The following is a 72,089-nucleotide window of genomic DNA, read 5'->3' as shown; positions in this document are numbered from 1 at the left end:
TTCGATCTTCAGAGCAGACTGCCATCGCCATGGTTAGGTATGTCCCATTCGAGACGCCACCTCCGAAAAGGGACTCCCAGCATGAGCGCCGCTCAAACGAACACCAGTGCCTCCAGCCCTTGATATAGAGAGGAGCATAATATCACCGCGTCCTCCACGCTGCACACAATATGGTTGCCATTTCCACTTCCCCACTGATGGTCACTCCCCCCCAAACCAAAAAGTACCGCAGCTGCGTTGTGTCTCAACCAGCCACGATCACCTGGAGTGCGGGATGGAAACAGCTGCACGCGGGCAAACCGGGGTTTCGTGTGGGAACAGAGAACAGCGTCTAGGTTGCCATTGCATCAATCAGCAGACGGGGGGGAGCATAATCGGCATATAGGGGTGGCGTGGTTCGCGTTTACCAGGCTCCACGGATCGAGCGCTGGATGCACACTCTCGGGGATGGGCTGACCTCCATAGCGGTTGACCGGCACCTTCCGGGTCTGTATGGCCGTTGTTGTTGCACTCGCGGGCGGCAGCAGCATCACGCGGGGTCCCGGCTTCAGGTCTCGTGCAGGCCACAAAATACGAAGGGTCATATCACCGTCTCCAGGGCTCGAAAAAACCCCGGAGTCGGAAACAGCAACTCAGCACCCCTTCCGACGGCCGGGAGCACCATCGCAGCGCAGGATGGCCGACGGGATCAGGCGGCGGGGGAAGAAGGTCGACAGAGCCGGGGGCCCGGGCGACCATCTTGGTCGCCGGTCTGGCTCCGCCCCTCCCCTCGCCCCTTTTGCAGAAGACGGAGGTGCAACAAATATATCTTATGCTGATGATACTCAGCTGTTGCTTACCTGTAAAAAGGGAGAGGTTTGATGGAGAGAGGATCAACAACTGTCTAAGTAAGGTATTTGCCTGATTTAGACTTAACCAGTTACAGTGCAATCCTGAGAAGTCCAAAGTGATTCTCTTTGGCTCTTTCACTCAGGATGCTTGGAGGCAATGGTGGCCAACAGATATGTCACCTCTGCAGTCATTAGCGGGAGTAGTGAAAAATGTAGGGGTAAAAAGGAGGAGTCTCTCGATATGAAAAAACAAGTTCAATCGGTAGCAGGAATCTGCCACGGCATCCTGAAATTGCTCTGGAGATTTCTGCCGCTCCTATCGCTTTCTCATAGAAGGACGGTGGTCCAAGCGCTTATTACATCAAGGTTAAACTATGCAAATGTCCTTTATTTGGACCTCCCAACTTACCAACTAAACTCCAGGTTATCCAAAATGTTGCAGCCAGAGCCATTCTCATGCTGGGTCCTAGAGTACAGATCTCTCCCTATTTAAAGAACTTACACTGGCTTCCCATCTGCCGCAGAATTCAGTTTAAGGCTCTGACATTAGCCTTTAAAGCACTACATGGCACTGGAGCTCACTACATTAGGAAATGGGTGACCTTCTACACACCTGGTAGAAACCTAAGATCGTCTCAACATCAGATGATGGTGCCCAAATTTGCGCGCTCTCGCAGAGGCGGTTGTACATTTTAAGCACAGGTGGCCCACCTCTGGAATAAGCTACCTATCACACTCAGAAAATTGAATGATGCATAGCTCTTTACGAAACAACTTAAAACCTGATTATTCCAGGAACAACCCACCCTGAGAGTCTGTCCTGAAATCGGTAACTCATATTCTGCTGAGCGCCGGGACACTCTATTTGAGTAGCTGTGCTCTTTTCAAATCCACAATAACATAATGTTACATAACATATGGTTTGGGAAAAACCTCCATTGACCAGGGTTCTCACAGTTGGAGAGATGAAGGGGGCATAATCCTGTCAATTATTGCAACACCCAGACCTATCCTCTGTAACACTGCCTTTAAGGACCAGCTAACCCTGTCAAAAGCCTTCTCTGCATCAAGGAGGAGGCAAGACAGGATAGCATGTCGGTGAGACTTCTCCACTAGATGGGCCAAGCTGCAAATATTGAACGCCCTCTGTCTGTTATGTATGTAGTCAACTTCGTCTGGATCTATAGGACCTGGGAGATTGAGCTTCAGTCTGTGGGTTAAGATTTTAGTGTACAATTTTGCGTCAGTGTTTAAAAGCGCGATGGGGTGGTAAGAGGCAGAAAGGGAGGGGTCTTTGACCTGTTTTGCAATCAGCGAGATTTTAGCTTTCGAAATAGTGGGGGTTAGTCAGTCCTGAGATAACTATTAAGGTATTGAAGAGGACCAGCAGATGCTCTTGCAATTGCAGACGGAATTTACAATAATAGGCCACTGGCAGGTCATCGGGCCCCAGTGTTTTACAAAGGGGGAGGCTCTTCAGTGCACCCTGAAGCTCCCCCATGGAGATAGGGTCTTTGAGCAGCTCCATGTGGGAAGCGTCAAGGGAGTCAATTTACAACCAGCAGATAGTGATCAATGACGTCAAGAGGTGCCTCGTCACTAGTATAAAGGGCTTGATAGAAGACCTGAAACACCTGTTTGGCCATTTCAGAAGTAGCCCAGACACGTGGCTGAATCCCTGGAAATTGTGTGCGCTCGTTGCTGCCGGAGTTTCACGCCAAGAGGGAACCCACCTTGTTACCACCATTATAGTACTTTATTTGAGAGCAAGTAGAGCTTGTTCTTCCTTGTCAGAATGCTGTGCCCTCAGCTGACCTCTCAAGAGGATCAGACGTTCTTTATTGCGCTTGGACGGGGTGGCATGATCAAGGTATTCCAGGTCCTTGATATCAGCAGCAAGACTCAACTCAACTAGCTTGGCCTCTCTCACCCAAACGATTGAGATAGTAGTAATCGCGCCTCTGATAGTAGCTTTAAACCCGTCCAAGAGGGTATGCCCTGAGATGTCCGGGTGTATATTGGTCTCAAATTAGTGTGTCATCTCTTTTCTGATTTATTCAACATCTACAGGGTAGTGTAGAAATTGTGGGGGAAATCGCCATTGGTGGCAGGGGCAAGTTGCCCCCCTCCCCCTTCTAGTCAAAATCAGTTCTACATGTGCGTGGTCGGAGATCGAAATGTTCGAGATGAGGAAGGTGTTGAGGTCTTGCAGAAAAGAATGGGTGAGAAAGAAATAGCTGATATGTGAATATGGCTGATGGACATGGGAATGAAAAATCCCTGGTACCAGAGTGGCGGTATCTCCATGTGTCAACCAGGCCCAAATCTGCTATATTGCGCTTGAGGGCTGCTGACATAGTACCAGTTTCCTGGAAGGAGGCATTGCGTCACTCCAGAGTAGGGTCCCAGAGCAATTTAAAGTCCCCTCCCAGCACCACATCACCGCCTACTGGAGCTGGTTGTCCTTGAGCAGGTTTCTAAGAAAAAAATCTTGGGCCTGGTTGGGGCAAATATATTTAAAAGAGTAAGGGGACATGAACCACACTGTACAATAAGCTTCAGAAAGCAACCCTCCCTATCCCAGACCACCTGCAGAATCTTGAAACAGAAGGAGGCCTTGCAGAGAATCGCAACCCCTTCTGTCTTAGAAGATGCATAAGCCCAGTGACAAGTGCGGTATATAGGGTGCACCATGCAAAGGGTGTCCTGCCAGAGAAGGGGAGTCTCTTCTAAGAAAATCATGTCTGCATTCTGTTGGAGGAGATACTGCCACAGCTGCTTCCTTTTGTTAGGCGCATTCAGTCCCCACACGTTGAGCGTAAGAAATGTAACAACTTGGACTATGGTCATTGGGGCAGATTAAAGTAAGAGCTAGGGTACCCAGCTTGTGTACGCAGCCTGAGATAGGTCAGTGAGAGAACGAGAGGGGTGATGCTGCAAATAAAAATTAGGCCTATATCTGCTCTTTCAAGGTGGTGGGGCTGTCAAGCAGGAAGAATAGGTCAGCGAGGGACGCCCCAGCGATACAAGGCCACAACTTGGGACGTGCAGTTTGTTGAGTACAGGAGACAGGGGAGAGGGAGTGTCCTCAGGATGTCGTACAACTTAGAGAGAAATGTACGTTAAGAGAAACAGTACCATCAGGCCAATCGTGCCAAAACAATTGATCCAGGATTGAAATGGGCCAATGCATAACAACGCCGGCCGGCCAGGGGAAGTCACTCTCCAAAGGTATGGATCAGAGGGACAGGTCAATAGCAACTGTAAGTTTCAAGCCGTCCAGACCCCTAAGGCCCACGGCCATCAGGGCCAGCAGCATAACACAAATTTATACTGGAGGTGACAGTGTCTCTGTGTGTGGCTGATAAGAAGGGAAGTGAAGTGGTGAGTGCTGCACACTGCTTCGCTAAGGGGATGCCAATCAGTATCTTGTCACCATGACCCCAGGGACAGCAGGGTGGGGCAGATTATCAATGAGGTTCTCAGGCAGCAAAGGGACGGGCAGTGTGGGGCAGCCAAAGAGACTGGTGACCGCCCCCTGTGCAGAGGACTAGAAGGGGGATGAGCAGATCAGACTGATTCCAATATAGAAGGGGGAGGAGTAGAGGACACCTCCAGATTGCGGAGATGCTGGATAATGTCTTTCTTAGCTTTGTGGGACAGGAGGTCCCTGCTGCATTTAGAGGCATTTTTAGATGGCACTGTGGTCCATGAAGGATGCTGAGCTTGTCAGGCCGGTAAATTGGGTGGGGAAAGACTGCCACTCACGAGGCTGGAGGGATGTTCAGAAGGCACTGGGCTTCTTTCAGCGACCGGATGAGTCTGCATTTGCCCTTCCAGTCAAAAATGATGGCAAAAGCGTTGCCCCGTGGTAGTAAATATTGAGTTCCTGAAGCCTGTTGGTGACAGAGCGGAAGTCTCAACGGCATTGCAAGGTGGAAGGTAAAAGACCTTGAAACAGCAGATGGTATGTCTCATATATGCCAGAACCGCTTCTTCCATGAGGTTTGCAGGTTGGCCTCCTTCTCAACAAAGAAGTGCACCCATGTGAGAATATCAGGGTGAGAGTCTGGGTATCCTAGGATTCTTGTCACCCTGTCCAGCATTGGAGGGGAGGCATCCAGATCTCCCCGGATGGCATGCAGGATGTCTGCCATGAAGGATAAGATATGGGAGCCTTTCATACCTTTTGGGATGCCCCTGATGTGGATATTGTTCCTCCAGCTACTATTTTCAATGTCTTTGCACTTCAGTTGGAGGTCACTTTGCTGATCCTCTAAGGTACCCATCCGGTGCCAGAGGGCTTCTAGATCTTCTGTACGGGTGTCCAAAGTGTGTTCCATATTGTTCACTTGCTCGCGAAGCCCATCCACATTGCATTTGATTTCATAGATGCATGCTTTGAATTCAGTCTTAAGGGAGCGGATCTCTGCACGAAATTCATGGAGGAAATAGTTCAGGTAGGCTTGAGTGAGGGGCGCTGAAGTAGCAGCTTCGGAGGTTTTTTTTTATTTGATAACCAATTTTATTGTTTTACAAAAAGGAAAAAGATGCACCAGCAATACGACATTAGGTAGTACCAGTAGTGTTGCGAGACAAGTAAAGAGCAAATACATCACTTTTATCCCGCCATGCAGCAGTAGATACAAACGTCCTGTACAAAGTGCAAGCTATACCACAGCTCCCAGCCATTTGCCCCAGGCCCTCCTGTATTACTTAGGGCACCCCCGTGCCTCATACAAGGGTTTCTCCTGCGCCGCACACCAATCCACCCCCTTTGCCATTTCTCAGAACCTGGTGGTGTGGGAAGCTTCCAGGAGGTGGCTATGTCCCTCTTGGCCACAACCATGGCTGTGTTGTAGAGTAATTTCTCATTTCTGGGCCCGTCTAGCCCGTCTGTAATCCCGAGAAGGGAGTGACGTGGATCATGAGGGTCCTCCCACCCCAAGACCTCGGTCAGCTCACCTTCGATCTCGCTCAAGAATTGAGCCAATTGTGGACAAGCCCACACCATGTGGAAGAAGGCGGGCGGTTCTTGATCGCACCTCGCACATGAGGCGGATGGAGAGAAGCCGGCACGGTGTAGGCGTTTCGGAGTTAAGTAGGCGGCATGCTAATAGTATAATTGGATCAAGCGGAGTTTAGCGGAAGTGGTGATCAATCTGGGTGACATGAGGACATCCCGCCAATCCTCCTCGTCCAGAGGACCTATCCACTCCTCCCATTGGTCCCTAAGGTGGTCCAGTGAGGTCGGGGTGTTGTTGACCAGTGTCCGGTAGATGTGGTAAATACCCCCTTCCCCAAGTCGCCTAGCATTGTCTGTGCTTCAGGGGGACTGTATTCAGGGATCCTGGTATCAGCCGGTATCTGTACGTGGAGGACGTGTCTGAGTTGTAGATATTTATAGAATTGGGATGGGTGCTGGGAATATCTGGACTGAAGGTCTTTAAAGGAGCGCATGAGGCTGCTTGCCCACACATCATTGAGCTGGGAGATCCCTATTAGATCCCACGCTCAAAACCCCTGTAACCCACTGACCTCCCTGAGCCACGTACCATGCCATAGAGGCGTGTGCTGGGTGAGTTTTTGTGTCCACTGGGTGTGTCTCAGAGCCGCCCTCCAGGCCAAGAGCGTGGAGCGTGTGATGTCAGGCAAGGTGGATGGGATGGGTTGTCAAAGCCCAGCTCACCTGAGTTTCTGTTCAGTTCTGATGGAGGTTGAAGACAGTCCGACCCCACCCTGAAACTGCTTGTTCCAGCACACTAGTTTTAAACAGTGCACTAAGAACCAGAAGCTCAAAGGAAGGGGGGAAGTGGATAAAATAAAAAAAGAGAGACACACAGTTCTTGCGTTTCCACTGTAGAAGTGCTGCTAAAATCTGCAGCCCTCTCTGACTTCTGTAAAAACTGGTGCCTAATGAAACATAAACAAAGAACAGATAAGTGCAACCTATCCCTAAATGTGTTCCTGACTAACCCTTAATCTATTTAGAAATTCTCTTCTAAAAGTACCTCTTGGATCCTGGTCTTTAGCTTCCAGGTTTGAATGTGTTACTGTTCTGGGATGTGCTTTCTATTACTGTAAAACTTCTTTAAAATCAAATGTATATCATTATCAGAATTACCAACATCTAACATTCACCTTAATATAACTAAAGCCTAAATTCTTAATAGCAAACTCACTTTTCACACATTTCCAGACTTTTTATAAAACAAATACTGTACTTTTGCATCAAAGTACAGCAGGTAATTTGTGCAAGTCCTTGATTTACTGTTTGCCTTGCTGTCAATGGTTTCCTCTGTTCGATTCTTAAAAAGTTCCAAGTAAAACAATGTTTATTTCACAAAGTTCCACAAAGTATTCTTGTAACAAAGGGTTTGAACCACAAAGTGCGTGGGAGATATCTTGTTCCAAATTGTCTTTACATGAATCCAGAAATCGCCGACAAAGTTCTTTCAGGTAAAAAGTTTTGCACTTACTTGTTGCTGAAAAGGGATATTGATCAGTCTAACCTTGTCCTCTTTCTCTTTTGCAGGTCGATTGCAGTGGACAGAAGAGGGGCTGAGGCAAGAAGGAGCCGGAAACCGGAAGAAGGAAGAGCCAGCAGCCGCGCCCGTTGAAGCCAATGAAGGTCTGGAGAGAGCAGGAGTGCCAGCGCCGAAGGATCTGTTCTCAGGAAAGTGGGAGGTAGACGAGCACAAGCACTGGGTGAGGCTCAGGGGCTGCCTTTTATAGACAGGGCTGGGTGTGGTTCGAAGAGCTGGGTGTGGTTCAAAGAACTGGGTGTGGTTCTCACAAGCAGGTGTGCAGAGCTTCAGTTATTATGCTAATGAGTTGAAGTAACACATGGCCTAGGGAGGAGTGCTCTAAATAAGCCTTGGTAAAAGCAAAGTCCAATGTGCAAACAAGACAGCAATGTCCAAACTTGTGAATACATTGAGCAACATACACAGAAGTATTAGGGAGGGGCTGCGATAACAAGAAAGGCTTTCAATAGTATGTTTAAAGAGAGCTATTACAGAGACCAATGCATAGTATGTTTAAAGAGAGCTATTACAGAGACCACTAGTGCAATGAGAGAGGACATGCTCTTTGCTGTGCACAAACCCTAACAGTCGCCCCCGTCAAAGGCCCTCCTACTGGACGGGGTTTCCCTGGATTTTTTAGATAAAACTGTCTAATCAAGCGTGGGGCATGTACATAGGACGCTGGTTCCCATGAATTCTCAGTTTCGTCATATCCTTTCCATTCTACTAAATAAAACAGACGTCCATGAATTTTTTTTGCGTCTTTTATGCTTTTCACTTCATATTCTAGATTTCCCTTAATTGGTATGGGTGGAGGTGGTGGTTCGGGTCGGGTATTTGGGTTGTACGGCTTAAGCAAGGACACATGGAATGTAGCATGTACTTGGTATTCTTTTGGTAAGTCCAATTTTACTGTTACCGGGTTTACTATGGCAGATATACTAAAGGGTCCAATGAAACGTGGTTGCAGCTTTCGGGATCCCTCTATATTTAGGTTCTTTGTGGAGAGTCATACTTTGTCACCGATTTTATACATTGGGGCCTCAGATCTGTATTTGTCTGCCTGTCTTTTCATGCTTTCTTTGTACTTTAATAAATGTTTCCTGGCCTTGTCTTGTATGTCACCTAATCTCGTTAGTCCATCTGTTACTGTAGGCAACAGGGAATCTTCTAATGAAACGGGTATAGCTCTCGGATGATACCCCTGCATGAAATAGAATGGTGAGCAAAGTAGAGCTGCATGCTCAGTATTATTATAAACAAACTCCGCTACAGGGAGAGCTTCCAACCATTCACTAGAATAATCAGCCAATAAACAACATAGCGTTTGAAGTAAGGTTTGGTTCAGTCGTTCAGTTTGTCCATCTGTTTCTGGATGGAAAGCAGTAGATAATGCCACATCTATTTTCAGTTTTTCGCATAATTTTTCCCAAAATCTAGAGTTGAACTGGCTACCTCGGTCTGACACCACTTTACTTGGCAAACCATGTAAACGCAAAATTTCTCTTATGAAAATATCAGCAAATTCTGACGCAGTTGGCCATTTTTCGTAATGGTACAAAATGTGCCATTTTAGACAAAAAATCCACTATCACTAACACTGTTGTGAAGGATTTTACTGGTGGTAAACCTACAATAAAGTCTACACTCACAGTGTGCCAAGGTTGTTTGGGTGATGGCATTGGTATTAACAAACCGTCAGGGGCCTTATGAGAAGATTTATGTATTGCACAAACTGGACAGGTAGTGACAAATTGCTTAATGTCCTTACTCATATTATCCCACCAAAAGTGTTTTCGCACATTTTCCAGGGTTTTTACCCAGCCAGGATGACCTGCCAACGGTGAGGCGTGATGCCAAATTATCACCTGTGTTTGTAATTCTGTGGTGGGCACTAACAGCATGTTGTCGTGATACAATTAACCTCGTTGTATTGAGTTATGGGAATCCTTTAACCAATCTTGAGGTGCTATTTGCCTGTGTGCATTATATAGATCTGTGATGAAATCCTTCTGTTGTACTGGTGCCAAAAGGTTTTCGGGAGGAATAATGGGTTCTCCTATTTTGTCTTGTTTCATGTCCGAGGTATGTACGTATCTAGATAACACATCAGATTGAATTTGTTGTGCACCTGGTCTATAGGTTATAACGAAGTCAAATGTACTAAAAAAAATTAACCAGCGCATCTGACGTGGAGTTAATGCTTTTAGTGATCCAAAAAACTGTAGGTTCTTATGGTCAGAAAAGATGGTAACAGGGTACTTGGCTCCCAATAAATGGTGCCTCCTTTCAGAAAAGGCTACTTTGATAGCTAATAGTTCTCTTTCAGCCGCAGTGTAATTTTGTTTAGCTGGTAATAACTTTTTGGAATAGAAGGCTATAGGATGTAATTGGCCATCTACTGCATCTCGTTGAGAGAGAACTCCTCCTAAAGCTACTTGTGAAGCATGCGCTTCAACAAAAAATGGCAATTCAGGATCAGGATGTTTCAGAATTGGGGCTGAAGTGAACTTTTGTTTCAGAAGTTGAAAGGCGTGTGCCGCCTCATCAGACCAAAGAAATCGTTGCCCTTTCCGCAAGGTGGTTATTGGGGCTGCAATGTCTGCAAAATGAGAAATAAACCTCCTATAAAAATTGGCGAAACCCAGAAATTTCTGAACATCCTTCACAGATGATGGTTCTGGCCAATCAGTAATAGCACTAATTTTCTTTTCATCCATAATTATTCCTTGAGGTGACAGGCAGTATCCTAAAAAGTCCACTTTGCTGACATTAAAAGTACATTTTTCTAGTTTAGCAAAGAGATGATTTTCTTTTAACTTTGATAATACTGCACGAACATGTTGGGTATGTTCTTCCGGGTTCTTAGAGTAAATGAGGATGTCATCTATGTATACTGTGACACAAACGTCCAGGAATTCGTGTAGGACCTCATTAATAAAGAATTGAAAGGCCGCAGGGGCATTACACAACCCAAAGGGCATTACTGTGTACTCAAATAGACCAAACTTTGTCTTGAAAGCTGTCTTCCACTCATCCCCCTCTTTTATTCGGACCAGGTGGTAAGCTCCCCGCAGATCTAATTTAGTGTATACAGTAGAATGTCTTAATTGATCCAACAACACAGGTATTAGAGGAAGAGGATATTTATTTTTTATTGTAGCCATATTTAGTCCTCTCAATCAATCAATCAATCAATCAATCATAGCATTTGTATAGCGCGCTACTCACCCGGAGGGGTCTCAAGGCGCTGGAGGGGGGGGGGGGGTCTGCTACTGCTTGAAGAGCCAGGTCTTGAGTTGCTTCCTGAAGGAAAGGTGGTCCTGGGTCAGCCGGAGGTGGATGGGGAGGGAGTTCCATGTCTTGGCTGCCAGGTAGGAGAAGGATCTTCCTCTGGTGGTGGCTCTGCGGATGCGTGGAACGGCGGCGAAGACGAGGCTGGTGGAACGTAGCTGGTGGGTGGGGGTGTAGAAGGTCAGGCGGTTGTTGAGGTACCTGGGTCCTAGGTCGTGGAGGGCCTTGTGTGCATGGGTGAGGAGTCTGAACGTGATCCTCTTGCTGACGGGGAGCCAGTGCAGGTCTCTCAGGTGTCCGGAGATGTGGCTGTGTCAGGGGATGTCCAGGATGAGTCGTGCGGAGGCGTTCTGGATGTATTGGAGTCTTTTCTGAAGTTTGGCTGTGGTTCCGGCGTAGAGGGTGTTTCAGTAGTCCAGTCGGCTGGTGACGAGTGCCTGGGTGACCGTCTTCCTGGTTTCAGTGGGGATCCACCGGAAGATCTTTCGGAGCATACGCAGGGTGTTGAAGCACGATGACGAGACGGCGTTGACTTGTCTGGTCATCGAGAGGGAGGAGTTCAGGATGAAGCCCAGGTTGCGTGCGTGGTCCGTTGGCTTGGGAGCGGTGCCCAGGGCAGGGGGCCACCAGGAGTCGTCCCAGGCGGAGGACGATGATCCCAGGATGAGGACTTCCGTCTTGTCTGAGTTCAGTTTCAGGCGGCTGTTCTTCATCCACTCGGCGACGTCTTTCATCCCTTCGTGTAGGCTGGCTCTGGCGGTGGCGGGGTCGTTTGTGAGGGAGAGGATCAGCTGGGTGTTGTCGGCGTAGGAGATGATGTTGAGGTTGTGTTGGCGTGCGATGGCTGCGAGGGGGCTCATGTAGACATTGAAGAGGGTGGGGCTGAGTGATGATCCTTGTGGTACGCCGCAGATGACTTCGGAGGCCTTGGAACTGAACGGGGAGGCGGACTCTCTGCGTTCTTCCAGAGAGGTACGAGATGATCCATTCCAGTGCCTTCTCTTGGATTCCGATGTTGCTGAGGCGCTGTACTAGGGTGCGGTGGCAGACAGTGTCGAATGCTGCGGAGAGGTCCAGGAGGATGAGGGCCACAGTTTCTCCATTGTCGAGCAGGGATCTGATGTCGTCTGTGGCTGCGATGAGGGCGGTCTCGGTGCTGTGGTTGGCTCGGAAGCCGGACTGTGAGTGGTCGAGGGATCCGTTCGTCTCGAGGAAGGCGGCAAGCTATCTGTTGACGGTCTTCTCAATGACCTTGGCAGGAAAAGGAAGGAGCGAGATGGGACGGTAGTTCTTGAGGTCGGTGGGGTCCGCCGTTGGTTTCTTCAGGAGGGCGCTGAGCTCGGCGTGCTTCCAACTCTCTGGGAAGGTGGCGGTGTTGAAGGAGGTGTTGATGATGTCCCAGAGTTGGGGTGCGATGATGGAGTTGGCTTTGTTGAAGACGTGGTGGGGGCAGGGGTCGGTAAGAGATCCGGAGTGGATGGTGTTCATCATGCGGGTGGTGTCTTCGGTGCTGACCGGTGTCGAGGCGCGGAGGGTGGTGGTGGGGAGCGTTGGTTCGGTGGTTGGGTGCGTGGTCTGTGCGCCGAAGCTGTTGTGTATGTCGGCGATCTTGCTGTGAAGAACGAGGCGAGTGAGTCGCAGAAGTCCTGTGAGGGGGTGATGTCGTTGTTTACGGCGATGGGGTTGGAGAGCTCTTTGACGATGCTGAAGAGTTCCTTGCTGTTTTGCGCGTTGTTGTCCAGTCGTTCCTTGAATGCTGTCTTCTTGGTGGTGCGGATCAGCTGGTGGTGTTTGCGGGTGGCGTGCTTGAGGGCAGTCATGTTGTCTGTGGTCTGGTTGTTGCTCCAGGCTTTCTCGAGGGTACGGCAGTTCTTCTTGGAGTTCTTGAGTTCGCCGGTGAACCAGGAGGCTTTCTTGCTGCCGGGTGTGCTAGGGGGGGGTCTTCAGTGGTGCAAGGTTGTCTGCGCAGATGGTGATCCACTGTGTGAGGTTGCTGGCTGCTTCGTTGGGGTCCGTTGTGCTGGCAGGAGGGTTCTGGCTGAGGGAGGTGGTGAGCTGGTTGGCGGTGATCTTGCTCCAACTCCTGCGGGGCACCTGTTGCGGGTGGTGGTGGGTCGTGGTTCTTCTGAAACTGAAGTGGACGCAGCTGTGGTCCGTCCAATGGAGTCCGGTGGAGTGGCTGAAGGTGATGTGCTTGCTGGAGGTGAAGACAGGGTCAAGCGTGTGGCCGGCGTAGTGGATGGGGGTGTTCACCAGTTGCTTGAGTCCGAGGTTGGCGAGGTTATCCAGCAGGGTGGTGGTGTTGGTGTCGTTGTTGTTCCCCAGGTGGAAGTTGAGGTCCCCTAGGAGGATGTAGTCAGCGGAGGGGAGGGCGTGTGGGCTGATGAAGTCTGCGATGTCTTTGCTGAATCGTGTGCGTGGTCCCGGGGGTCTGTAGATGAGAGTGCCTCTGAGGGTCGTCCTGGGGTCGGTGTGTATCTGGAAGTGGAGGTGTTCGGCGGCGGTGAGGGTGTCGTCGGAGTTGGTCGTGATGCGGATGGTGTTCTTGTGTACGATGGCGATGCCTCCTCCGGTCTGGTTGAGGCGGTCCCTTCTCGTGATCTTGTACCCGTCCGGGATGGCGATGGCGATGTCGGGGGCTGAGGAGGCGTTCATCCAGGTTTCCGTGAGGAAGGCGACGTCTGGTGAGGTAGTGTCGAGGAGGTTCCAGAGTTCCACGGCGTGTCTGTGGACGGAGCGAATGTTGAGCAGGATGCACTTGAGGTGGTTGTTGTTGGTGCTCGGCTTGGCAGGTGCGGTGCAGGTTCGGAGGCAGGTGAACTTGAAGGTTCTGCAGGTGAAGGGTCCGTGGGTGCGTTTCGGTGTGGCTCGGTAGCAGGCGGGGTTCCGGCCGGCATTGAGTGCGTTGAGGGTGGCGGCGTCGTAGGTCCGTCGGGTGGTCTTGCAACGGCGGGGGCCAGGGGTCCTGGCGCTGGGCGCGGGCCAGGCACAGACGGGCTTACCTTTGGCGCACAATCGGCACGTCCGCTGCGCGCGTACGCCGTGCGGCCTCCATCTGAGGAGCTGAGGGAGGGAGGAGCAGCTGGGAGGCGGGAGTGGGGTGGCGAATGGGAGCGGCGGGGGGGCTGGGCTGCAGGGAGCAGCGGCGGGAATACGAGGGCGAGGCGGGAGGCGGGAGGTTACAGAAGTCAAGGGGGAGCGCGGGAAAATAAGGATTAATAAATACAATACAGGGACAACCTAATTGGTGACAGAAGGCAAAAGGGGAACAAGTGAACTATATGACAATAATACACACAAACTAATTGGTGACAGAAGATAAAAGGGGAACACGTGAAATATATGACAATAATACACACAAACTAATTGGTGACAGAAGGCAAAAGGGGAACAGGTGAACTATATGACAACACAGAGGGCTCACTGTGGGGTAACAGCGAACACAGGCACAGGCGGGGTAACGGCGAACACAGGCACAAGGGGGCCGAGAAGAGCAGGAAGAGCCCAGCGGGCAGAGCGGAGCACACAGCAGGTGGAGTACCACGCGGTGGCTAGGGGGGCGACCTACCTGGTGACAGGGTCAAAGGTCGCTCCCTTTACCACCGTGCGGCCTCCTTATGAGGGGCTGAGGGAGGGAGGAGCAGCTGGGAGGCGGGAGCGGGGTGGCGAATGGGAGTGGCAGGGGCACGGGGCCACAGGAAGCAGCGGCGGGAATACGAGGGCGAGGCGGGAGGTCACAGAAGGCAAGGGGGAGCGCGGGAAAATAAGGATTAATAAATACAATACAAAGACGACCTAATTGGTGACAGAAGGCAAAAGGGGAACAAGTGAACTATATGACAATAATACACACAAACTAATTGGTGACAGAAGGTAAAAGGGGAACAAGTGAAATATATGACAATAATACACACAAACTAATTGGTGACAGAAGGCAAAAGGGGAACAGGTGAACTATAAGACAACACAGAGGGCTCACTGCGGGGTAACGGCTAACACAGGCACAGGCGGGGTAACGGCGAACACAGGCACAGGGGGACGAGAAGAGCAGGAAGAGCCCAGCGGGCGGAGCGGAGCACACAGCAGGCGGAGTACCACGCGGTGGCAAGGGGGGGCGACCTACCTGGTGACAGGGTCAAAGGTCGCTCCCTTTAACACCGTGCGGCCTCCATATGAGGGGCTGAGGGAGGGAGGAGCAGCTGGGAGGCATGAGCGGGGTGGCGAATGGGAGCGGCGGGGGGGCGGGACCGCAGGGAGCAGCGGCGGGAATACGAGGGCGAGGCGGGAGGCGGGAGGTCACAGAAAGCAAGGGGGAGCGCAGGAAAATAAGGATTAATAAATACAATACAGAGACGACCTAATTGGGACAGAAGGCAAAAGGGGAACAAGTGAACTATATGACAATAATACACACGAACTAATTGGTGACAGAAGGTAAAAGGGGAACAAGTGAAATATATGACAATAATACACACAAACTAATTGGTGACAGAAGGCAAAAGGGGAACAGGTGAACTATATGACAACACACAGGGCTCACTGCGGGGTAACGGCGAACACAGGCACGGGCGGGGTAACGGCGAACACAGGCACAGGGGGACGAGAAGAGCAGGAAGAGCCCAGCGGGCAGAGCGGAGCACACAGCAGGCGGAGTACCACGCGGTGGCTAGGGGGGCGACCTACCTGGTGACAGGGTCTCTATAGTCGATACACGCGCGCAGAGATTTATCCGGCTTCGGTATAAAAAAAGTGGAGATGACACCGGAGATGTGGAATGTCGGATGAACCCAGACTGTAGTAGGTCGTCTAGGTAGGTTCTTAAATATTTGGTCTCTTCGTCAGTCAAAGCATATACTCTGTTATTAGGTAAAGGGGCCCATGGGATAAGATCTATACGGCAGTCCTATGACCGATTTGGGGGCAACACACTAGCCTTCACTGGATCAAAAACATCTTTAAAGTCAGAATATTCAGGAGGGAGACTTGGTTCGTCTTGTGTAACACTAGCACAGTGTATTACTGTGCTCTGTTCTGTACCTGCTTCTTGATAGCAATTGGTTCTACAGAATGAGGAATCCAAAGTAACTGTTCTGTTCACCCAATCAATTTTTGGGTTATGAGTTGTTAACCAGGGTACCCTGAGAATCAAGCCAAAATTAGGGGTATCTATCAGATCAAAGCTAATCATCTCTGTGTGCCCGTTTCGACAGACCATGACAAGGGGACTTGTTTGTTTTGTGATTAACCCAGAGGTCAATTCTGACCCATCCACTGCACATACTGCTTCTGGACAAGGCATTAGGCAAATAGGAAGACCTAATGTGTTAGCTAATTTTTTATCCACAAAATTTCCTGGTGCTCCTGAATCCAGTAGGACAGGGAGAGAATGTCTAACTTGGGTAGTAACAATTAAAAACATCTGAATTATGAAATGTCTAGGTATGTGCGGTACCATGAAGGCTACAGAATTAGAGGTTTGATTAGGATGTTTTCTCGAACAAGTAACCTCCCCCCATGTCGAGCTTAATTGTTTCCCGACTCAGTTGAGGAGATAGAGGAAACAGTACCCTTTCGTGAAGTTTTAGGTTTTACTGGACAATCTCTGGCAAAATGTCCTGCCTTGCCACAATATAAACATAATTGAAGTTTTCTCCTTCTTTCTTTTTCCTCTGACGTGAGTGGACCTCTGAGTGTTCCTATTTGCATAGGCTCAGGTTCAGGGAGTTTATTATCTGTGTCTTTCTTCTCATGTCTAATAAAAGTTAACCGCGATTCCAGTTTGGATTTATCTCCCTTTCTTTCTCCTAGTCTGTGTTCCAATTTCACGACTAAATCTACAAAGTCAGAATAGTCTTCTGGCAAATCAACGATATGAGCCAGCGCGTCTTTTAACTCGTCTCTCAAACCTTTATAAAAAAGGGAGACATGCTTTTCTTCTGGCCAACGTGTCTCGGTGAGTAAACGATTAAAACTAGTGAGATAGGTCAATAAATCCTTGTTACCTTGTTTCAGATTTAAAAGCTCATTATCACTTGCCTGCATAAAAGTGTGTTTTGCAAAAAGGCTGGTCATAGTACGTTTAAATTGATTCCAACTATGGAGTATGGGATCATCTCTATCCACAAAAGGAATTGACCAATTGGCTGCTGTACCGCCCAAACAAGACAAGACGAATGTCACTTTTGTAGCGTCAGTAGGGAACTGTTGTGGTTTATAAACGAAGTGTAATTGACATTGATTGTTAAAAACATGGAATTTGTTACCATGAAAACGTTCAGGTGCTGCTAAAGGCACAGCATTAGGAACATTAACAGTAATCTCAACTGGGGGAGCGAAAGTTGTATGTTTTGCTTGCGCCCCTGTCTCTGAGGAGATTTTAAACAAAGGCGTAAAAGCTGTGTTCCACTGAGATTACCTAGGTTTATACCTGCTTAAATCCTGATTTAAAAAGGTGTTTTCCAACTTTAACTTCTCTATTTCCTCTTGCATATGCAAAAGCTATCCGGGCTGTAGACGGCTGATATCCAGAAACCGGTCCTAGGATGCTTGATTCCCTTCAAGGAAAGACATGGCTTGGCAGTTCGGGCTGGACTGTTCCCATGAGGCACAGGGTCAAGACTGATTTGCATATGGCCATGTCTGAACTGGGGTGGCTTGGTGAACAAAATAACGATGGATTAAACCCAGATCTGTGACTGGGGGTGAATGTTTTGCCATTGTGTAACATTCCGTCCATCATCTTGTGTGTTTTGCTGTTCACCCTATGTGGGAAGGGTATGCCCAGACCTGGGTCCCTTGCTCACTAAGCCAGAGGAGTCAAGCTATCCTGGCTGAAGACGGCTGATATCCAGAAACCGGTCCTAGGATGCTTGATTCCGGTCCAGGAAAGACATGGCTTGGCAGTTCGGACTCGACTGTTCCCATGAGGCACAGGGTCAAGACTGATTTGCATATGGCCATGTCTGAACTGGGGTGGCTTGGTGAGCAAAATAACGATGGATTAAACCCAGATCTGTGACTGGGGGTGAATGTTTTGCCATTGTGCAACATTCCGTCCATCATCTTGTGTGTTTTGCTGTTCACCCTATGTGGGAAGGGTGTGCCCAGACGTGGGTCCCTTGCCCACTAAGCCACAGGAGTCAAGCTATCCTGGCTGAAGATGGCTGATAGCCAGAAACCGGTCCTAGGATGCTTGATTCCCTTCCAGGAAAGACATGGCTTGGCAGTTCGGGCTGGACTGTTCCCATGAGGCACAGGGTCAAGACTGATTTGCATATGGCCATGTCTGAACTAGGGTGGCTTGGTGAGCAAAATAACGATGGATTAAACCCAGATCTGTGACTGGGGGTGAATGTTTTGCCATTGTGCAACATTCCGTCCATCACCTTGTGTGTTTTGCTGTTCACCCTATGTGGGAAGGGTATGCACAGACGTGGGCCCCTAGCTCACTAAGCCACAGGAGTCAAGCTATCCTGGCTGAAGATGGCTGATAGCCAGAAACCGGTCCTAGGATGCTTGATTCCAGTCCAGGAAAGACATGGCTTGTCAGTTCGGGCTGGACTGTTCCCATGAGGCACAGGGTCAAGACTGATTTGCATATGGCCATGTCTGAACTGGGGTGGCTTGGTGAGCAAAATAACGATGGATTAAACCCAGATCTGTGACTGGGGGTGAATGTTTTGCCATTGTGCAACATTCCGTCCATCATCTTGTGTGTTTTGCTGTTCACCCTATGTGGGAAGGGTATGCCCAGACGTGGGCCCCTTGCTCACTAAGCCACAGGAGTCGAGCTATCCTTGCTGAGGACGACTGATAGCCAGAAACTGGTCCTAGGATGCTTGATTCCGGTCCAGGAAAGACATGGCTTGGCAGTTCGGGCTGGACTGTTCCCATGAGGCACAGGGTCAAGACTGATTTGCATATGGCCATGTCTGAACTGGGGTGGCTTGGTGAGCAAAATAACGATGGATTAAACCCAGATCTGTGACTGGGGGTGAATGTTTTGCCATTGTGCAACATTCCGTCCATCATCTTGTGTGTTTTGCTGTTCACCCTATGTGGGAAGGGTATGCCCAGACGTGGGTCCCTTGCTCACTAAGCCACAGGAGTCAAGCTATCCTGGCTGAAGACGGCTGATAGCCAGAAACCGGTCCTAGGATGCTTGATTCTGGTCCAGGAAAGACATGGCTTGGCAGTTCGGACTGGACTGTTCCCATGAGGCACAGGGTCAAGACTGATTTGCATATGGCCATGTCTGAACCGGGGTGGCTTGGTGAGCAAAATAACGATGGATTAAACCCAGATCTGTGACTGGGGGTGAATGTTTTGCCATTGTGCAACATTCCATCCATCATCTTGTGTGTTTTGCTGTTCACCCTATGTGGGAAGGGTATGCCCAGACGTGGATCCCTTGCTCACTAAGCCACAGGAGTCAAGCTATCCTGGCTGAATACGGCTGATATCCAGAAACCGGTCCTAGGATGCTTGATTCCCTTCCAGGAAAGACATGGCTTGGCAGTTCGGGCTGGACTGTTCCCATGAGGCACAGGGTCAAGACTGATTTGCATATGGCCATGTCTGAACTGGGGTGGCTTGGTGAGCAAAATAACGATGGATTAAACCCAGATCTGTGACTGGGGGTGAATGTTTTGCCATTGTGCAACATTCCGTCCATCACCTTGTGTGTTTTGCTGTTCACCCTATGTGGGAAGGGTATGCACAGATGTGGGCCCCTTGCTCACTAAGCCACAGGAGTCAAGCTATCCTGGCTGAAGACGGCTGATAGCCAGAAACCGGTCCTAGGATGCTTGATTCCGGTCCAGGAAAGACATGGCTTGGCAGTTCGGGCTGGACTGTTCCCATGAGGCACAGGGTCAAGACTGATTTGCATATGGCCATGTCTGAACTGGGGTGGCTTGGTGAGCAAAATAACGATGGATTAAACCCAGATCTGTGACTGGGGGTGAATGTTTTGCCATTGTGCAACATTCCGTCCATCATCTTGTGTGTTTTGCTGTTCACCCTATGTGGGAAGGGTATGCCCAGACGTGGGCCCCTTGCTCACTAAGCCACAGGAGTCGAGCTATCCTTGCTGAGGACGACTGATAGCCAGAAACTGGTCCTAGGATGCTTGATTCCGGTCCAGGAAAGACATGGCTTGGCAGTTCGGGCTGGACTGTTCCCATGAGGCACAGGGTCAAGACTGATTTGCATATGGCCATGTCTGAACTGGGGTGGCTTGGTGAGCAAAATAACGATGGATTAAACCCAGATCTGTGACTGGGGGTGAATGTTTTGCCATTGTGCAACATTCCGTCCATCATCTTGTGTGTTTTGCTGTTCACCCTATGTGGGAAGGGTATGCCCAGACGTGGGTCCCTTCCTCACTAAGCCACAGGAGTCAAGCTATCCTGGCTGAAGACGGCTGATAGCCAGAAACCGGTCCTAGGATGCTTGATTCTGGTCCAGGAAAGACATGGCTTGGCAGTTCGGACTGGACTGTTCCCATGAGGCACAGGGTCAAGACTGATTTGCATATGGCCATGTCCGAACCGGGGTGGCTTGGTGAGCAAAATAACGATGGATTAAACCCAGATCTGTGACTGGGGGTGAATGTTTTGCCATTGTGCAACATTCCATCCATCATCTTGTGTGTTTTGCTGTTCACCCTATGTGGGAAGGGTATGCCCAGACGTGGATCCCTTGCTCACTAAGCCACAGGAGTCAAGCTATCCTGGCTGAATACGGCTGATATCCAGAAACCGGTCCTAGGATGCTTGATTCCCTTCCAGGAAAGACATGGCTTGGCAGTTCGGGCTGGACTGTTCCCATGAGGCACAGGGTCAAGACTGATTTGCATATGGCCATGTCTGAACTGGGGTGGCTTGGTGAGCAAAATAACGATGGATTAAACCCAGATCTGTGACTGGGGGTGAATGTTTTGCCATTGTGCAACATTCCGTTCATCATCTTGTGTGTTTTGCTGTTCACCCTATGTGGGAAGGGTATGCCCAGACGTGGGTCCCTTGCTCACTAAGCCACAGGAGTCAAGCTATCCTGGCTGAAGACGGCTGATAGCCAGCAACCGGTCCTAGGATGGTTGATTCCGGTCCAGGAAAGACATGACTTGGCAGTTCGGGCTGGACTGTTCCCATGAGGCACAGGGTCAAGACTGATTTGCATATGGCCATGTCTGAACTGGGGTGGCTTGGTGAGCAAAATAACGATGGATTAAACCCAGATCTGTGACTGGGGGTGAATGTTTTGCCCTTGTGCAACAGTCCGTCCATCATCTTGTGTGTTTTGCTGTTCACCCTATGTGGGAAGGGTATGCCCAGACGTAGGTCCCTTGCTCACTAAGCCACAGGAGTCAAGCTATCCTGGCTGAAGACGGCTGATATCCAGAAACCAGTCCTAGGATGCTTGATTCCGGTCCAGGAAAGACATGACTTGGCAGTTCGGGCTGGATTGTTCCCATGAGGTACAGGGTCAAGACTGATTTGCATATGGCCATGTCTGAACTGGGGTGGCTTGGTGAGCAAAATAACAATGGATTAAACCCAGATCTGTGACTGGGGGTGAATGTTTTGCCATTGTGCAACATTCCGTCCATCATCTTGTGTGTTTTGCTGTTCACCCTATGTGGGAAGGGTATGCCCAGACGTGGGTCCCTTGCTCACTAAGCCACAGGAGTCAAGCTATCCTGGCTGAAGATGGCTGATAGCCAGAAACCGGTCCTAGGATGCTTGATTCCAGTCCAGGAAAGACATGGCTTGGCAGTTCGGGCTGGACTGTTCCCATGAGGCACAGGGTCAAGACTGATTTGCATATGGCCATGTCTGAACTGGGGTGGCTTGGTGAGCAAAATAACGATGGATTAAACCCAGATCTGTGACTGGGGGTGAATGTTTTGCCATTGTGCAACATTCCGTCCGTCATCTTGTATGTCTTGTTATAGGCTGGATCAGACCAGCCCCCGTTGAACCAGTCATGTATACTCAGCAGATAAGTCGCCAGGTAGTATAGGTATAAGTGTGTCATCCCCATGCCGCCGTCGAATGATGGAATCCAGCAAGTGTTTAACGCCAGCATGGCCCTCCCTCCCCCCCCAGAGGAATTTAGTAGCCATAGTGTCTAGCTCCCGAAACCATGTCCGTGAGAAACAGAAGGGGGTGTTTTGGAGGACATAAAGAAACCTGGGAAGGATCATCATTTGAAACAGGGCGACCCTTCCCAAGGGGTTCAGGGGTAGTTTCTGCCATTTGTGGAGATCTGCCTTAGCTTTCTTCACGAGCGGGTTGACATTAAGGGACCATCCCGGTTCTGGGAGGAGAGCAACCCAGATCCCAAGAAATTTCAAAAGACTGACGCCGAAGCGGTATCGTGGACTGCCAGTCGTAGCACTCTCTGGAGAGGTGGAGTGGGACCAGTACCGACTTATTAGAATTAATTCGGAGGATGGAGGTTTTCCCGAAAGAATGCAGGATCCGAAGACAACGACGACCAGATTGGGCGGGTCGGTTAAAAAGAGCAGGACATCGGCCGCGTAAAGAGCAATCCTGTCCACCGCGGAGTTGGGCCATTCCCATCCACTAACGAGATTCTCGGACCGAATCAAGGTCGCTAGAGGCTCCATTGCCAAAGCAAAGAGGAGGGGCGAGAGGGAGCAACCCTGTCTCGTCCCCCTTTGAATGGGGAAGGCATCAGAGAGAACCCCGTTGACTAAGACGCACGCCTGGGGGCGGAAGTACAGAATCGCAACTAGCTGACGGAAGCGGGGGCCGATACCCATTGCAATAAGCACGTCGTCTAGGTAAGTCCAGTCCACGGAGTTGAATGCCTTCTTAAAATCGATGAGAAGGAGCACCAGGTAGGGGGAAAGCACCTGGCGGTGAGCCAGGGCTAGGTGCAGCCGCCGGAGGCAGTGTCTAGTGCCTCGCTGGGGCATGAATCCGCACTGATCCTGGTGGACTAACGTGGTAAGGTATGGCTTCAACTATTGGGCAAGGATTACGGCGTACAATTTAATGTCCGTATTAAAGAGGGATATGGGACGGTAGTCAGCGCAGTGAGGGGATGGCGGTTGTGACTTCGGGAGGACCACAATTGTGGCCATATCTGTCTCGGGCGGGAAGGAACCTTTCTCCAATGCCTCAGCATACAAGTCCGCAAGGCGAGGCACGAGGGTTTCTCGGTACGCTGCATAATATTCCTGGGGGAGGCCATTCGGGCCGGGAGTCTTACCCGACGAGGTGGAAGCAATAGCCTCGTGAATCTCGTTGTGGGAGATTGGGCGGTCAAGATCACCTTGGGCAGTAGAGTCCAGCTGAGGGAGGTGAGCACCCCCGGCGATCAACAATACGCCGAGCGACCGCACCGGAGTTCGTTTGGCATAAAGGCGACGGTAGAAGGTGGCAAAAACACCGGCCATAGCCACCGAGGACCGTTGTGTCAACCCCTCCTGATCCAATATTTATGGGATGATGCGGTTTGCTCTGGGGTACGTGGTGAGCCTATGAAGGATTGTACCGTTTTTGTCACCCCAGCCATAAACTCTGGCCACGGAAGATCTCAACAGGAGCTTAGCGGTCTCCAACAAGAGCTGCTTGATTTCAGCTCGAATGCTCGTGAGGCGCCGCTACGGAGCGGCGGCGCCCTCAGCAGAGGGAGATTGTTCAAGGCGCAGTGCCTGCGCCTCCAGTGAGGTAATTTGCAGCATTTGGGCCTGCAGCGGACGTTGGACGTGGCCTTTGGCATAGCCACGGATAGTGGCCTTGCTCGCCTCCCACAGGGTACCCGGGGAAAAAACCGACCCGCATTGGTGGTGAAGTACTGCTGCAGCTCTGATCCCACCACCTTCTTGAATTCCTTGTCTTGAAGGAACCAAGTGTTTAACCGCCACACTGGGCATAAGTAAGGGGGAGGAACCCCTGTACTAGGGAGCAGCGGGGAGTGGTCGGAGATACCTCTTGGTAGTATTCGGACGTCTTGGATCGTGGTGCAATCCGTAGATGGAATGAAAATGGCATCTATGCGTGCTTGCGTGTGGTGTGCGGCGGAGGTGTGCGTGAACTGCTTAACGTGTGGGTGCCAGATTCGCCATGCATCGCAAAGGCCAAGGGATTCAGCCCAGCTAGTTAACTGTTTCGCTTGCGCCAGCCTGGAAGGAGATGGAGGACCTGTTGTGTCAAGAGGCGGTGCAGAGACCGCGTTAAAGTCGCCCCCAATAACAGTGGGCCCAAGGGGAGGGTAGACAGCAGAGCACTGGATTGTTTTAGAGTCGTGGCGAGCATCGAGGAGGGTGAGTACAAGGACACAAGATTAAGAGGCGTGCCCACTAGTGTGCCACACACGATCACAAACGTGCCCCGTGGGTCGTGAATAGCTTGTGTGAGTACAAAGGGTACGGTGCGTTTTAATATTATGGCCACACCATGGGATCCTCGAGCGAAGCCCGGGTGCCAAACCCTGTCATAGCCGTACCGTGCCAGGAAGGGGCAGTGAGTCCCCATCAAGTGCGTCTCCTGAAGCAGAAGCACCCCTATATTGAGGCGCTGTGCGTAACGCAGAACGGCGTTCGTTTGTGGCGGTCTAGTAGGCCATTAACATTCCATGATAAGATATGGAGGGCAGCCTTCGGAAATGGTGTGTCAGTCATGGGGGTTAAAGATCGTTGCAGTGTCCAGTCAGGCCCTGGAGAGCCAACGGCAAACGCTGGGCCCGGAGCATGTGCAAAAGCGTGCTGGTGAGAAGGACTAAGCATAATGGACCCGTATAGAAGTGGAACTGATTGTCATGTGGGTGATGGCGCAACAAAACAACAATAAACAATAAGAAACCATGGGAGCAAACATTCCCAACCCCCTCCCCACCCTATACTTCGAGAACAGAAGCATGTCGACCCCCCAGAACCAGTAACCAAACTAAAACGCTTGGATTGAGAAGCGTGGAAGGACCCCTCCATATGAGCGGATATACAATGTCTCAGCAGGAAGACAAAGACTCAGAGCTAACAGTCTACCAGAACCCCAGATCATCCCAAAGTCGGGACACATCCCTGGGTGCAAACCGCCTCAGCAGTCGGTCATCAATACTTCACAGGTTCGGGCTGCGAGAAAGGTCAGTGTCTGTGCCCGGGAGGCATGCCGGCCTGGAGACAGAGGGTCTGCCACCGGGCCATCAGAAGCCTGGATTCTGAGACGCGGAGGGGAGGCTGAGGAGCCGGATGAACTCCGAGGACCATGGGCCGGTAGGCTGGAGGATCTGTGGGACACCACCTGGGATCGGAGTCTCCTGTTGGAGTGTGTGCAGGCTGGAGGATCTGTGGGATGCCACCTGGCATCGGCGTCTCCTGTTGGAGTGTGTGCGCCGCCGACGCTGGCGCCCCGAAGACCGGGGCCGTGCGGGGAAGGAGCCCGGTGAACCGGGGGGCGGCACGTACCGCTGCCGGAGGGGGCGCTCCTCAGTCAAGTCCAGGCCGCCTGGGGAGAGTCGAAGAAGTGGGTGGCGTTTTGGAAGATCAACCTTAGGCGCGCCAGGAATTGCAATTGGTATTGGAGGCCCAGAGATATCAGCTTCTTCTTGACCTCGGTGTAGGATTGACGTTGGTCTTGCACTTCCTTGGTGTAGTCCGGGAAAATCATAATGGTGTGGTTCTGAAATTTCAACGGGCCCCGGGAATGTGCTCCTCGCAGGATTGCATTGCGATCCTTGAAGTTGAGGATCTTCAGGATAAAGGGGCGGGGGGGCCCCGGTCAGTGGCCTTGGGGCTAGGGATCGGTGGGCCCTCTCCACCACAAACCAAGCAGACAGGGGGTCCTTCGGCATCCAAGAGGTAAACCAAGCCTCCACAAAGGCGGCCGCCTGATTCTTCTCAACCCCTTCCGGGAAGCCCACCAGTCGGAGGTTGTTGCGGCGTGCGCGATTTTCGGCGTCTTCGGCGCGCCGGTGAAGTTCACTGGCGCGGGAGCTCAGGCCAGCCACTTGGTCTTTAAGGTGGCGAATATCGTCCTCCGCAGTCGAGATTCGGGACTCCGCTTCGGTAATCCGGGCCGTGGCGTTGATGAGATCTTGCCGGAGAAGAGACACATCCACCTTGATCTCCCCTATCTTCCACTCCACCGAGGCCTGCGACGAGCTGATGGCCTGCAGGATAGTCGCAAGATCCGTGCCCGGGGCGGGGGAGCACCATATGCCTGTCCAGGTGGGTCGGGCCCTTGGGTGGTGAAGCAGTCAATTTTAGTTTGTGTGGGGGCTGTCGTGGACTTGGAGGCCCTATCTCTCCCCATGTTCCGCCTCCGAACAGGATCCGCACGGGCAGGAGTTGGAGGAACTGCCAAGCCGGCCAAGAACCAGTCCTGAGGGCGAGAGTCAGGATAGTCGGCTCCGTGACAGGGTGATCACATACAGACATAGGGGAGATCAGTGACTTGCCAAGCCGCCCCACACCGCTGCAACCGTATGGTACTGGCTGGGAGAGGGGGAGGATGGATGCTGCAGGCGCCCTCAGTTCATTGTGCCCACGGATGGGCAAGCCACTTCCCATCGCCCGGAATGGCAGCCGACAGGGTTGTATATTGGGAATGGCTGGGTCAGGTCCCGCGGTTCGAACCGGCCAGGGGCGGTCCAAGTCCAGGCACAGCCCCCTGCCCCGCTGATCCTCCCCACCGGGCGGCAAGGGCTAGAATTGAGCAGACTTGTTGGGTGTATGGCGCAAACAAAGCTCCCTACAGCTCCTCCAGGCAACGACCAGGCACAGTGCAACAGGCCACCCCAGCACCTCGGGCAAGAGGGGGGTGGGGTGGGCACCCACAGCAAGGCCCAACTTCAACCTCCCAGCCCGCCGCCCGACCAGGCAGCTCGTCCCCCGCTCACTCACCGGTGTAGTCTGGTGTGTACAGGCTGGTCCGCCTCCGTCACGGAAATGGGGCCATGGGGAGGCCAGGGGCAGCCCAGAGTTCAGCATCGGCCGCCAGGTGCAGGGGACGTTGTATAATGGGAATGGCTCGCTCAGGTCTCGCGATTCCAACCGGCCAGGGGCATCCCAGGTCCAAGCACCGCACTCCGCCCCGCTGATCCCCCCCACCGGACGCCAGGGGCTGGAATGGAGCAGGCTCATTGGTTTTATGGCACCAGTAATGCTCCCCAATGCTCCCTCAGGCAACGACCAGGCGCGGTGCCACAGGCTGCCACAGCGCCTCGGGGGATGGGGGAGGCACCCACAGGAAGGCCCAAAGTCGACCTCCCAGCCCGCCGCCCAACCAGGCAGCCGATCCCCCGCTCACACACCAGTGGAGTCCTGTGTGTGAAAGGCTGGTCCACCTCTGTCGCGGAGATGAGGCCCAGGAGAGGCCAGGGGAAGCCCAGTGCTCAGCGCCGGCCGCCAGGCGCAGGGGACAGGCCGGACCTAGAGCGCCCGTCACCCAGCCAGAGCGGCTGAAGGGGCCCTCAATCACAGCTCCTAGGGCGTGGGCAGCTCTCAGGGTGACCACAGCTCCTGGGGCCAGGATACAGACGGGGCGGCTACAGTCCTCAGGGCCAGGACACAGTGGTTGAGGCCTGTTCACACCCGCACCCAGCGTACCAGGGCCGGCCGCCCCTAGGGATGAAACAGAGAGGCTCCAAAAGGGCTCACATTCAACCCCCCTCCCGCTACCTGGTACGGCAGCCGATAGAGGGAGTGCTGCACCAACGGCCCCGCAGGTCCGCAGCCGCTCCCCCGCCCTCGTACTCGCTCCACCACCCAGTATGGTGGCCGATGTACTTGGCTCCAGCCGAACCGCAGCCCTCGTCCGCCCGCCCCCTAGTGGGCCCCAGGACCGGCGCCAGGCACGGGCAACTGTGGCTGCCCCACCCCTACGGGGAGGTGAGGGATCAGGAGCTCTTCCACCAGCGCAACCCCGCCAGCTCACCGGACGCTGCCTCTCCATCCCCACGGAGCAGTGCAGGGGGGTCAGCCAGGACAGTCTGCCGCAGCGAGATCGGTGATGAAAGGGACCACAGCCGGGTCACCAGGTCCGTCACCAGAGCGCGATGTGTGCTGCCATTTTGTCGTCCAAAGGGGACCAGGGAGTCCAGGGCCGGCGGGACGACCCAGAAAGCCAACACGGGGAACAGACCGCCTTCGGAGCAGCCCCGTGCTTTAGGACACCAGGCAGGCAGGTAGGGATGGCAGATTACTGCCAGAGAGCACAGGATGCAAGGCGGATGACGGAGGGGTCCAGGAGCTATCTTGACGCCTCGGCCACGCCCTCCTTGGAGGGGGGGTTTCACACTAGCGGAAGAGGAATCCATAGTGAGTGAGTTTGCTTTTTGCCACAGGGAGTTGACAGTGACCTCCATAGTCACTGCACCAGATGTAGTCGGGGGGGCCCTCCAGGGACCCCAGACGCATCACTCCTTGATGGCGGATCACCACAAAGAAGAAAGAGCAGGAGGCCGTAAGCATAGATTGGAGAGTGATGATGAATACCCCCGGGGTATGTCGAAATGTGGCTCTTGCATCTATGGAACAGTTGGCATGTTCCAAATATGTGTGGTGACAGCTCCCCAGGTGTCACCTCCCAGAGGTGCCCGGGGTCTGGACCTAGTCTCCCCGCTCATGGTGCAGAGGGGCACAGGACACAAACAGGTAGCGCCAAGAAGGGGACTCGCCGATAGATACTCCACCAGTTCACTCCCTGAGGCAGCAGCACTGAAAGACGTCAGGCCCCACTGTCTCTACAATTTCCGGGGTGTCGCAGACCATTCTTCCCCTCAGATGACAGCAGAGATCACAGCAGCAAGGAGCACCCCACACCTCAGTGGAATACAGGGCCATTCCAGGTAAGTCGAGTGGTACTCCCCTGCAGGAGCACAGAATGTAGTGGCAGCCTTGGGCCCCACTAAACTGTCCCTTAAGTGCATGCTGACATGGTGCGCTTTGGGCCTTTTTTAAGTAGGAGGGTGGCAGCAGGAGCACATCTGGGGGTCCAGAGTCCTCTACCCCATGCAACACAATCTCTCAACTAATGTGCGTTTCCTCAGTGAGGTTTGTGATGTGGCCTCAGGTTGCTGTCAGTTCCCAACTCCTGGGCGCAGTCCTCGTGCTCAAGCAAAGTGTCTGGTGCAAGGGGAGAGATGATGGCGCTCACAGCAGAGACCAGCAGAGCCTCACCAGCGTCGATGGGGCATACAACGGGACGACCGGACACCACTACCGATTCCACCATGGCCATACCGCACATACCGCTGCACCCCCTCTGGGGTAAACATGGGGGTCCATGAGGCAACAGGGCTATGCCAGGAGGGCCAGGATGTTGTCCCCCTAAACTGCATTCCCAGCAGTGCGGCCCCTCCAGCCTTATCATTTTGCGTGGGCCACCATGGTAGGCTGCAAGCTTTATGTGGATGGGAGAGTAGCAGAAGTTCACTCAGGGGAGCCGCAGTCTCTCACCCCCCACGGACCCTCACTATCTGTGTTCCTTCTCTGTATGGACCGCGGTGTGGCATCAGGCGGCCTGTAGATCTTGCAACTGGGGCACAGTCCCCAGTGTGCAGCTCTTTGTCCAGTGCAGGGGAAGAGGGCAACAGCGTGCACGGTGGCTCGCAGGCTACCAGCTCTACCAGGACTCTGCGGGATTACACCCACAGCAGCGGGACCCATGACAGGTCGGCTAAGTGTCACCACAAGCCACACCATGACCATTCCTCACTGAGCACCACATCACCTCCAGTGCCAGTTTGGGGACCTCTGAGCCTGGGAGCCGCCGGTGTCCTCTGGATGGAGTCTCCGCCCATCAGGTGCACCTCCAGGTGTAGTCCGGCGTGGCACATGGTCCCCTTGCCTTAAGTCGTTAGAGTTGGGCTGCTTCAAGGTTGGTATGCCACCAATCCCTGACCCCCATCCACCTTCTGAGGACCAGGGGACTAGGAGATGTTGACTGCCCTCTGATTCCGGTCCCCCAGAACCAATGCCCCCTCAGGTCACAAAGTTTGGATCCGCGATACACCCCACGGACCCGTGCCAGCAGGATCCTGAGACCCACACATGATGACAGTGTCACAGTCCTCGCGCGTGCTCTCAAGCAGGAATATGAGCAGTAGCACCAGAATGTATACCCCACATCCAACAGGGTCACCCAAGGCCACAAGGGCCTCAGCCTGTTGTTAAATGAGCTGGGTGGGAAAGGACTTGGGGGTCCGAACCTCAGAGGAAAGACGTCTTACGCCATGTTGAGTCAGGCCACGCCCCCAGAGCGCCTATATTCCCTTGATCAATAACATCAAGAGACTGATACATAGCAATGGCAAAAACAGGGCTTGAAAAAAATGGCAAGAACAGAAGCAATAAAATAACGTCCTACTTTAAAGAGAAAGCAGAACTCTTTAAACAACTGTGCAAAACATCCATCCAGAATAGAAAATCCCGCAGTAAGTTGTGTGGGAGAAACTACAAAAAAAATCATACCTAGTTCTTTCAAGGGACTAGTAATCTAGATACTGAGGTGGATCCAAACCAGATTCTCCACAGCACCACAACAACAGATCAAGAACAAGACCAGGGAAGCAAGAAAACTAAGATATACACGAGGTCTTCCCAACAAAATGTAACAACAGCAAACTCATCACATAGTCAACAATGAAATAATTCAAATCTCAGCCTCATAAATGTATCCTGTCTGAGAGATCCAATGCGTACCCTCCTGAACCAAACTACTCAATAAATTATGCTTTCCATATAGAAAATAATGACATGGCCAACATGAACACATTCGCCACTTTGCACTTCACCCCCCCACTTCAAATCACCCTAGTAAGCAAGTGGGGTGTATTATATGATATGGTTGTGAAACCTCACTGTGTAATACACTTCCAACTCTTCTTAGGACTTGTCAGGCTTTGTATGTCAAGCTTTGGCTCAACCCTGGGTAGCTGTGGTTTTGAGCAGTCAGGCTTCAACCAAGGAACCAGTGTAAAGCATTTAAACAGCACCAAAATAATTAAAGAAGAAGGCAACACAACTCTCAAGAAATCCCACTCTAATTTATCAAAATAGGTTGCATTTTTATTAATTCATAGACACCAAAATGAAAAAGATCCACTAGAGGCTTCTGGAGTCTAGATTTTTAAAGAAACAATAAATCAATACTTTTCATTCAACCGCGAATAAGCTTTGACAAATTCAACAAATTTGACACTTAGAAACTTTTTTTACAAAAGAGCTACATCACGGATGCATGTGGTTACTTAGAAGTACTTTGGGTGACCAAATCTATTGGGAAGCCATTCAGGGGACCAACAAGGCCCAAAGGAACAGGTACCTTTGCTATCCTCCCTCCCGACCCTAGTCCAACAAAGGCCAAACAGTGCTGCAGATACAGAGCGCAGGACATTTACTGTCAAAATAATGGAGGAATTAATTTCGACAACACAACCTCACCACGGATTGAACATCTCCATAAAGTCAGGCAGCCTACCATGCTCTAAAATCAAGAATGATACTTAGAGACAAGGTTAATCAAGTCAATCGAGCCAGAACTTAACTAGTAAATACTAACAGACTCTGTCTCCACAGGAAGGGGAGACAGGGAATCATCAAAAGGATTTTGTGAAGCTTCGTCCAGGATTATAATGCGACGTAAACTACAAACGTCATACCCACATCCACAGAATCCCTACAGGTTTGCACAACAGTAAAGGAAATATGCATGCTAAACAAACAAAGACCGAAACAACTACACAAAACAGCAGACCAAATGCTAATAATGAGGAGGCCAACATAACATTTGCTAGGAAAATATATTAAAATAATGGAAATTTGCGAATAGGACACAATATATTCCAGGTGGCAAGACCTTTTTCCGCTGAAATCTGCAGAGGCTGCCCCGAAACTTACCAATATGATTGAGAAAAAGTTTGAATGAACACAAACTTACCATCGAGGCCCGATGCTAATGACCCATCCAAAGTCCAGGATGTTAAAGAACCGAGAACTATTAGTGCCAGGACACTCTTCGAAACAGCTGCACGCTTTATAATCCCTTTTCAGACAATCATTCATTCAACTATTGAAGCAACTGGTTGCCTGGGGAAGAAGATCCCACAGATGGTCTACTAGATATGGCAAACTCTGGGGGCACTTTACAGACTCGACCACTATTATTAGGACCATTAAATAGTGGATTAATGTTACCCCAGAAAGTCCCTTGGAAAAGACCTAACCCCAATCTTGGTAAAACAACTGTCCAGCACAGTTGTGACATTGCTGAGTAACATTGCACACCAAATAAGATAAGTTTCACCCCTTGTATGAATCATGTTGGTAATTTCACGCCAATACCCATCCTGACATGAGTACGGTGGGGATCTGTGCACCCCGTCCTGAAGAAGAAGCCTTTGCTTCTAATCATGTCGACGCACATGAGAGGTATTGTACATTAAATACAAAGTAAGCCACCACACCCCTTTTATCAATACCAGCACGGAGGCCCATTAAAATTCTTTTTAGACCTCACATGCCAGGTATTTTTTAACATTCACACAGTAATTCACTTCTGACCCCACCACTCACTTATCATCCAATACCCTCACGCACCACACATAGAGATTACATCAGTGCTCCCGCGTAGTCGTTGGTTAGTAGTACGCCGCGTTCCGTAGAGGGAAGCGAAGAACCCTATGATGAAACATGCACACCAAGGGCCCTTTTGGTGTGTGAGGGGTATTTAAAGGACACAGTGTGCTCCCCACCATTGTAGGGACCATACCTATCACACCCTTGTGGATTCCTTTTGTTTATGTTTAGGAGACATACTATTGGTGAACTTCTTGGAAAGAAGATCGTGCAACAGTAGTGAGCCCACGGGGAATCTGTGGTCAAACGATGCAGTTACATGATAACAAAAATCCCGGCTATCAAAGGTACTCTTCCTGTCTGGGGTAAAAAAGCCAGTAAAAGCACAGAGGAGCCATACCCTGGTATTCTGGAAAACACAGACAATATAAGTACACAGTCCTGCTGCAGTACTATTAAAGTGGCTTTCAGATCCTTAATCCAACTGATAACGGACAAACTGAAGGTTATTCTACATCAGCAAAGACAAAGGACGAAAGTCATGCTAATATCAGCATATAATATATATATATAAACTCAGACGTGAGTCCCTTGCTCACTTTGCCAGCTGAAATGCCAGAAACCGGTCCTAGGAAGCTTGTTTCCGGTCCAGAGAAGGCATGGCTTGGCAGTTCGGGCTGGACTGTTCCCATGAGGCACAGGGTCAGACTGATTTGCATATGGCCATGTCTGAACTGGGGTGGCAGAGTGGGCTAAAGAACGGTGATGGATTAAACCCAGATCTTTTGACTGGGTGTGAGTGTTTGATTGGTTCAGATGCTCCGTCCATCACCACCCCCTTTTGGACCGCTTTTGGCCGCCATAAGTGTGGCAGGGTATGCTCAGACGTGAGCCCCTTGCTCACTTTGCCACTGGATTCAAGCAAGCCGGGCTGAAGACGGCTGTAATGCCAGAAACCGGTCCTCGGAAGCTTGTTTCCGGTCCAGGGAAGGCATGGCTTGGCAGTTCGGGCTGGACTGTTCCCATGAGGCACAGGGTCAGACTGATTTGCATATGGCCATGTCTGAACTGGGGTGGCAGAGTGGGCTAAAGAACGGTGATGGATTAAACCCAGATCTTTTGACTGGGTGTGAGTGTTTGATTGGTTCAGATGCTCCGTCCATCACCACACCCTTTTGTACCAATATCTGAAAAGAGTCATCGACTAGGCAAGGAAAGGCAGAAAAGTAGTGACTGGAGCTGGTTAGCCTCAGCATTAATAGCTCCAAAAACCAGACCTTGCCCAAAAACAGGCACTATAATAAGCTGGAATATTGCCAATATAGCCAATTCTTTGCGACCCTTACTCCCTCGGGCTGTTGGAAAAGTTTGGCACAGCAGAGACAGAGTGATCAGCGGTGTGGTCAAACTTAAGGTCCGCCAGCATTGATGCGGGTGGGCCACTGTGTTGGCGAGGAGGGAACTCTGTCACCATTGTGATGGATGTCCCTCTCCACCAACATATAAATTGGGTCCTAAGTCAGATTCTCCTATGAGACAAAATTATAGAGTTAATATTTGTGCAAGTTTCATTGACTATATTGTAAATAACATCGAAGCATGGCACTTGGTGCTACACATGACAGTTGAAAGCTGTCTAGAAAGTGACCACGATCAATTATTTACTCATTTTATTACAGAGTATCTGAAATATAAGAAATACAAAGCAGAGTCCCAATTGTCAGCTCATACCCTGACAGAAAAACCTTTAACAGGAAGAATACATTGGTAACCGACCTTCCACCTAGCAATATTATTAAACTAAATGATGCTTTTAATGGAGAAAAAATTGATCCTCAAGCTAGGTGAAAGCTCAGGGTGAGGAAGCAGAAATCCTTCTCATCTATGAATCTCTGATGCATCTCAATTCGCAATTCCAATTGCAACAATTGCGACAAAATGACATCAACAGAAACAAATTGGACAACTTAGTATAGTTTAACGATGAATGCATGAAGGAAAAACAGTATTAAGAAAGGCACTGAGAGCAATGCACCAAAGTCTAACAGAGGAAGAAAAACTCAGGTCCTAAAGGAGAGGCTATAAACTATTAACAAAACATACAAATATACAACTGCACCCATGGGCTTGGGAGCTGATCAAATTGGCTTTGAAAACTAAAAACACCCACAAGTTTTGGGACTTATTCAGATGGGGTTGCGAGAGCCCAGCATGGAATCTGGACACAGGAATTACCCCTGCAAGTGGCTGAATCACTTTTCTTCCATTTACTCAACCGCCACTGCCAGTGGAGCAGACAAGAGAATAAAATCCCAATTAAAACACATCCTAGCAAATGAGCAAGTTATGGAATTTACAGACAGTGAGGTTGCAGAGACGATCCTTGGCTAAAAAGTCTACACAGCACCAGGGCCTGACCTAAGTCCCTTGGACACTTTTAGATCCAGTGTCAAGCTCTGGGCACCATTCCACAAAACTGTTTGCAATACAACTTTGCAATTAGGGAAGGTCCATAATTCTTGGAAAGGAGCAATAATCATTCCCATTTTTGAAAATGCATCACAAGCACACCGTATGAACTATCAACCAATTTCACTACTCGACAGCGCTGGACAGGCCTGTGCAAAATACATTCTGAATCATGTACAAGACTGGGCTGATAGCAATTAGTTTGTTTCTAATCTTCAGGTTGGCTTCAAACTAGGAATCGTAATGATAGATCATGTAATGATCCTTTACCTGAACTGCATCAAATACACAAAACAAAGGAAAGCCATTCTTTTCTTTTTCTTACCTACTGGCAGTCACCAGTAGGTAGTTATAGTTAAGACCTAGTTTCTATTCAAAAAGCGTTTTTTCTTTTGCCAATATCTTTGGCGTCATTTAACAAAGCTTCGCAAAATTTTCAAAATTGATGGCCCACTCACTTTAGCTGCTGTCTTGGGGTGATCCGTCAAGCGGGGGCCAAGAAAAAGGGGGTGTCCCAAAATGCTTTTTCTCTATGTTAATTTGCATAGGAAACTGTTAACGCAGCTACAGCCTGAAGTGCTGAACGGACTTACACCAAATTTGTTAAGAAAGGTAGCTCTTGGTCCAGAGTGCATTTTTTTGTTAAATGGTGTAAATCCGTTCAGTTGTTCCAGAGAAATGTAAATATTTCTCATATATACAAATATGACCGAGGAGGATCCGCGAACCCGACTGATCCCAAGTCTGTGATCTGATTGGCTGCCAACACTTCAAACCAGGACGTGTTGGCAGCCATCTTGTGACTAGGTGGAACCGAGTCTAAAAAAAAAGGGTTAAAAAAAACGTTACAATACAAGAAAAGGGGGCAGGGCACAAACACCTTGACCCCCTAGGCCTGTTCATGGGGTCCTCAGGGACCCCAGGGCCAAAAAAAAGCATTTTTGTTTTTTACATTTTTGGTGGGAGTCATTCATTTCCTTTAGACCCCTGGGTGGGCCAGGTCCCGGAGGCAATTGACTTAATAATGCAGGGGCCTGGTGGGACCCCGCAGCCCGGGGGGCCAAACCTCCCTGGGGCTATTTACATTAAAATGCAGGAGGGCACGTGCCCACCCGGCTGCCCAGGATACCACCACCTCCCAGGGGCTATATTTGCAATATAATACATGGGCCAGCTCCAGCAATGTTGCGGGGTGCCCACTCCCAGGACATTGGCAGGAGCGCTGCTCCAGCCAATCCATAGCAAACTATGCTTCGCCTTCATGGAAGCGAGAGCATGGAAAATGCTCTCGCTTCCATGAAGCGAAGCAGAACTGCTTCTGGGCAGAAGGAGCTGCATGTTAGCAGCTCCCTCAGCCCAAAAGCAATACCGGCTCCTGCAGGAGGCGGGGAGCTGGCATCATTGTGGACCGCAAGGGGGAGCCTCTAGGCCCGCGGGGGGGGGGGCCTCTAGGCCCCGCAGTACCCAACGATGTGGCCATGCCTCGGGAATGGGGTCCCTGGGGCAATATCGGGCCAGGTAGGCTCTCCAGGTCGAAATTGACCTCAGGAGGGGGCCGCGCGGCCCCCTCCTTTAAATGTATTTTTTTTAAAAATAGAAATGGCTTTGCCCCAGGAGATTGGGTCCCCAGGGCTGAATCGGCCTGGGGAGGAGGGCCACATGCCCCCCTCCCCTTTCCAAAAAAGATAGGCCTAGCCCCGGGGGATGGAGTCCCCATGCGGCCCTTCTCCTTTTTTATTTAAAAAAGAATGGGTCATGCCCTGGGGGATAGGGTCCCCAGGACCCAAAAAGGATCAAGGGCAAGAGAGGTCACATAGCCACCTTTCCTAAAATAGAAAAAATAAACGATGCCAGCAACTCGCCAGAGGCCCCGGCCCCTCTCTGCACTTCTCTGCAAACACTCCTCCTGGTGCGCTATTGGTTGGGGGCAGAAGTCCCCTTCGCTGCTGCGGGTCCTTAGGGGCCAACTAGCCCACCTCTTACCTCCAGTAAGCCCCACACAGTGGTATTGCTGGATCTTGAGACGCTGACGGAATGTAAGGCCCATTTTGGGAACGGAGTATTGGCAGGGCATTCAGCACTTCTTGCCTCGAATCAACCCACTGTTGGGTAATGAGCTTTTAAAAAATTTGGAGCTACGGCAATACTCACATGGGATTTACACTGGCAGCACTGCGATTACCATAATGCACTTTGCAGCCCACTGGGGGTAGAACTACCCACAAGGGATTTGAACTTTGTACACTAGCAGGTGTGCTGCAACTGTTGTTGTCCCTCTACATACTGGCCTGTGAACAAGGACCACAACGTCTGAAACGCGTAAGGCCCCTTTGACGTGATTTGAAGTTGGATGCTGATTTCGCTGCAGTCCTCAAAAAGAGGTATACCTACCCCTGTGTGCGTTTACACTCGAGGGCAACCTTACTTTATATATATATATATATATATATATATATATATACATACATATATATTAAGGAAGAATACCCTCATAGTATAACCATCTACCACGAGTTGTTAAATAAGTGGCGTAACAGATCTATGCTGGATATAAATGAATATCTATTTCTGAGGAACCCAGAGCCAATGACACCAACTTTTTATCAATTACCCAAGGTGCACAAAGACCTCCAAAGACCACCTGGAAGACCGATCGTCTCCTCCAATGGAGGACTCACTGAGAACCTCTCGGTTTACATCGATTCATTCCTCTCACAATCAGTTGTTCAGCTGAAATCATACGTAAGAGACACAAAAGACTTCATAGAACAAATCAGAACAATCAAATGGGACACCACCTATGTACTTATAACTCTTGACATCACAAGTCTCTACACTTCTATCCGACATGTTCAAGGTGTAGAGGCAACAAAATATTTCTTGGACAAAAGAGCTATAAAGTATACTGAACATGGGGTGATGTTGATTGAATTACTGGAATTCTGCCTGACACACAACATATTCATGTTCCAAGATGATTATTTCAAACAAATCTCCGGGACTGCGATGGGCACGTGCTTCGCCCCCAGCTATGCGAATTTATTCGTAGGCTGGTGGGAGGAGCAGGTGGCCCTTGCAGGTGACAATGCCAGATGGGCAGAACACATAGTTGTGTGGCGTCGTTATATAGACGACCTTTTTCTTGTGTGGAGGGGCTCCTTCAAAGAGGCAGAAGAGTTTATCAGGGATTTGAATAGGAACAACCTGAATCTGAAGTTTACTAGTGAGATGAGTCGGAATGAAGTACATTACTTGGATTTGAGGGTCTTCATAAATGAGGGAGCACTAGAAACATCACTATACAGAAAGCCGACATCGGGCAATAGTATTCTACATGCCAAGAGTTGTCACCCCTTAACTCTAATTCGCAGTATACCATACGGCGAATTACTCAGACTCCGACGTAACTGTTCGAGAGAGTCTGATTTTTTTTCCGCAGCCAAAGAATCCATTAAGAGATTCACAATTAGAGGATATGATCCTACTCTTTTAGATCACACCTTCAACAGAGTTTTGAAAATCTCAAGAGCAAGCCTGTTGAGTAACAAAGATAAAAAAAGTGCAGTCGGAAGTTAGCAACAAATTTAGAATGTATAACAACATTCTCCGACAATGCCAATTATCTGAGAAGGATATTGACAAAAAATTGGCACATATTGCGATTAGACCCTACTATAGGGAAGGATGTTCCACCTCGTCCCTTAGTAACGTTTCGCAAGTTAAAATCTTTAAGAGACAAACTAGTACAAAGTCATCTTATGTCCTCTAAACCTAAACGAAGTGGTACTTTGAAAGACATGGAAGGTTTCTTCCCCTGCCGTAAATGCAAAGCCTGTGAAAATAGCAGACGTGTTTTATCATACAACGTCCCAGGTCTGAAATATCCTAGAAAGATTAAAAGGTTCATTACTTGTCAAACCCCTTATGTTGTGTATTGCTTGACCTGTCCTTGTGGTCTGAAATATATTGGCAGCACAATCAATAGCGTAAAAAGGCGTATTCTGGAACATCAACGCGCCATCACTAATAAGGATATAACATATCCGGTGGCTCGGCATTTTGCCAAGGAACATCACAGTAATAGGGATCTATTACAATATTATGGCATTGATCATGTTCCAGCTAATCCAAGGGGAGGGGATAGACTGATGAGGTTACGCAGACTGGAGTCACGGTATATCATTGATCTGCAGACAAAGAGTCCACAGGGCTTGAACATGGGGGAAGAACTCATGATGCATTTAACTTGATGATAATTAGTATATTATCCTGTATATATCTGTAATGAGAATCTTGACATTATTGAAATGAATTAATTGTGCTTATTCTGTTCCTTTACGTAATGCAACTGCAATATCGTAATAGCAATGTCATATAACTTTGGATAAATGATACGGGGCATGATTTTTTAAATGAATTATGGATAATGGGATCGCGACATGCTCAATGTGATTATAACTGGTTACTGCCGATACACGGCTTTATACTTGGAACACCAACTATTAAGTAGATGATTTACATCGGATTTAGCTGGTGATTTGCCGATACACGGCTATATAACATATTACACCAGTGTTAGCGGCCATTTGCCGATACACGGCTAGATTAATTTGATGATTCACATAGGATACCTGTTCAATTATGAACATTAAAAGATGGCCGCCACACTCACATGTGCATTTACGCAATCTCAAAACCATCTTCTCTGTTGTTACCATGCCGGAATGACGTATCTAAATGTATCCAAACACAGTTAAAAGTAGCCGCCTCACGAGGCTTTGTGTAGACACTGACGAAGGACTCACGTCCGAAACGCGTTTGTTTTGGCTAAGAGTGGCGGAATAAAAAAAATCTTGCCCTTACCTCCCGGAGTGCTGTACTTTGTTTATGGATTGAAACAGAGTTTGGAGCCTGATGTTGAACGCGAGTACCATCGCGTATCAAGCACCCGCCGACGAGTGACCCGAGATTTGTGGTACAAGTGGAGCGCGCATTGAATTGTGTATAGGGGCACCGCTTTGGAGGAACAATATTCTGAGAGAGAAAAAGAAGACTTAAACGGCGTGATGGCACAGAACTGAATACCGTGTCGGGTAAGCCGCTTCTAAAGACTTTCTTCTCTCTGTAAACTGCATTTCAGAATTGATTTGATACTCCGGAGGAAGAGCGTGGGGGGTAAGGAGATCGGACACGGGGAGGCTTCCCTGTGTAATTCGCGCCCAATAGCATGTGTGACGAAGCAAACCGCCGAGAGGCGGCCCTGGATATTTTTAAAAAACGGACATTGCCTATAACGGTGGCGTTAGACGCAGGAGGTGGGGGAGCAGAAACACGAAGTTCACTCCACAATTTATTCATCAAACTGGAGAGATGCACTGAGAGGGAGATAAGAAAATGGTGGGAAGCCACCTCCCTACAGAATTATATGGATGTCAATAGGGTTCCGAGGGGTCTGCGTATTTATACGGTCCCCGCTTATGAGAACCCCGACCCCAAATTACTAGAACAATGGGCTGAATTAACAGCAGCATCTTGCAAGGCTATGCTTGACCTTTTGGTCAAGTTCGCGTGGAGTGACAGAGCCAAAATAATGGAAGAAATTGAAAATCTAGAAACAGAGATTGCCAAGGATAACGACAAAGTCAAACAAGATCAACTGCGCGAAGAAATGAGAAAGCGTCTTGTAAAATATGAATTAAAAATCAGGCAAAGAAAACAAGAGAAATACGAACGAGACGAACGTGACTATGCTCTGGGTCGTATACTCACTTTCTCAAAAAAGTTTGATGCTCCACGAAAAGCACTTAACAAAAAGAAGGGAATGGTGCCAAATGTACGAGTGGAAACCTCAGAATCGGAAGCCACTGAAGGAGAACAATCAGGCGAAGAAACAGCATCAACATCAAAGGAGGTTTCCAAGACTCCTTTTCACTTGGAATTCAACCTCATACGTCAAAGTTGGCTTCGGGGTGGAAAATCAAGACCCCCAGAAAACGAAGACGAACCAGAAGAGGAGGTTGGAAGGGGAAGGGGAAAAGGAAGAGCAATACCCCAGAGCTCCCGCAAGAAGAGGGGGAGCCGTTGATGAACTCAAATTCCAACCTTACGATCATCAATTTGACTGAAAAAACTTTAAGTAAGGAGGAAGAGGACACCTTACAGCTTGGATTGACCTTCTGTCCGAATGAGAAACTGGAATACACACAGACGAGAATAGATCTGTTCAAACTCGTGAGAAAATTCAAATTACATAAATTCTTCAAATTAAAACCTTCGATAACGGAGAACAGAAAGACAAAGAAAAAATCAACTGTACAAGTGACTGATACCCTAAGTACAAAGGATCTCAGTATCAAAGAAACCATGACAGAATTTGCAACAGAACATAATATGGATGAACTTAATGATCCAACCATGAGAGCCATAAGAATAAACATAGAACAGCAAGCACCAGTGACCAACTTTAAGACATCATCACAATTCAATCCGCAAATGCCATATGATGCCATTGACACTTTCTCAGATGCGGTGATCCAAGATCTGATGAAATTTAGAACTAGTCGGTGGAAACTTACTCCCAACAAAAACAATGTTTCACAAACTCAATCTAATGTGATATCAGACATCAGCCATAATGATAAGATTATTGTGAAACCTTCAGATAAGGGAGGAAACATCGTCCTGCTCTCAAGAGAACAATACTGCCATGAGTCTCTTCGACAATTAGAGGATCCTTTGTGCTATACTAAAACTAATAAGGAAGAATACCTCCATAGTATAACCATCTACCACAAGTTGTTAAATAAGTGGCGTAACAGATCTATGCTGGATATAAATGAATATCTATTTCTGAGGAACCCAGAGCCAATGACACCAACTTTTTATCAATTACCTAAGGTGCACAAAGACCTCCAAAGACCACCTGGAAGACTGATCGTCTCCTCCAAGGGAGGACTCACTGAGAACCTCTCGGTTTACAACGATTCATTCCTCTCACAATCAGTTGTTCAGCTGAAATCATACGTAAGAGACACAAAAGACTTCATAGAACAAATCAGAACAATCAAATGGGACACCACCTATGTACTTATAACTCTTGACATCACAAGTCTCTACACTTATAGCCGACATGTTCAAGGTGTAGAGGCAACAAAATATTTCTTGGACAAAAGAGCTATAAAGTATACTGAACATGGGGTGATGTTGATTGAATTACTGGAATTCTGCCTGACACACAACATATTCATGTTCCAAGATGATTATTTCAAACAAATCTCCGGGACTGCGATGGGCACCAGCTTCGCCCCCAGCTATGCGAATTTATTCGTAGGCTGGTGGGAGGAGCAGGTGGCCCTTGCAGGTGACAATGCCAGATGGGCAGAACACATAGTTGTGTGGCGTCGTTATATAGACGACCTTTTTCTTGTGTGGAGGGGCTCCTTCAAAGAGGCAGAAGAGTTTATCAGGGATTTGAATAGGAACAACCTGAATCTGAAGTTTACTAGTGAGATGAGTAGGAATGAAGTACATTACTTGGATTTGAGGGTCTTCATAAATGAGGGAGTACTAGAAACATCACTATACAGAAAGCCCACATCGGGCAATAGTATTCTACATGCCAAGAGTAGTCACCCCTTAACTCTAATTTGCAGTATACCATACGGCGAATTACTCCGATTCCGACGTAACTGTTCGAGAGAGTCTGATTTTGTTTTCGCAGCCAAAGAATCCATAAAGAGATTCACAATTAGAGGATATGATCCTACTCTTTTAGATCACACCTTCAACAGAGTTTTGAAAATCTCAAGAGCAAGCCTGTTGAGTAACAAAGATAAAAAAGTGCAGTCGGAAGTTAGCAACAAATTTAGAATGGTAACAACATTCTCCGACAATGCCAATTATCTGAGAAGGATATTGACAAAAAATTGGCACATATTGCGATTAGACCCTACTATAGGGAAGGATGTTCCACCTCGTCCCTTAGTAACGTTTCGCAAGTTAAAATCTTTAAGAGACAAACTAGTACACAGTCATCTTATGCCCTCTAAACCTAAACGAAGTGGTACTTTAAAAGACATGGAAGGTTTCTTCCCCTGCGGTAAATGCAAAGCCTGTGAAAATAGCAGACGTGTTTTATCATACAACGTCCCAGGTCTGAAATATCCTAGAAAGATTAAAAGGTTCATTACTTGTCAAACCCCTTATGTTGTGTATTGCTTGACCTGTCCTTGTGGTCTGAAATATATTGGCAGCACAATCAATAACGTAAAAATGCGTATTCTGGAACATCAACGCGCCATCACTAATAAGGATATAACATATCCGGTGGCTCGGCATTTTGCCAAGGAACATCACAGTAATAGGGATCTATTACAATATTATGGCATTGATCATGTTCCAGCTAATCCAAGGGGAGGGGATAGACTGATGAGGCTACGCAGACTGGAGTCACGTTATATCATTGATCTGCAGACAAAGAGTCCACAGGGCTTGAACATGGGGGAAGAACTCATGGTGCATTTAACTTGATGATAATTAGTATATTATCCTGTATATATCTGTAATGAGAATCTTGACATTATTGAAATGAATTAATTGTGCTTATTCTGTTCCTTTACGTAATGCGACTGCAATATCGTAATAGCAATGTCATATAACTTTGGATAAATGATACGGGGCATGATTTTTTAAATGAATTATGGATAATGGGATCGCGACATGCTCAATGTGATTATAACTGGTTACTGCCGATACACAGCTTTATACTTGGAACACCAGCTATTAAGTAGATGATTTACATCGGATTTAGCTGGTGATTTGCCGATACACGGCTATATAACATATTACACCAGTGTTAGCGGCCATTTGCCGATACACGGCTAGATTAATTCGATGATTCACATAGGATACCTGTTCAATTATGAACATTAAAAGATGGCCGCCACACTCACATGTGCATTTACGCGATCTCAAAACCATCTTCTCTGTTGTTACCATGCCGGAATGACGTATCTAAATGTATCCAAACACAGTTAAAACTAGCCGCCTCACGAGGCTTCGTGTAGACACTGACGAAGGACTCACGTCCGAAACGCGTTTGTTTTTGCTAAGAGTGGCGGAATAAAGAAAATCTTGCCCTTACCTCCCGGAGTGCTGTACTTTGTTTATGGATTGAAACAGAGTTTGGAGCCTGATGTTGAACGCGAGTACCATCGCGTATCAAGCACCCGCCGACGAGTGACCCGAGATTGTGGTACAAGTGGAGCGCGCACATATATATATATATATATATATATATATATATATAAAAATTCCATGGAAACGCTGACGAAACACGTCAGGCTGGAAACTGGTCTTCGAATTTTGGTGATGCTGATTTAACTTTATCACGCAATAAAGCACTGTTAATGAACAAGAACACACTGTGGTCCGTACCTGTCAGTCCTGCAGGCAAACCGAGTGTGGTTACTTCATATATATTTTTATATATATATATATATATATATATATATATATATATATATATATATATATATATATATATATATATATATATATATATCAAAGTTCCTGGGTTGCTCCAAAGGGTTGCGGTCGGCCCCGTGGGAAGTGGCGTGAACGCCGGCAGAGCACGCCGGTAACTTCAATTGACAATGCTTTGTCTCACAATTCACCACGCTCTCAGACACCAAGTAAACGCCAGAGATCAGCAAGGTCCAAGGGTGTTTATTGACACCTTACTAAAGTAGGTAAGGTGTCAATAAACACCCTTGGACCTTGCTGATCTCTGGCGTTTACTTGGTGTCTGAGAGCGTGGTGAATTGTGAGACAAAGCATTGTCAATATATATATATATATATATATATATATATATATATATTACCTACTGGCGGTCGCCAGTAGGTATATATAGTTAGGATTTTTTCTCTATGGGTTTTTTGAAAATTCTATGTCTAATAACTTTGGCGTTTGTGGACGGAATTGGCTGAAATTTTCAGGAAAATGGCACATTTTGTTTCTGGGCATCCCTTGAAAATTTGGGGGGGGGTCGTCAAGGGGGGGCCGAGAAAAAAGGGGGGTCCCAAAACGTGTTTTTAACATTGAGTTTTCCATAGGGCGGTTGGCCTCACTTTTAGCCCGAACGGCTGAATGGATTTGCACGAAACTTGGCAAAATTGTAGGGACTGGTAGCCCGATGTGCCTTTTGTAGGTCTCAATATATGTGCTGCAGTGGATTTTGAGAAATTAACGTTTAAAAAAAGATATATATCTGTAACAGCGGACCGGGCAGCGCTCCAGTACGCGTACTTTTCGCGCAACGGAGCTTTGTGAAGCGAAGCTGATTGGTTCTCCGGCGTCTGTCAACATTCCAAACAGTCCGTAGCGGCCGCCATCTTGTCTCTCGGTAGGATCGAGAGACAAGAGGAGGCCAAAGCGAAGGGGCAAATGACCATAAGGGGGCATAGTACATTGTCGCTCACCCCCTAGGTTTGATGTGGAGGTTTTAAAAGGGCCCCGCGGGGCAAAAAAAAATAAAAATAATAATAATCGAACAGCTGAATGGATTTGCACGAAACTTGGCAAAATTGTAGGGACTGGTAGCCCGATGTGCCTTTGCTAGATCTCAATATATGTGCTCCAGTGGATTTTGAGAAATTAACGTTCAAAAAAAGATATATATCTGTAACAGCGCACCGCGTACTTTTCGCGTTACGGAGCTTTGCGAAGCGAAGCTGATTGGCTCTCCGGTGTCTGTAAACATTCCAAACAGTCAGTAGCGGCCGCCATCTTGTCTCTCGGTAGGATCGAACAGCTGAATGGATTTGCACGAAACTTGGCAAAATTGTAGGGACTGGTAGCCCGATGTGCCTTTGCTAGGTCTCAATATATGTGCTTCAGTGCATTTTGAGAAATTAACGTTCAGAAACAAGATAAAATTATATGTGTATTACCTAGCTGTTGCTAACACCAGTTAGCGACGGCTAGTAGAAGATAGCGACCATCTTGGGCCCCACTTTGCATGTGAGTGATATTTATCACTAATGACATGCAAAGTGGGCATGCCAAGATGTTAGCGACTGGAAACAGTCGCTAACATCGCTATCTCCTATTATCAACTTTTGGAAATATTCGAGATAAGCGCGAATATCTCCAAAAGCTACCACCTGCCCTGAGCAGTTCTTAGCCATGTTATCCAATGGGAGGTGGATAACATGGCTAAGAGCATTAGCTCGGTAATGCATGAATATCGCTGAGTTTTCAGCGATATTAATGCATTGCGGTCGTTTTTTATCGTATTTCCGATAAACCTTGATAATAGCAAGGTTTATCTGCGATAATTTCTGACGGTAAAAAAATCGTTGCTAAGCATCGTTAGGGATAAATATCGCTTAACTTTGGTAATATGCCCCAACGTCTGTTAACGTTCGATTCGAAGGAAATCAGGAAGTGTTGAAAAACATTGTCTGCGCCATCTTGTCTTTTTTCAAATGCCACACTTTAGTCGTGCACGGCAGCCATTTTAGATGCCTTGACCAGACCCACTCTGTGCACGCTGTCGATCCTTAGCATGGCTCCCCACCCTCGCAAGCATCTCCCCCAGGCAGTGGTCACCCCCGCTCTCTGTCTTATGCATGGGTAATAAACCTCCCCCATCTGCGCTGCTCTTCCCTGAGAATCACACCCTGTGCCCGCCCGACACCTCCCTTTCGCCCTATTCACTACCGCACCCTCTGATACTCCTTTTCCTCTGTGTCCGATTGTCCAGGCTGGTCCTAGGGTATCAGCTAGCCCTGCAGATGTAGTTTATGGCCACAGCTGTAAAGAATCACCCCTCTTCAAAGGAGTTATAGTAGATCAAGGCCCACACTCGATGAGATCCGTCACAGCAGAAGCGTTGCTATTATCTGAAAACCATCCTGTATTGTGATTGGGGAGGGGACCGAGCCTGAAGCGGAAGATTCCAGGGATGACTCTTTGTACATCAAAGTTTTTACAATTATGTGTCACATTAAAAATATATAGCACTCCGACAAAGTAGTAAGATTATAAAACTTTAATAATTTATAAATATATACAAGAAAACAAAAATAGTAATAACATATAAACATTTTTAGGGAAAAACAACGAAGTAGCGGTCGGCTGTGCGAATAGTCCCAACGCAGCACAACGTCCAGATTTCCGGCGTGGGGCGTCGCGGGGGGTGGGTCATCAGTAGCAAACTGTTGTGCGAATAGTTCCAAGGCAGCAGAACGCGCTGAAATCTAGATGACACTAAAGTGATGTCTAGTAAGTTGCCACCCAGCAAATAACGGCATGGGGCGTCGCGGGGGGTGGGTCATCAGTAGCAAACTGTTGTGCGAATAGTTCCAAGGCAGCAGAACGATGGCACCAAGGTGATGTCCAGTAAGTTGCCGCACTGGTTTTGGTATCCTACAATGCTGCTCCGAATAACGGCGCGGGGCGCCCCGGGGGAGGCGGTGAACGGGCCTGTCCAGGTGGAGTGTCATCTGTTGTAGTGGGGCGCCCCTTTACCGTTTCAGTTGCCATTCCGTCCGTTTTTGGTCCACTGTGTCAAAAGCCGCAATTCAGCTGAGTTGCGCCCACTCTTGCGGTGCAGCGATAGGCGGCTGTCACAGGACTCTCAAAATGGCGGCAGGCTGTTTCCTTTTTGGGCCTGGTCCACTGAAATGGCCCTGGGACACCTTGGAAATCGGACGCTTGTCTGCTAGGTCTTGGACCCCATTCTCGAAAGCGTCCCCTCCGCCTTGAGAATTCATCAAAAGTTTTGGGGGCTCCGACTCCTGCAGGCTTCTGGTGGGGAGCGGCTGCCATGATTGCTCGCGGAATGACCACGACTGAGCTACGAGATGGTGGTGCTTTCATGCTGACGCCAGCTTCAGTCTGAAACATCCAGAAACAAGGTGGGGCTTTCATCGTTTGGGGAAAAAAAAAAGTTTTCATCCTATGAAAAGTGTTGTTTTTAGGTCACATGATCATGCCTTCCATCATTAGGAAACCAAAAGTAAAATGAACCAATGAAAAGTTTTATAAACAAGTCACATGACCTGTTATGCGGCATAGGGTGTAAAATGCGGAGAAAATACGTTGGTACGTGAGGCGGCGTCAATGTGGAGGCTTTAAAAGGGCCCCGCGGGGCAAAAAAACAAAAATATTTTTTGTTTTTTTTGCGTGGGTAGCGCCCGGTACGCGTACCGGGAAGCGGTCGGAGGAGCGTACTATGAGGAGAAAAGAAAGACAGGGTATAAACATTTTGGCAATTTTGTTATAAATGGAAGGTAGTTCTGAAAAGAACTGTTTTTTTATTCTTTTTCTTTTTTTTTATTTTTTTTATGAATTTTCTGAACAATTTTTTGATTTTTTTTTGGATTTTTGAAAACTATTTTGTGTTTTTTTTGTGTTTTGTAAGGGGGAAATAACAAAAAAGCAGGGTTAGAACATGTCTCAACAGGAGCAAAAAAAAATAAAAAGGATTCATTGTTTTCTCATCTTGTAGCATTTATGATTTTCTCCAGCTCGGTTAATCAAAGTAATACTCTTCTCTCCATAAGCAATAGTTCCTCCACAATATATACAAACTATTTTGTAGTGTGCAAAAGGAGCTTGAATATTGGGGATTATTTCTCGGCCTTCTGGTCCGGCGAATGAGCTTTGACCCCTGTTGGTGCTGGGGATGACATCTGGGGGGTTGGCAGCAAGATCCCTTACTTGTGCTTGGGAAAGATTATTGGGATGCCATCGCTCCATGTGGCGAATCATTGTATGATTGCCAAAGCTGTATTTCTTGTTGGGGTTGCCACGAGAAAGTATATTTTTGCAAATCAAACAAGACACCTGGGGTGCATTGACCTTCTTTTGTCCAGGTGGAATTTTAAAGAATTGCCATATGTAGTGGTCTTTAATATGGCTCTGCCTTGGTGTTTCTGGCAGGAACTGCCTTACTTGCTCTTCCTCCTCCTCCTCCTCTTCGTCCTCATTATCTTCCTCTCTACCAAAGTCCAGTGTTGGTGGTGGTCCTTTTGGTGGTGGTGGTGGTGGTGGTTGCTGAGAAGCACCAGCTGCAGCTATTACAGAAGCCATTGTGAAAAATAGGTCTTGCTCTCTGGAAATAGAAAGTAAGAATGAGGTAAAAAGAAGGAGGGGTTTTCATCATTTGAGAAAAAAAAATAGTTCTAAACCAATGAAAAGTGTTATTTTTAGGTCACATGACCAAGCCTAACAACATTATGAAACCAAAAGTGAAATGAACCAATGAAAAGTGTTATTAACAAGTCACATGACCTCTCACGCTTATGTTACGCGCTGCGGAACACGCCCCGGATAGCTTCCGGGTCGCTGCGCTTCGCGCCTTGGTCCGCGCCCCGGAGCACTTCCGGGTGCGCTAACGCGGTACGTCATAAGACGCATTACGCGGTAACGCGATACGTCGCGCTTACGCGACGCGCCGTGGATCGCTTCCGGGGAGCTGCGTTTCGCGCATCGGTCCGCGCCCAGGAGCACTTCCGGGTGCGCTAACGCGGCGCGTCATAAGACGCATTACACGACAACGTGATACGTCACGCTTCCGCGACGCGTCACGATAATGATTTCTAACGTGGCAGTTGCGCTAACGGAACGTTTACCGGTTCGCGGACCGGGTCGCGGCATCAAATTGAGCTAACGGGAAGCTTCTTACATCATTAGGAAACCAAAAGTGAAATGAACCAATGAAAAGTGTTATTACCAAGTCACATGACCTGCTGTGTTTACGTTACGCGCTTTGCAGGGCCTCCCGGTTTGCTTCCAGAAACCTGTGCTTTGCGACTCGGTAAGCGTACCAGTTCGCTAACGTAGCACGTCATATGACGTATCACACGACAACGCGAAACGTCATGCGGACGGGAGGCGTGATGATGTTGTTTTCTAACGCGGCAGTTGCGGTAAAGAAACGTTAATATGCTCGCGGTCTATTTCGCGGCATCAAGGTCAGCTAACGGGAAGCTTCCCGATTCGCGAAGCGGGAACGAAGAAAAAAAAAATATTAAAAAAAAAAGTTATTAATAAACATATAAAATATATTTTTGGATTTAAAGAAGAATACATTTTACAGGTATAGATATTAGCTTTTAAAAAACCAATGAAATTCACTGAAAAAACCATAGGTTATAGACCATATATAGTTAGGAATTAGCATTTACAAAACCTTGAAAATTCACTGAAAAAACCATAGGTTATAGACCATATATAGTTAGGAATTAGCATTTACAAAACCTTATTTTACTCACACAAAACCATTGAAATTCCATATATAGTTAGTTGCACTAACTATATATCGCGCACCCGCAATCCACTGCTGATGATGTCACATATTACATCATTCATGACATGGTCAGTGACATCACTGATGACATCTCAAATGACATCACTGATGACAATACTGATGACATCTCATTTGACATCAATGACCACATCACTGATGATATCATTCATGTGACAATACAATGCATCTCCTCACATTTTAATATAACCTCTGTTACACCCAGTGTTAAATACAGAGTATAATTTTTGAAACCATTGACACACCAATACTAGTTACTACATACACACTCACTGATTCCTATGTCTACACACACATTCACTCATTCACCCATACAATCATTCATACATACAATCACTCATCTTTACAACACTATCATATGCACTCATACACCTATACAGACACTCACACTCTGCCACTCATCCATGGAGTTACTCACACACCTAGTCAGTCCTGTAAAGAATCAATCACACTTCCATTTTCTAATCTATACAGTTAAACATAGAGCACCTTACATTTTCAAACATATACTAACACATACTTACTCTCTTATACAATCATTGATACAAGTACACATTGATCTGCACAGAGTCACACACCTCCCAGCCAGCCACACACACACTCAGTCTCCCATACAAATACTTGGACAATCAATCAATAACCCATATAGTTACTCATATAGCTACTGATCAACACATGCAGCAGTTTACAGAACAACAGACATAATGATGCACAAATTAAGACAGTTTAGTCACTAACCCATGCACTCAGTGAGACACATTTAATCACTCACTCATACATTCAGTCATGCACCTACTAAATCCTTCGTCCAGACACTTATACTTCCACTCATTCTTCAATATGTAAGACATATTTTAACTTTACAGAAACATACAGTCACTGGATGTTGTCATCAGTGATGTCATCAGTGATGTCATCAGTGATGTCACTGACCATGTCATGAATGATGTAATATGTGACATCATCAGCAGTGGATTGCGGGTGCGCGATATATAGTTAGTGCAACTAACTATATATGGAATTTCAATGGTTTTGTGTGAGTAAAATAAGGTTTTGTAAATGCTAATTCCTAACTATATATGGTCTATAACCTATGGTTTTTTCAGTGAATTTTCAAGGTTTTGTAAATGCTAATTCCTAACTATATATGGTCTATAACCTATGGTTTTTTCAGTGAATATATATATATATATATATATATATATATATATATATATATATATAACATTTATTTATTTATAATATTATTTTGCATAAAACACAACATAAAAACAATGACAGATAACGCGAGATCCATGGGATGCACAGGAATAATTACAGACATATACAAATGTGGATTTTCATGTACAATAATACAGTGATGGGGAAGGAATCCCACATCCTGACAGCCATTTCAGCATCCTGCCATTCCTCATCATCCATTTCTTCCAAGCGGCTCATGTATTCTAAAGAGGGTCCAGAGTATTAAGAATCAGTGCTTTGTATAAACTGGAAATCCCCTTACGACCCAAGGGATGCAACGTGACCATCGCCTCAAGTGGTTGAAATCAGGGTCTTCCTCAAGCCCCACTTAGCTACGGGATGGTGGAGTTGGAGATACCTATAGAATTGTGAATGGTGCAGGTCGTATTGCAGTGCTAACTGTTCAAATGACTTCATGTATGTCTGTTCCAAAAACATCTCCCAATCTTAAGATCCCAATAATATCCTACTGTTGGAATCCAGCTAGCCACATCACTTGTGGTAATCTAGCCCCACCCTTAGGGGAGTCATTCCAATGATCTCGTCATGCCACATAAAGTGATGAAGGGCGACTCACAACTCATTATCTGGACTCTTGTTATCTGAGGAAGGGCCAGGGAAGGCCCACCATAGAGGAGCCCCTGTATTCCGCTAGGAGCTCAAAAACAAGGCTTACTGCAGAATCCTGTCTGTCTCCAAAGTTTCAGTCCCCAATTTCCACCTTGTGAGCTTCCCCTTAACCGCATGCATGCAGGCGGAATTCCGCTCGTACGCGGAGATTTTTAAAAGCGCATGTTACGTGACGAGCTGGGCTCGTCATCAGCGTGCGAGGAGGCTACCTCATGACGAGCCCAGCTCGTCATCAGCGTGGAAGGTGTTAATATAATTGAAGGTCACAAAGCGCTGACATCCCTTGTACACTGGGAGGGAGCCCAGCCGCCTAAAGAAACCTCATAACCATTGATTGCAGTGCTGCAAAAAAATTCTGCAGAAGGACAAAGAGATAGTTTTGCAGTACATAAAATAAACCATGGAAGTGTAATCATTTTTAATACTGCTGCTCTGCCCATCAGTGAAATAGGCAGAATTGATCATTCCTCGAACTCCTCACTGTTACATGCAAGAGGTATGCTATATTAAGGACCCAGGCTGATTGTCTATCTCAGGTGGGCATCACTCCGATGTATTTAACACAGTCCACAGCTACTCTGGTAGAGGCAGACAGGGCCTTTTGTAGCAGTGTCCCTTGCAACTGCATGTAATTGGCACCCCCCCCTTCCATAGGTCCTCCTTCTTGGATTCCCTCACTGCTACCCAGACAAAAGTGCCCCTCATCTCTCCATAACCCCTATCGCAAATATATTTTATTTGTTTTAAAGCACTGATAAAGGCTGGCTTTACTTTTCTACTCAGCTATCCACATAAAATACAGATCCCTTCTTTGCAGCAGGCACATCACCCTCTGTGCTACTTTATAAGTCATAACTGTCACTAAAAAAACCTCTGATCTCTCTCTCTCTCTCTCGCTCTCTAGCAGGAACATTAATCACAAGAATTATCATGACATTTATATTGCTGCCTGAAAGCTGGACCCACAAAAAACTCTGCAGCAGGTGCTTTTAAATTGTATGTCATTGCTAAGCACAGCGACCGCTGAGGTCAGTGCCTCCCTCCAGGTCCGCGCCCAGTGCGCCCGCACTGACCGCAGCACCCTAAAGCTGGCCCTGGTGACTATCAGAGAGTTCATATTTTTGATTATCCCAGCAGCCACCATCTCTCCCTATCATATCTTCTTTTGTCAAGATGTGGTTTGCTGTGAGCTCAAGCTTCCACGTTTAGTATAAATCCATGTAGTGGTTTGGCTGTAGATGTGAGCAAAATTTCCTATGGGACTTAAATTCAGAAAACATATTTTTTTACGCGACGCCCCTCCCACCCCTTTTAACTGTTTTTATTCCATGGACAGATCTTTGTAAAATTTTGTATGCCGAAGCTTAGCTGACTAAGGGCCTGATTTAGATCTTTACTGATAGGATACTCCCTCACAAACGGGATGGATATCCCATTGGCCGTTTTACAAATGCATTATATCCTATGGCACTTGTAATATGACGGATGGGATATCTGTCACATTTGTGACTGGTAGTCCATAAGCCAATATATAAATCAGGCCCTAAGTTAATTGAATGCCAAATTTAATGTAAATCTGTGTATAGGTTCAAAAGCTATAGGCAAATCAAAAATGCCCTTTCAATTGAATGTGTCAGAACCATCACTACACAGTTTGCTTAATACAGTCTCTACTTCCCTGGTCAGGTGATGTGCTTGCAGGCTCGGGTCTCCCAAGTTAAATATGCCAGAACTGTAAACTCTGCGGAAAAGACGCATACACGTTGAGCTCACTGCAGTGAGTTTTGTTTGTAACTCGGAAACATATCTGACGTGTTTCGGCTGTTCCTGCTAGGCTTGCCCACAGTGAACTCCATTGTGGTGTACGCACATTTAAAGTGAGAGAGAGAGAGAGATAAATACTTTTATTTGATTTCATAAAAAAAATCATAAAAGGGTGGGAAACCACCATACAGGAGATGTACATTTTAAAGAAAAACATGTCGAGGTAGGTACTCAGCAATTAAGTTAAAAAAATATATACATAAAACTTACAGACGATACCATACGTGGATTTCAAGACTAGTTATGCTAAAACGTATTAAATCAAATAATGTTTTGTTTTTTTCCAGTTCTATTGCCGCAGTTTTCAGGAAATTTATGGCTTTACAGGACAGTTGGATTGATAGTCCTCCAAGGCATTGGATGACAGCTACTCTACATGACCTTATTTTTTTCTTCCTAACGGCTTCCCGAAGGGCTGTTCTTCGGGTTTCTGTCAGGAAGGGGTAGATGCATAGTAAGTGTAAAAAAGACTCATCCCCCTCCTCCGCATAGGCGGCATTCCTTGGATTGCCTGGGGTATTCCCATTTTGGTGTCCGGTCTTTTGATGGAAATGACCCCAGCCGCAGTAACGTTAGGTAGTGCTTTTTCTGCTGAGAAAAATGGTCTAGCAGGTATGGTTGGGGTTTCAGCCGCTGATATCCTTGGATCACTGTCCAGGCAAATTTTATGCAAATCTGTGTATAGGTTCAAAAGTAATAGGCAAATCAAAAAAGCCCTTTCAATTGAATGTGTCAGAACCATCACTACACAGTTCGCTTAATCCAGTCTTTACTTCCCTGGTGAGGTGATGTGCTTGCAGGCTCGGGTCTCCCAAGTTAAATATGCCAGAACTGTAAACTCTGCGGAAAAGACGCATACACGTTGAGCTCGCTGCAGCGAGTTTTGTTTGTAACTCGGCAAACAGATCTGACATGTTTCAGCTGTTCGTGCTCGGCTTGATCACAGTGAACTCCATTGTGGTGTACGCACATTTAACCCCTTCGATGCTCATGACGGAACGGTTACGTCATGAGCTACGGTTGAGCTGCGCTCATGACGGAACCGTTCCGTCATGACCACGCCCGTTTTTATTAGGTCCCAGCACCGGAGGGGGAAACGCGGTCACGCTGAAAAGGTTAAAGTGAATAGTGCCGAGGAAACTGAAAACAGACCACTACTTTCAGATCATGCATCACAGAGTTCATGTGAATGGCTATTGTGGGATCGCATTTAATAATTATCCCTAACTTTGTAGGAATACACTCTTCTCTGTGTGTCAAGAAATGGCGTTCTCAACTCCCACTGACACACCTCATTTGTTATTGACAACTCAGATCATATAGCAAACATGTAGCATCTAGAAGCCCGCAATACCTTTTCCTTTAAGCTAAAAGATGAAAACATTTATTAGTATTTTTCTGTGCTTTGTTTTAGCAGGGCAGTGTCTAAATGGATTTCTATACTCTCACTTATCTTGTCCTAGACATCTTTCAGAGCCAACTCATGTAGCAAATGCACCACTTATTTCATATCTATACCTTCTTGCCTCTCTGGAAAACCCTGGATGCGAAGGTTGATGATTCTTGCTCGTTTATCATTCTTTCAATTTTATCTGACAAAAATTGGGTATCGTTTTCTAATCTAGATTTTATAGCTTGGCTTAAGTTGAAGGTTTTTACAAGATATAAAGTTTGTGTTCTTGATTGCAGTTCTTTTTTTGTTTAAACGACATGTGTTTGAATCTTTCTGATACGGTTGAAATCTTTCAAACTTTTCTAAAACAGTGCCTCTCATTTCAATTGCTTCTAAAATTGCAACTACCTTCCTCCACTGTTCCTCCTCTGATGGCTTCTATTCTTGCTACTTCAGGTTCCACTAGCATTTCACCACCAATACTCTATTTTTCTCTTGAATGAGAGGGAGGTGAGGTTGTCTGAGTACAAGATATTTTTTTTCAACAAGATCTATTCTGTTTAGAGCTCCAGGTTTTATGGTATTTATTTTTTTGATATTTCCATCTGTATTTATCCATATTTATTTTTTGTCAACTTTATCTGTATTTATCCATATTTATTATGGGTTTTGTGAAAAAAATAACGCTGAAATTGGTATATTTCAATATTTATTTAACCAATAAATATGCAGTTATGCTTGATTGCCTGTAACAAACACACAAGGGATACTAGAGGTCTATCAAAAGCTCAATATTGTGTGTCAAATTCAAAAAAGTAACGTATGTATGAACATGTGTCTGATCACAAAAGGAAGGTGAAGTGTGAGAACAGAACAGAAAATACTCCCATCAGCCCACCATTTGGCGGAATATCATCATCTGGGATTTTTTTGTACAAAGACTGGTATCCGTTAGGTCTCTCACCTGATGATATTGTGAGGAGACTTAGAAACAGATCCTCCAGTGGCGATGAAAATGTATGTATAACGTGGCTGAATGGGAGGTTGCAGTGAAAAAAGTGATAGTCATTTTGGATACTTCTACATATCCAGCAGAATGCCTCAGACAGCTTAGTGACACCAACTCCTACAGGCTGCTGACTACTGATCCCACTTCAAGACTCACAGTTGAGTTAAAAAGTCTAGTGGAAGAAGCTGCTACAGAGGGCTGGATAACCGGACATGAGGCCCAGTTTTTGGTTACACCATGTCCTGTTACTCCGTATTTCTACATCTTGCCCAAGATCCATAAAGCCACTAGACCACCCCCAGGACGACCCATCATTTCTGGGATCGGGTCTCTTCTAGAACCCTTGTCATCATTTGTTGATGTCTTTTTAAGACCTTTGGTCCTAAAGATGTGCTTCGGCTGCTTCCAGAAATTAACTTTGACACTGAGACTGACCTACTAGTCAGCTTTGATGTAGAGTCTCTCTACACCTGCATACCGCAGGAAGAAACACTAGAAACAGTGCGAGGTCTTTTGGAAGCCGAAACTCATGAGAGCATCACACCCATCAGCTTCATCATGGAGTTGGCACGTATGTCAATGACTGAAAATTTCTTTCAGTTTGAGGACTCGTTGTACCTCCAAATATCTCGTACCTCGTTGGGGAGTATTTTCGCCCCTAGCCTAGCCAACCTTTATGTCTATTCCTTTGAAACACGTCATGTACTCGTCCACAACAACCCTTTCCATCACCAACTGTTGTTGTGGCAGAGATACATTGACGATGTTCTAGTGGTATGGAGGGGGGATAATACTTCTCTCTTAGCCTTCCAAAGCTGGCTTAACATCCAAAACCGAAATCTCAGATTTACGGTTGATCGAGCAAAGTAGAGCTCCCTTTTCTTGATCTCTTGATCATCCCCCTTGATGGACACTTGGCTAGCAAATTATATCGCAAGCCTATTTCAAGAAATTCACTACTCCGATTTGACAGCCATCACCCTCGATCACTACGTGAGAATTTGCCCTTTGGGCAATTTCTGAGGGTCCAGAGGAATTGCTCTGAACGCTCAGATTTTGAGGCACAATCAAGAGATTTGGCGGGCAAATTAAAGCAGAGACAATACCCATCTGCCATTATCAAAAAAGCACGGAAGAGGGCATCTAACAATCCTCGGGAGGCCTTACTGGCTCCACCATTCGAGAAACGGCCCTTGGAGAAGCTGACATTTGTGACCACCTTCAATTCAGCCTCCACACTGGTGCAAAAAATAGTACGGAAGAACTGGCGCATCCTCAATTCAGCAGGCACCAGGATACCACCACCTCTGTTTGCTTTTAAGCGGAGCCAAAATCTGCGTGACGAGTTAGTCCACACACGACCGCGGGGCACGATCCCCAACCCTGTTACAACATTATGGAATCTTCCATCCATACAGGGGCACTATCCTTGCGGCACATGTTCAGTGTGTCCACTGACCGAAAAAACCTTGACAATTGATATAGGTACTCAACGACCCTGGATACTAAAGCGCCATACCAACTGCAATAGTGAAAAGGTTATATACCTGATCACTTGCCCGTGCTCCCTCCGTTATGTAGGGATGACATCAAGGAAGGTGAAGCTCAGAATACAGGAGCATATGAGCACTATTAGACCCAACAGACAAGCTACGCGTCTCACTAACCATTTTCTCACGAAAAAACACAGTGCTGATGAAATGAAGTGGGTGGTTCTGGAACAGCCCTTCATTCCCCTACATGTTAAGGACATCTCCCGATACCTCTTCATTAGGGAACAGAAGTGGATTTTTAAACTTCACTGTGATACCAACGGGTTAAATGACGAAATTCCCTGGATACAGATCTAGACCTTGATATCATCATTGAGCAGGGTAATGACCCCCGACATTTGTACTTATGGCTTTACTGACTAGTTACACTCACTTTAGTGTAGTATTGCATATGCCATGTCATACTGAGGGTATGCCCCTGGTTAAAACAGACTTTTTTCTATTTCCAGGGCTCACTCTCCCTTCTAGCACCTTCTATTCTCATTTTGATATAGTTGGCTACTTTTGGTTTGATTATTCAGCCTCACATCAATAGTGGTTTAACCTTTACATATAGCCTTCCTTCTTTCAATATAGATGTTCCCTAGCAGATCTGTAACGGCTATTTGAATCACCTTCCCTGGTTACGGCTTCCACTCTGGTCTCGCCAGCATAGTTCTATGTACATGACTAATACCATATTACTATATGTTTCACTAGAGAGACCCTTGCCTTTCTGACATTGCATGTCTCTATTGGCACTCAGCACTGACTTCGAGCACTCTTTGCTGTGTTACTTTCGGACAGCTGTTTTTCGCGCACTGGGATTGGCCGTCTAGCGACCAATAGCGCACGCTTATACGGCCAGATATCCAATCAGCCGTTAGCGTATGGGATTGGTAACACGACTATTCCTGTTAGGTCCCGACGTAGCTCACTGCCTGAAGGGATATTATAGTCCTCAAGCGCCCTAGGCTTTCCTAACATTCATTTGTTCAGTGATACGATAGTGAGGCTAAATACTAGCACTATTACATTTACATCATTCTGCCTTTTTGATCGCGGCTACGTAGTAATGCCGGGACCAATCAGCTGCCTCCTATCAATGGCTCTACCAATGGGGGTGTCTCTTTCATACTATCCATTGCAGCCAGTCTAAACCAATGTGCACCATGTCACCAGCGATTCCTATCTTACAGTCGCATGATCCATGGCTTTTGAGGCACTTGCGAGAGGGCGAATTCTTTCGCTCTCTCTTTCTTTTGAACACAGACTGCATGCCTTGGGAATTACGGCGTCTTTCTCTGCCGATTTTGGCGACATTTGATTGGCTCATTCACGGACCTATCATGTCACCTATATTATCATGGCAGCCAATGGGCCTTAAGGACATGTTTTGTCGACCAGACTGCGAAATGGTGCTATCTTGGTATAAAGTTTATCATTTTTTTGCTATTTTCCCTCGCTGGGCACCATTAATCACTTGATATAATATGTAAGCAATATCTGTTATTGCATATTATAAATTTATACAAAAACAAAAAAAGAGAGGTCAGATCAAACACTTGATCAGTCTAAGCGTAAACTACACAGACCACAATTCAAGGAGTCAACATAAGATTAGATTCTCACATCCGATTTGGGTGATAAAGAAAGCCCTCACACACTGACCTAGTCAGTGTCATGCTTCATCATCGGGCCCCACCGACAGAGGCCGAATGCCTCTGTGGTGTGCTACGACGCCAGAAAGACTGCGGAGCAGGTTTTTTGTGTGTGGAGGGCGTGCTCTTGTTTACAGTGAAATATTAAAAGTGCCTAAAGCAAGGGTATCGGAAAAAATATATTTAATAAATGATCCCTGAGGCACAAAAATAAGGAGTATTACGTGTCTGTATTTATATGCCAAGGTTCAAGGTTGGTGAAATACAGAATATACTCAGTTCATTCCAGTCAACATGTTTCAGCCATAAGGGTGGTATATTACCGTGGCATTCATCAGGACTATACCCCGGCGGTATGGGCTCTCTAATCACCCACCCTAACCTGGGGACGTGAAAGTGAAAAGTAAAGAGTGAAAAAAGTGCATAAAAATTGTGGAAGAGTAAAAATACTCAATTCCAAAAATACTCCGTAATTTTGGAGTGTAACTGCACCTGTAAAATAAGAAAAACACATAGACAGACAGAAGACAAACATAAACAATGTTAATATGAGCCTTCCTGGCTAGTCACAGTGCTCCATGAAGTGTGACTCAAGTGGTAAATCCCAAGGTAAACATAGATTTTATGCACCATCCAGATAGCCCCTAAGGATGATAGCAGATATCTCTGGGAAGTGATGTGCTAGAAAAGTGCTATTTACAAGAAAAACGATTAAAATGGGGGATTTAAAAACGCAATTGCGTGTACTCCTTATGAAGGGATCAATGGACCTAAAAGGTCTGTGCCCCTTCAAGTAGGTATTAAAAGGTTCGTGTCTCACTTTCAAAAGGGGCGCTACTCGCACCATGGGTCTCGGGAGGGGGTCGGAGCGACCTGGCACATCCTAAGGACAGACAAAAAATATATATACATATGGTACAATGGCGACGCCCAAACAAGTACTTAGCTCTGGTGACAGAAGGCGTAGCAGTATGTGTGTCATCGTAACTCACGCCCTCAGCGCTTCCGACCCGCTGATCAACCTAGTAGTGACCTCCAAACCGGACCCCGAAGATAGAAAACCGGGGCCGGTAGACTTGTTTTTAAGCACAGCGGTCGCGTGTGCGCCCTGTTTCCGGGAGGGCGTGTCAGGCCGAAAGAGAGGCTAGAAACGCACACGCCCACCTACGCTTTCCACGTCTCGCTCAAAGCGAGGCTTGGGACTCGGATGACAGTTCGAGGCTTGGTAGTCGGCTAGGTCCTAAAGGACCGGTCGCGTAGTAGCGCTAATGTTAATTATAATGCCTAACAGCACGTAGTGCATTATATGCGGACCTTTACTACAATGTACATAACTTTCAGAATGTACTTAAATTACCAGAAAAGGCAGTGAAAATTAAGCAATTGGCTACACACCAGAGCCTTAGTGTATGAAAAAACCATTTTCACCCGTAGTGCATACACTGCCTAACAATCTTACTGCATAAATGAAAATGAATACATCTATGTATTCATGGAGTGAATCATCATGGCTAATTACAAATATGCAAACAAAACCGGTTGGTTGAGGTAGATGTGTAGGGAATATTCTTATCAAGACAATACTGAGCTCCACGGAATGTCATCGTTGAGCCCATTGACATGGGTGCCCAGACGATACACCCAACGTTGCTCCTTTTCAAAAAGTCTACTGGTAATGTTCGTTGTGCCCTTCACTTCCTCGATTACCGTCCACCTCATGTCATTGGTAGTGTGGTTGCTGTCCAAAAAATGGCGGCTCAGCTTGGTAGTTAGTTTTCTACATCGGACGTTACTCCGATGTTCGCAGATGCGTTGTTTTATTCTATTATAAATTTAGCCATGACAGCAACAACTTTTCTGACCAATCACGTGCCACGCTTGGGAGTTTTCACTCTGGTCAGCCGGAGGGTTTTTTTCAAAGCATGGTCCACCTTGACTTCGGTACCTCCCCCTCGGCTCAGTCGAAGCCCGAGGTACCGACGGACAGGTGAGTCTAACTCTTTCCCTCCAGGAGTAGCTTGAGTCCTCTACATTTGACTCCATTTGAATACTGGTTTTGGGGTATTCTGTTGAACTCTTTTTCCCTGACCTTAAATTTTAAACTAAAAACCTTCTGGTTAATTTTTGTTGGTTCCACCAACACATATCTCTTAGAATGCTTTCTAAGTGTCATTTGGCCAGTCTGGACTGGCCTTCAGACCACATCTTTTCTGTCCACTGCTTTATGTTTTAAAAAAATAGGTAATCTGAGGAATTTGTAGTATGAATATGGTATGACAGCTGAAAATGGAAATGCTGATTCCTTTATATTTCCTCAGAGCGGGGCCTCTTATTGTCCTGAGCGAGTGCCAGGCGAGGCGAGGCCTCTCCCCATAAACTTTTTGGGTGAGTCTTTCTTTCACTATATTTGCCCCACATGGGATGTAAGGCCAATATATGTATTTGTGCAGTATATACAAAGCTGTCTTTTCAATATTGCTGTATGTATGTCTTGTGTCTGTCTTTCATTTGAATACAGGTGAGAATCTACTGACCTACCAGATGAGACACGGTAGGCACCAATTGGTTTTTGCCAACTTGTATAGTAAGTGTTGCAGTAGTATCCCATATCATAGGTCCTGAAGAAAGCCTTTATAGGCTGAAACATGTCGACCAAATCCATCTGATTGATAGTAATATTTGCTTGTATACTATCCACATACTGTTGCTTTTAACATTACCTCTGTGATGACCCCTCTAATAAAGTACTTCGCCTTGGCATCACACTAGGTAATTTTAACTCACCTTTTGTTTTCACTTTTTTCACTGCAACCTCCCATTCAGCCATGTTATACATAAATTTTCATCGCCACCGGAGGATCTGTTTCTAAGTCTCCTCACAATATCATCAGGTGAGAGACCTAACGGATACCAGTCTTTGTACAAAAAATCCCAGATGACGATATTCCGCCAAATGGTGGGCTGATGGGAGTATTTTCTGTTCTGTTCTCACACTTCACCTTCCTTTTGTGATCAGACACATGTTCATACATACGTTACTTTTTTGAATTTGACACACAATATTGAGCTTTTGATAGACCTCTAGTATCCCTTGTGTGTTTGTTACAGTTAGATCTGGGGATAGGATACTTTGGAGGTCTTTAATTTGGTTCCCCTCAGACCCTTCCAAACCCTTGTTTTTTGTCATGCTTGATTGCCTGCCAGGTTTTAGTGATATGAACACCCACAGAAGATAAATCATTGCACCTATATGAAAATATGCATATTTCGGTATCAGCCATATGCATACCTACTGCTGTTTAAGCCTCTTTACTAAATTCCCTTTCTTTTTTTAACCCCCTTACCTCTCAATCCACATAGTTATTGGCCTGGCAGTCATGGAAAAGTGTATTTAGAATCACTCAAAAAGCACCCAATTTCCATTTTTATCCACTTTTAAAAATAAACATAGAAAAGAAAAAAATGGTTTTCCGTCTGTATTTATCTGTACAAATCTGTACAAATGGACAACAGGGAGCCTTAATTATGTTTTGCGATATTCTAGGGAGTTTCCTTGATTGAGGGGGTCCGTCAACTTATTGTGTAGGCATGTGAAGGTATCTCCATGAAGAAATTGGATGGTGATGGATGATGGTAGTATGTCATTTTTATATGAGGTGGCCTTGATAATGTCACTTAATTGGGCTTGTGAGAGAAAGCTCAGGTTTTCATATTTGAGGCAAAGAGGTATTGTAGGTAAAGTAGCTGTCTGGTCTGTGTAATCAATGTGTGTAGGAAATTGGGTTACTGGTTGAGGGGGCAAAACCCTGTTTAAGTAGCAAACACAATCTCTATGACGGATAAACAAAAGCAAACTCAAAATTAACTTGTACTCTGGAAACTTGGCACAAAAACAGTCAGACTTAACTTAGAAGCAATGTGTAATGTATGTATGCAGCACGAAAAATCCATATCAACTTAGAAAAAATACAGTAAAATGTAAAAAACAAGTTACTTACCTGTACACTGTGGTTCTCCAATATTGATAGCTTTTATAGATTCACATGCTTGAATCTTCCCTGTTGTCATGGAGGGAGTTCCACAGTAACAGTAAAATAGCCATATAAAACTTTAACATTCAAATGCCCATAAGAATTCACTAGTTTTTAGCAACCTATTACCATTGTTATAAAACATCCAAACTCTAACCAATCAGCGCACAGACCATAGAGTCTCCTTCCCCAGCAGGACCATCATACCTCAGATTTTGGGCACAAGTATCATAAGGCAATAAGAGAGGTATGGAAGGTGAACCTGAAAAGGGGAGGAGGAAGGTTTGCGTGTGAATCTATAAAAGATATTAATACTGGAGAACCACAGTGTACAGGTAAGTAACTTGTTTTTTCTACAGTGTTGTATCTTTTATAGATTCACATGCTAGAACCAGAATAGCAAGCAGTATCAAAGGGTTAGAGGCGGCGGGTAAGGTGAACCATCCCACCAATCGACGCAGAAACCAAAATACGAATGATAATCATAAAGAGCATATAATATTAGCTCACAACAATGTATACATATACTAAAACATAAATAGAAAAGTAGAGAAATATTTCAAAAACATATTTAATACCTAACACAATTAGAGCACACTTACTTAGGAGAAATATATTCTCAGGAGATCATACCTTATGCGAATAGATGTCACAGAGCAGCTTAACTAACTGCTACAGCTGCCTTTTGCCAGGTGTCCAGGCAGTAATGCTTTGTGAACGTATGGACGTTCGCCCATGTCGCAGCCCTGCGAATATCAGGCAAGGACACTCTTGCGAATAGGGTAGAGTAAGCTGCCATCTTGCGCGTTGAGTGTGCTGCAACCTTGGAAACCAAAGGGCAGACAGCCTTTTTTATGACAAAGGAGGATAGTCGATAAAACCCAGTAAGCAATCGATGCCAGCGTCAAAGCCTGACCCTTCCTAGGGGCAGATAAGGTGATGAGTAACTGAGTAGATTTTCGGAAGAAGAACTTTAACCATTGTTTAATGTCCAGAGAATGGAGTGCCCTCACAGCTGGTGAAGTTGGAGCTGAAAAGAAGGAGGGCAAAACCATTGGTTCATTTAGATGAAATGCAGAAGGTACCTTGGGAATGAAAGATGGAATCACTTTATCTGGAAAGCACTACAGGTTCCTTTGTAGTGAAGGCCTGATTTTCACTAATGCATCGAGCAGAAGTTATGCCAACAGAAAGGCAACTTTCAAGGAGAGGTACTTCAAGTCGCACTTGTGAATTGGCTCCAACGGTGATTCCATAAGCTGCGACAGGACAGTATTTAATTACCATAGCACTGGAGGAGGTCTTACTGGAGGGTAGACCCTGGAAAGTCCTTTCATGAACTCTTTTAATAGTCTGTTAGACCACAAAGACAAACAACCAGAACAACGTCGGTATCTGTAGATAGCCGCTAAATGCACTTTTATTTATGCATGTGCCAGACCAGCCTTGGCGAGAGATAAGAAATAGGGTAAAACATCCTCAGTGGTGAAGAGAGAGGATCGCAAGAGTGTGTGGTACACCAAATGTGGAATCTTTTCCACTTGGCTGAGTAGCATTTGATCGTAGAAGGAGCTGGGGCTTTCTGTAGTATTGCTTGACATTCCTCAGAAATCGTTAGTTATCCGAATTCTGTGTGATGAGGAGCCAAGCCGAAGTATAGCGAACGGATTTGAGGATGAAGCACTTGACTCTGGTTCATGGACAGAAGATTTCCTTTTGGCTGGAACAGAATTGGGGAAAACCTTGATAGGCAAAAGAGATCTGTGAACCAGTACATATCTAGGGTTGGAAACCCCCAACATCGAGGAAAGAGAGACCTTGAGAGAGATTCTCTCTGACTGTCCACCAAGACATTGCTGAAACCATCACCTGAGTGATTGAAATGATGTCCTTGAATGAGCCTCAAGATTGAATCCATTGAGCGTCGAGCTCCTCTTGGAGAGGTCTCATCCTTAGATGACAGTGTGAAAACAGTGGGATACAGGATGACATCATCCCTAATATTGACTTGTATGTCCTAACTGAAACAAACAAACTTTTTGCAGACAGACCCTGCACTGTCTTCTGCAGTCATAATATCTTTTCTTTTGTGGGAAACGCCTTCGAGAGCATAGTGTCCAGAGTTGCTCCTAGAAATACTGTCGACCTTGAGGGAGTCAGAGAGGATTTTTCCAGATTGGTTCTGAGTCCCAGGGAGTAAAATAGCTGAACACAGGCCTCTGTCGACCTTCTGGCAGCCTGGAGAGATGGGGACTTGACTAACCAGTCGTTCAGATAAGGGAATACCTGGTGACTCACTCGCTGTAGGGAAGCCGCCACTGGAGACAAGTACTTGGTGAAGATAATTGGAGCCGACTTTAATCTGAAGGGCAGTATTCTGAATTGATAATGGCACCCTGCCCTGCCACCTTGAACCTGAGAAAACGACGATGTTTTGGGTGAATGGGAACATGAAAGTGCATGCCCAGAAGATCCAGAGAGGACATATAGTCCCCCACATCCATTAGAAGCAGAATTTCCATGAGCGACAACATTCTGAAGGGTTAAGATTTGATGAACTTGTTCAATGACCTCAGATCCAATATCTGCCTCCATTTTCCCATCTTCTTCTTTATCAAGAAGAAGTGAGAATAAAACCCCAGATTTCCCTCATCGGGTGGCACCTTTTCGATTGCCTGTTTTGTGAGGAGCAATCGGATTTCCTTCTTGAGAATTTGGAGATGACGATGGGAGGTTCTTTGCGGAGGCAAATTCGGGGGCTGTTGAACAAATTTTAGGGTGTGACCGCGGCAAAAAATGTCTAACACCCATTTGTCGGAAGACATAAGCTTCCATTGACTGAAGAATTTGGAGCAAGCTGGCCGAATTAAAGTGGCACTGCGAAAGCAGGGGGCTGTGGATTCTCATTGTCTCTTGCTAGAGTAGTGAGCCCTTCCTCCTGATGGTGGGCATTGATGTGCTCCTGCGCTAGAGTAGTCAGGTGTTGAGGTTTGCCGAAAGGGCTGTGAAGAGTATTGGCACGAAAGCCCTGTTGGTAATACAGCTGGAAATGCTGCTGAAGCTGAAGACGAGAAAGATATAGACCTCTGCCTCTTTCCCGGAAGGAAGTAAACATTTTCTGCTGCAGATTATCCAAAGACTTAGCCGTGTCAGTATCCGATTTGATCGACTGTAGCGGTACATCCACATGTTTCTCAAACAGAAACTCGCCATCAAACAGCATATTTAAAACTTTGACCTGAACCTCCGGATGAAAGCCATAGCTTTTAGCCACCCTTGCCACCTCAATAGCACTGCCGTCTGTCTGACGGCCATTGAAGACATGTCCAGAGCCACATTAATAATTTCGGAAGAGGCTCTCTCTCCTTCCAACAGCACCTCCTTTGCCTCTTCCTTCTTATCTTCAGGAAGGAACTCCAGTAAGGCAGAGATGTCGGACCACATCTGACGGTTGTACCTTCCGAGGATAGCCATGGCATTGGAGGCTCTGATGGCAGTGGCCGATAAAGCGGAGAACTATTTGCCGATGTTGTACATTCGGCGCCCTTCCTAGTCAGGTGGAGCTGTACACGGAGAGGAAAATGACTAAATCAGGACGGAGTTTCCAATCAGGCACGCGGGAGAGTCCTCGGGCGCCTTGTATTTTTGTCCAACTTTGGCACTACTGCAGGAATAGAAGCTGGTGTCTTCATCAGTTTCAGGCCTTCTTGCCATAAGAAGTCTACAAAGAGAATGGATCGAGAGGAGCGCTGCATAGTAGGTTTAAAATCGTATAAAATGCACTCTGTCTGCTTGACAGGCATAGGAAGGTCAAAGTGCCTAGACGTGCCTAGGAGATCGTGGAACCCGGTAATGTCTGCAGGCGGAGAGTCGACTGGAGGCGGAGAAGGAGAAGTAGGAGCCACATAGTCATCCCACTCATCATGGACATCCTGGTCCAATTGCAGCTCCCCCTCCTCTAGCGGCTGGTCGTTGTCATCCTGAACTTGCACAGGAACTTCCACAGGAGGGAGAACGGTCTTGCTCTTCTGAAATGGGGGTACCGTCAGCGATACAGGAGTGGGGGCCTCCTGAACGGGAGGTGGCTATGGAGCAGAATTTGCTTCAGCAAATCTCTTATAATAGTCATTCAGCAATAACCAGTTACCAATGACTCAGGGATATTTATGGAGGATTCTTGAGCTTGATCTTCCTGTTCCTCATAAGGATAGTGCTCCTGAAAAACGTCTACGTATTGAGAACTGGGATGCTCCCTATCTGAATAAAATAGTCCCCTTCTAAATACATCAATGGATCATCCATTATTTCCTCTTCCTCTGAGTCCTGGCACTTAACTCTGGGTTGCAAAGGACTGTAAGCAGGACCAAAAGGCTGGTTATCTTCAGACTCCTGAAAATACAGAAGATGAGGAGGTGGTAAAGGAGAAACTTTTGAAAAATCTTGCAAAGGGAAGGAGTTGGTTTTAAACATAGACTGACTTTTTCTATCTTCGACAGGATCATCGATGGAATCGCCAACGGTGTCGTCGACGGCACAACAGACTGTGGTGCTTGAAGAGTCGTAGACGGTGAACAAACTTGCTGAACCATCGACGGTAAAACCCTCACCGACAGAGATGGCCTAACTGCAGCCGACGACGGTGACACCACCACTGCCGTTGTCGACGCGGCCACCGTCATCATCTTGAAACCCTCGACGGAGGGCCCACTGAAGTGGATCTGGAAGTCGTAGACAGAGATTCCTTCTCTCGACGGGCCTGTTGACGAATGTTTTCTGTCAGCTGAAGAATCTCTTGAAGGAGTAAGAGGAGTAGACGGAGGAGCAGAACCTGACCTCTGATGAGAAGAAGAGGAACGAGGCTCATCTTTCTTCACTCTTTTCTCCTCAATCCTCACCTTGCTCCGAGATCTGGACTTTTTAGGGTCCTTAAGCAATGAGGAAGACACTTATTCCTTTCTCTTCCTAGAGGAGGTATGGGGCTTCTCCTCAAAGTCAGAGTCCTTTGCTGCTTTTTTTCCTTTGGAGCCAGAGAAGCATTGTACCCTCACAGTCCTTGAGAGTTTTTGAAGAGAAAGTATGACAGTACTTGCATTCTCTGGGCTTGTGTTCTGGATATAGACAGTAAAGACACTCCTTATGTGTGTCCTCATAATAAAGTCTGGACTTTCCGCAAGCCTTACAGGGCCTAAACAACCCTTCTTTAGACTCTGACATTATGAAGAAAATAGGTACTCACACTCCTGACCAGTACCTCAGAAGAAATATGAAGTGTAGAGATAAACAGCTGGCTGAAGTTCAAAAGGGCAACAGTAGAAACACTGTGATTGAGCAGAGCGGAAAGAAATCTGAGGTATGATGGTTCTGAAGATTCAAGCATGTGAATATACAAAAGATACAATACTGGAGAATAGAAATGATTTGAGGCCAAAACAACAAACATCCAATCAATAGAAGAAGTTAGCTACTTACCTGTAACTGCAGTTATCCAGTATTGGTATCTTTCATAGATTCACATGCTTGAATAATTCCCCATCTTCGAAGTGGGAGTCCCGCTGTAATATAAATAAAGCAGTAATTAACAAGTCTCATAGGCTATCATGGAGAGAACCATGCATTTCATAGCCTATCTACCTCATTTTTAAAAAAAAGGGCCTAACTTAAACATAACCAATCAGCAAGCAGCACACTCTAGAACCTTCCAAGAGAGGCTGAGACCCTCAGATTTTCCAGCACAAGTGAGAACAATAATACTGTAGTGCCAGAGCAGCCTCTCCGGGGAGGAGGGTGGGTTGCATGTGAATCTATTAAAGATACCAATGCTGGATAACTGCAGTTACCGGTAAGTAACTCATTTCTTATTCAGTATTTGGGTATCTTTTATAGATTCACATGCTTAAATCAGAATAGTAAGCAGTTACATACATTTAGTAAGCACTTCTAGTGGATGGCGGGTAGTGCTAATAATACTTCCATATGTATTCACAAAAGGTATAGTTTTTGAAAGTGTTGGTGCAGAGTTAAAGCATATAAAGGCATTTGACGTGCAATAAATATCTCTATTGTCTTCTAAACACTAGTATATATACATTTCAAATTTATAGAACACACATTTGTAACATTTTCTATTGATATTGACAATAGAATAGAAGTCCTCTACTTAAAGAGGCTCACCTTATTGAAATAAGTTACGTAGACTGCCTGACGGCTGCGTCAGCCCACTGTGTCGACTCCAGGTAGTAATGCTGCGTGAATGTATTTGTTGTTTTCCACGTTGCAGCTCTGCATATTTTTTCCAGTGGAACACCAGCAAACATGGCAATCGAAGTAGAGACTGCCCGGGTGGAGCATGCTTTCACTGTCCTTGACAATGGTTTGCCAGCCTTATCGTGGCAACATTGAATTGTGGTTGCTATCCATCTTGCAATAGTAGTTTTAGAAACTGCATTCCATTAACTGCCTTGTCTGTAGGTTACTAATAGTTGATCCGTTTTGTGTATAGGCTTAGTCCTTTTGTTGGCTAAAGTGTGTAGAGCTCGTTCCGAAGGCGTAGAAGGATCCGGGAAGAAAGGCCTTAGAATTACAGGTTTGTTCAGGTGGAGCTGAGACGGAACCTTTGGAATTAATTTTGGATTTGTCCTGCGAATAACCATCTTGTCCGTAAAGTGAAGGAACAGATGTTTTATGGTGAAGTCTTGTATTTCACTAACCCTCCTAGTTGACGCGAGGGCTAACAAGAGAGCTACTTTCCACGTTAGGTGTTTGATGTCGGCCCTATGGATGGGCTCAAAGGGTTGCTTCATCAATTGTGACAGGACTACATTCATGTGCCACTCAGGTGGTGGAGCTCAGAGAGGTGGAAAAGTACGAAATAATCCTTACATGAATTGCTGTACAATTCTTGTGGAGCACAGAGATAGGTGTTTTGGTTAGCGTCTATATCTAGAGATAGCTGCGAGGTGAACCTTAACTGAGGAATATGCCAGGCCTGATTTTGCCAAGGATAGCAAATATGGTAATATTTGTTCCTGGGCACAGAGGTTAGGATGCACCTTATTACGCCAACACCATAGACAAAATCGTTTCCATTTCAGTCTGATGGTGCTATCAGCACAAGACCTGGAGATAATGTCTTTGCACTCTTGCTCAATAGTTAGATCCTTAAATTTGAAGAATTCAGGAGACATGCATGTAAATGAAGAGACGCAGGCTCCAGATGACATATCTGACCCTGATTCCTGGTCAGTAGAGTTGGTGTTGGTAACAGACAGGGGGGCTGGGTTTCCCAAAAGAGGAGAAGCTCCATGTACAAGAGTTGACTGGGCCATCTGGGGGCTAATAGAAGAAGGCAGCAGTGTTCCATCTTCAGTTTAGTAATGACCCTGTGTATCAGTGGAATGGGGGGAAAAGCGGAAGCATATATCCCTGACCAACGCATTGAAAGGGCATTCCCTCAAGAGTTTGGGAGAAGGAATTTGCTTTCAAAGAATCTGCATTTGGAATTGATTTCAGGCGCAAACAAATCCAAGGCTGGTCTTCCCCAAAGTGAAAAGATCCTGTCCAGCTGTTCTTGTTCGAGCTCCCACTCGTGGCAGCTGTCTTTTGTTCTGCTCAGAGAGTCTGCCAAGGTGTTCTGAAGTCCTGGAACATGTTCCGCTGTCAAGTATATCTCGTGAAATGATAGCCAGCTCCACAGCTGCTGGTCGTCTTGCGAGAGAGATAGCGATTTGGCTCCTCCTTGCTTGTTGATATAAAACATGCTTGTGGTGTTGTCTGTACGGACCAACACAGATGAACCTTTTATTCGCGGGAGGAAAGCCTGCAGCGAGAGAAATATGGCTTTCAACTCCAGCCTGTTTATTGCATCTGATGCTGGGCCAAGGACCATCTTCCCTGGATCTGAAAGTCTTGACGATGACCTCGACAACCTTCCATGGACGCATCTGTGGTGAATATGAATGTCGGGATCACCGGCAGAAAAGAGAGGCCTTGACACAGATGCGACTTCAGTGTCCACCATCCGAATGTCTCCTTCATGCGTGGGGTAATAGTTATCACCTCGTCGAAGGATCCTGTAGTTTGGATCCATTGACATTGGAGTTCTTTTTGCAGAGGTCTCATATGCATACAAGCTAGCGGCACTAGGTTGATTGCTGAGGAGAGCATGCCCAGTAGAGATTTGTATGTTCTCACAGAAGTGTACTTTCTATTGAAAAGTCTGAGAGCCAGAGCTTGCAATCGGTCTTGTCTTTCCTGTGGGGCCCTAAAAACGTCATTGTCTGACTTGGAAAGACCGATTATTTTCGTTGGTTTAAGGCCTAATTTGTGAAACAGGTCCACACAATCCTCTGTAGCAGCCTTCGCTAGACGAGCCCATGAAGCTTTCAGGAGCCAATCGCGTAAGTATGGAAATACTTGATGGCCTTGGTTCCGCAAGGCGGCTGCCACTGGGGCCAGAAACATTGTAAAAAAATAAGTGGAGCAGATTTGAGGCCGAAAGGAAGGACTCAAAGTTAATAGTGAGTACCAGCCAGTGTGAATAAGAGGACGTTTCTGTGTTTGGGGTGAATAGGAACATGAAAATAAGCATCCTCCAGATCCAATGATGTCATGAAATCTCCGTTGTTGAGGCACCGAAGGATGTCAGAGAGCGTGACCATTCTGAAGGTTTGATTTGAGGAATTTGTTTCATTTTATGCAAATAAGGAAGAAACGAGAGTAGAAACCTTTCCTGTTCTGAAGTACATGAACCCTTTCTAT

This window comes from Lissotriton helveticus, chromosome 9 (assembly GCF_964261635.1).
Source record: "Lissotriton helveticus chromosome 9, aLisHel1.1, whole genome shotgun sequence".
NCBI lineage: Eukaryota > Metazoa > Chordata > Amphibia > Caudata > Salamandridae > Lissotriton > Lissotriton helveticus.
Note: the sequence above shows the minus strand (reverse complement) of the source record.